Below are 72,089 nucleotides of genomic sequence, written 5' to 3' on the forward strand. Positions count from 1 at the left end.
ATGGATTTGTAGCCGGGGAGATACTGGAGCAGCAGCAGTTAGCTTCCAGAGCCATACACACAGCATCCAGTTCACGAGGTGAGTTTCCTTCCAGTAGGAACAGGTCTACGGCCATAATGCCGGCCCGTTTAGTTAGTAGCAGTTCCAGACTTCAGTCCGAAACAGCAGTTCAGTATGCTTGAGGTCTATGTGATTCGAGCATGTTTGTGTGTTATACGTTCCGAACTTCGGTCCGATGCAGTATGCAGTATATGTGTTTATATTAGTTGATATGTGTTATGCTATGCCATGATCAGTCAGTTCCAGACTTCGGTCCGATGCAGTCAGTTCTGGACTTCGGTCCGATGCAGTCAGTTCCGGACTTCGATCCGATGCAGTCAGTTCCGGACTTCGGTTCGATGCAGCCAGTTCCGGACTTCGGTCCGATGCAGTTAGTTCCGGACTTCGGTCCGATGTAGTCAGTTCCGGACTTCGGTCTGATGCAGTGGGCAAGGCCCAGTATGTGCTTTATATGTATTGTATGGTATGTGGTAGTTTGGGGGGAGCTCACTAAGCTTCGTGCTTACAGTTTTAGTTTTGGTTTCAGGTACTTCCGCAAGCAAAGGGAAGAGCTCGGGATGATGGCATCACACACACCACAGCTTCAGTTTTTGTCCTGGGAGTTGATTCAGTTTTCTTGATATGTTTTGGATACAGTTGTGATACAGTTTTCCTCACAGTATTTTACTATGGTTTGAGATACATAGTGTGTGGTTTTATTATGTGATACTCAGATATATGGTTTTTGGTTATATTAAAAATGAAATTTTTGGGTAGTATTTTTGGGTCGTTTCAAATATGGTTTATACTTTGCTTTTCTAGGAAAATATATTTTTTCTATAATATAATATGTAATATTGTGGCTGTGTTCGGCTGCACTTATGTGTGCGGCCGCACACCCTATGTACGGCCGCACACGCGTGTGCAGCTGTACACTTGTGTGCTGCTGGTGGCCCATGTCTCATATAAATAGAGGAGTGCATGTGGAAGAGGAGGCTAGAAGTGAAGAGAGAGAAAGTTAGAGAGAAGAAGTGTGTGTGAGAGAGAGAATCTATTGTATGGAGCATCATTCATATTGAATACATCATTAGATTCATAATCTTCTTCTTCTCATTCTCTTCTATTTGATTTGACATCATCCAATTGATTGGGATTCCACACCATCAATTGGATCTGATTGATACACAAGCAATTTGGGGACTTACACCGAGTTATAACGAAGAAGTTATGACCTGTCGAAGTTTCACAATAGAGCCGATACGACACTGCGTGAGGTAAATAGTGAGTTTACGATAGAGCGATATTTAGCCTTAGTAATCTAAACGAAAGTCATAGAATACGTTAAATCGAGAGCGTACATAAAAAACATCTAAATCTGACTTTGTATGAGGAAGTTATGATTTTTCGAAGTTTCGACTTAGCGGTATGCAACCCAAAGTTTGGATATGAGATCGAGTGATTTCTAGCCGAAACAATCTAAATGAGAATTGAAGATCTCGTTGATAGTAGTCCAACGGTTAAAAGACAGACGAAAACGAACGTCAGATGAAGAAGTTATGTATTTCTAACGGAGTTTTCCTGTCCTGGCCTACTATAAATAATATAATAAAAGTTAAAGTGAAAATTAGCCGACGAAGTCTAAACGAGAGTTGTAGACATAATCTCACCTATGCGTGCATATAAAGAACGTTGAAAACGGAGCTCGTATGCGAAATCTATTAATTTATGAAGTTCGGGGCAAGAAGTTCCACCTGTGTCAAAGCTCACGACGTGAACACAATGTTCAGGTCGTGAGCAGGTGATGTACACTTTCCAGTGGAAGTGGCCTGATGACGAACGCCATGACATATCGAGCTCACGATGTGAGCATCAAATTTCAGCCTCCTATAAATAGAAAGTGAGGTTAGCCGAGTTTTGTTGCTCAATTTATTTCCTTTAACCCATATTGCCTCGTTTTACGTGCAAGTTATACCCCCGAAGCCCCAGTATCATCGCGACACCCGAAGCACGTCCCGAAGCACCGAAGATCCTGAGAAGAAAAAAGTCTCCGAGCCAAAGCTCTGCCCGCGAGAAACCCGGTGTGTGAAGATATCCCAGATTCATCGAAGAGTTACTACTTGAAGAGTCGTAGTGCTGTCCGATAATCGCCTTATCAAGTGAGTGCATAGCCCCTTTCATATACACGATTGTTAATAAAAGTATTGTTGTATGTATTAAGTATATGTTTTAAGTGAGGGTATCTTCCTTTTTCTTGTAACACATAAATATGAAGGATCTCATATAGAATACGTGCTATGTGTATATGTGTGTGTGTGTATATATATATATATATATATATATATATATGTGTGTGTGTGTGTGTGTGTGGGTGTGTGTGTGTGTATGATCTGTTTATCTGGAATGATTATTGAATGTATATCTTACCAAGTTTATAAGTTGAATATGAATGAATATGCATGTTGCTATCTACAAAAACGTTGGGTAGAACTAGGTAGATAGTTGACGTGCGATAAACTGATGAGAGACCTCGATGTTATTGTGATCCAGTCATCTAGCGGAGTTTAGATGACGACCACAGACTTTTCTAGACAATTTAGTGGAACACTGGCAGACTCGTAACCTATAGGTGTTAATGAACCTGGTTGTTCATTTGCTGTACTGCATCCCCCACATGGTTGCCTTGTTTGACATATATTGCTGAGGAAAACCTAAAGCATGTGATGTCTCCTCGATGAAAATCCTTAGATTAGGTCCTTTGTGATAGTTGTTTTAGGGACGTAAAGTGAGGATAACAGGAATGGGTAACCGGGTTATTGTTGGTTGATGAAATTAATATAAATATTTATTGTGGGTTGAACACCCTATATACTCACCAGGCTCCCAATCCTGACCCACTCAGTTTTCTTTGTATTAAAGGTAGTGGCGCGAGAGCATAAGTAGGATGACTTATCAATATATTTTGGATTATAGGCCAGTAGTTGTAAATAACTGTGATAAGGCTTATAATGTGTCGTTTATGCTTTTTGTTTGTATCGGAAGATGACATCTCGAGTTTTGTTATATCATGAAAATACATTCCTTTAAGAAATTCTTTGGTAAATCTTATTTTATCATATTTCGTTTTAAGAACAAATTCCGCAACTCTTTTAATCAAATGATTACTCTGAAATTATTTTAAAAGCATAAATTAAACTAGTCTTTTCTTACCGTGAATTTGGGTATGTCACAATTGGTATCAGAGAACTAGTTAAGCGAACTAGGAATTTGTAGGATTTCTAGACTGAAACTTAGAATGCTAAGTGAAGATTGTGAGATGAGTGTTTGTTATATTTTAGACACGAGCACAGGTTTATTTTAGGAAAGATGCCTAAAATGCTTTTATGTGTAAAATGTTATATGTTTGCCTTATATGATATTATTTGTTTAGATCTACAGTTTGTTGCCAACCCGATCTGGAGACCTAATGTGTTTAGGATTCTAAGCATTTGATTACAATATTAAAACTAGCATGTAAACGTTTCAGAGTGATAAGGATGATTTAAGTATCTAGCGTGCATGAGGATCTATATTCATCTTATTCGGTGTGTAGATCAAAATGGTAAGAACCAGAAGTGGAGTTGGAAACTTGAACGAAAACGGGAATCAACCACCTGTGATTGAACAAGTAGTTGTTGTAGCAGCAGCACCTGAGCCGATGACTATGGCTGGGGTACAATTGATGATTCAAACGATGTTGGATCGTTAGATGGAAGAAACTAGACGTCTGCTTCGGCAGAATCGTGAAGAGCTTTCAATACCGATTGAAGATCCCGAAGTGAATGGAGGGCAGACAGAAGAAGGTAACTTCAGTGGGATTGTTGGTCAAGCCAACCCACCATTGGTTAGACAAAACAACCAAGAGGGAGGAATTGATAGACTTGGATGCAAGTACAAAGAATTTTTGACTTGCAAACCCTCGACCTTCACTGGAAAGGAGGATCCGATCGGAAGTCATGGACTGGATCTCAGAAATGGAGCTAGCCTTCATGACGTGTGGTTGCAGAGGCAAGTTGCAGACCACATTTGTAGTGTGTCAGTTCAAGGGTGGAGCTGTTCGTTGGTGGAACACTCTGGGGAAGACCCTAAGCCCTAATGAGCCACTGCAACTGACTTGGGCAGAGTTCTTGGTGCAATTCAAGCGTAAGTTCTGCTCGGCCCAAAATCTGCTAGAGTTGGAGAACAAGTTTCTGACATTGACAAAAGGCACCATGTCAGTTGATGAATACACAAATGCCTTCACCAACAAAATGGATTTTTCCTTGCGCATAATCCCAGATGAGCTGACAAAGGTTGACCGGTATGCAAAGGGACTCCCGTGGGAGTACACGGTGCCAGTACGTCAGGCACCTAATCTAGAGGCAGCTATTTGGGCTGCCAAGTCTATTGAGGATATGATCAAGGGAAGAACCGTTAGCAAGGTTGAAGTTAGCGATCAGAGAAAGTTCGAAGGAACTTCAGGTTCCAACAAGAAAAGCAAATTTTCGAAGTCTAATTCGAAGAAGTTTGGAGGCGAAGGGAAATGGTGTGAAAAGTGCAAGAAAAAGCACTCTGGGAAGTGTAGTGAGGAGGTGACCTACTACAAATGTGGAAAAATTGGGCATTATTCCAATGAGTGTTCATCCAACATGAGGATGTGCTTTGGATGTAACGAAGAAGGGCACATTTTGAAAGACCGTCCTAAAAAGAAGGAGGCAACAAAACCCAATATTCCGCCAAAGCCGAAGGCGAGATCCTTTCAGATGACACTTGACGCTGCAAAAGATGAAACTGATGTTGCTTCAAGTACCTTTCTCGTAAACAAATTGTCTGCCCAAATTTTATTTGATTCTAGAGCCAACTACTCCTTTATTTCGCATGAATTTGGTAGAAAACTATCTTTGCATGTCGATAGACTAGATAATTCTTTATTAGTCGAAGTTACTAGTGGCAAGTTTGTACCTGTTAGCCATGTTATGAAAAACATCTTCATTGACTTGAATGGGAAAAAGTTCCATGAGGAATTATTGCCTATCGAACTAAATGGTTTCGACATCGTGTTGGGAATGGATTGGTTTAGCGCCAATGATGCCGAGATATTATGCAAAAAGAAGAGAGTAAATGTAAACCCTCCAGGGAAAGAGTCATTTATGGTGTATGGGGACAAACGCAGAGTGAATTCTGGAATCATTTCTCTAATGAAAGCCAGAAAGTGTTTGGTCAAAGGATGTACATCATATCTGGCATTCGTAATTGATGCAAAGAAGGAGAAAAAGGAGATGAAGAGCATTCCTGTGGTGTGTGATTATCCGGAAGTATTTCCCGAAGATCTTCCTGGATTATCGCCTGATCGACAAGTAGAATTCTGTATCGACTTGTTTCCATGCACCACGCCAATAACAAAAGCACCGTACCGATTAGCACCAACAGAGATGAAGGAGCTTATGACACAACTTCATGAATTATTGGACAAAGGTTTCATTAGACCTAGTTCATCACCCTGGGGAGCTCCGGTGTTGTTCGTAAAGAAAAAGGACAGGAGTATGAGGATGTGCATTGATTACAGAGAGATGAATAAGGCAACGATAAAGAATAGATACCCATTTCCATGGAGATGACCTATTCGATCAACTAAAAGGTTCAAGTTATTTTTCAAGATCGAACTAAGGTCGGGACATCATCAGCTGAAGGTGAGAGAGATGGATATCGAAAAGACTGCATTCAAAACACGATATTGACACAACGAGTTTTTGGTTATGTCATTTGGACTAACCAATGCTCCAACTACATTCATGGATTTAATGAATAGGGTTTGTAGACTGTTCCTTGATAAATATGTGATAGTGTTCATAGATGACATTCTGATTTACTCGAAAAGCCAAGAGGAGCATGGCCAACACTTGCAAGAAGTGTTAGAAGTCTTAAAGAAGGAGAAGCTGTATGCGAAGTTCTCCAAATGTGATTTTGGATTCGAGAAGTCCAATTCTTGGGTCACGTGGTCAACCAAGAAGGGACAATGGTTGATGCAACAATGATTGAAGTTGTGATGAAGTGGGAACAACCGAAAAGTCCCACGAAGATCCAAAGCTTTCTGGGGTTAGCCGGATATTACAGAAGGTTTATACAAGGCTTTTCTTCGATCGCTACTCCATTGACAGCTTTGACTCAAAAAGGGATTACTTATACTTGGAGTGATAAGCACAAAGAAGCATTCGAGTTGCTAAAGAAGAAGCTATGTGAAGCATCGATTCTTTCTCTACCCGATGGAGTCGAAGAGTTCGTTGTCTATAGAGATGCGTTTGGTGTTGGGTTGGGTTGTGTTTTGACCCAAAGAGAAAAGGTGATCGTGTATGCATCTCGACAGCTAAAGGAGCATGAAAAGAACTACCCCACTCATGATTTGGAGTTGGCAGCGGTAGTATTTGCTTTAAAGGTTTGGAGGCATTACCTCTATGGCACGAAGTGAAAACTATTCACTGATCATAAGAGTCTTCAATATCTTTTTAATCAGAAGAATTGAATATGAGACAACGACGCTGGCTAAAGTTACTTAAGGACTACGACTTTGAGATACTTTACCACCCTAGTAAAGCAAATGTTTTTGCTGATGCTCTCAGTCGGAAAATCAATCTTGAGAAAAAGAGGCCAAGAGCCTTGAGAATAGAAGAGTTCTCGACAATTGTGGAGAGTATAAAGAAAGCTCAAGAAGAAGCTTTAGAGAAGAATGACCAAAAGGAGGAACGTTTGGGTAAAATGTTAGTGTTCAGTATAAACAGTCACGAACTGAAGGTGTTCCAAGATCGGATTTGGGTACCTAAGTCCAGAGGAATAAGAGATCTTCTTATGGAAGAAGCTCACAAAACCATGTACTCGATTCATCTTGGTAGCACTAAAATGTATAGGGACCTAAAACCCTACTACTGGTGGCCAACGATGAAGCTTGATGTAGCAAAGTATGTGGCCGAGTGCGTGACATGTGCAAGAGTTAAGGCACAACATCAGAAACCGTATGGGAGTTTAGAACCTTTGCCCGTACCTATGGGTAAATGGGAAGACATCGCTATGGATTTTGTCACTAAACTGCCTAGAACAAAGAACGATCACGACATGATTTGGGTGGTCGTTGATCGCTTCACTAAGAGTGTGCATTTCATAGCAGCAAATGGAAAATGTTCTATGGATAAGCTTGAGAATTCTTACGTGAAGGAAATAGTGAGGCTTCACGGTGTTCCCTTAACAATTGTATCAGATCATGATAGCCGTTTCACCTCAAGGTTTTGGAAAAGTTTACAAGAGGAATTGGGTACCAAGTTGTGTTTGAGTACAACTTACCATCTACAGACTGATGGTCAGAGTGAACGAACGATACAAACACTTGAAGATATGCTGAGAGCATGTACCATGGAATTCCAAGGCAACTGGGATGAACATTTTCCTTTGGTAGAATTTTCCTACAATAATAGTTTCCACTCGAGCATAAAGATGGCACCTTATCAAGCTATGTACGGACAAAAATGTCGTACGCCATCTTGTTGGCTTGAGGTTGGGGAAAAGCAGTTTACGAGACCTGGGATAGTCCATCGCTCTACCAAAAAGTTGAAAGTGATTAGGGAGAAAATGTTAGCAGCTTAGGATCGTCAAAAGAGCTATGATGACAAGAAAAGACGACCGATAACTTTTGAAGTTGGAGATTCAGTTTTGCTTAAAGTCTTGCCGTGGAAGGGACTTATAAGATTTGGTAAAAGGGGAAAGTTAAGTCTAAGGTTTATTGGACCGTTTAAAGTTCTTTAAAGGATTGGGAACCAAGCTCACAAGCTCGTATTACCCGAACAACTGAATGGAATTCATAACACTTTCCATGTGTGTTATCTAAGGAAGTTCACGGGAGAAGTTCCAGACATGATTCCACTTTCGGAATGAAGAATTGATGAAAATAAACGGTTAATTGAAAAACCATAGGACACCGTTTACCGTAAGACTAAGAAGTTGCGACGCAAGATGGTCGAATTAGTGCTTGTCCGTTGGAAACAAACGAATGGGCCAAATCTCACCTAGGAAACGAAGAGTGATATGATGAGTCGCTATCCGTATTTGTTTGTTGATGTGTGATTCCAGGGAGGGAATCATCCTAAGGGGGAGAGAATTTTAAATCCCATGTTTCTAGGCTAGGCATTAATATTAATGTAATAGTCTAGCTTAACCTTTGTAACTCATTTTTAAATAATAGAAATGTATTATTGAGTATTATGTGTTTTATGCTTAATTGTGCAGCTTAAATGAATTAAGAATAAAAATAAGAGTAATAATAGAATAGTAGATAAGCCCAATATCTATAAAGGAAGCTATAGTGGTCGTTACAAGGATTCTGAATATATAAAGAATGTCGAAATCCAAGTTATAACGAAGAAGTTATGATCTGTTGAAGTTTCGAGACAGAGACGATATGACACTACATGATGTAAATAGTGATTTTATGATAGAGTGATATTTAGCCTTAGTAATCTAAACCAAAGTCGTAGAATACGTTAAACCGAGAGCGTACATAAAAAGAACGTCTAAATCTGACTTTATATGAGGAAGTTATGATTTTTCGAAGTTTCAACTTAGCGGTATGCAACCATAAGTTTGAATATGAGATCGAGTGATTTCTAGCCGAAACAATCTAAACGAGAATCAAAGAATCTCGTCGATAGTAGTCAAACGGTAAAAAGACAGACGAAAACGGACGTCGGATGAAGAAGTTATGTATTTCTAACGGAGTTTTCCTGTCCCGGCCTACCTCATTTTATGTATTTCCACTGGTAAAAAGACAGACGAAAATGGACGTCAAGTGATTTCGAGGTTTTTTACTCAATTTCTTTCCTCTCATCCATATTACCTCATTTTACATGCAAGTTATACCCCCGAAGCCCCGATATCATCCCTTTCTTTCCTCTAAGCCATATTACCTCATTTTACATGCAAGTTATACCCCCGAAGCCCCGGTATCATCCCGACACCCAAAGCAAGACCTGAAGCAACAAAAATCTCGAGAAGAAAAGAGTTTCCAAGCCGAAGCTCTACCCGCGAGAAACCCGGTGTGTGAAGATATCCCAAATTCGTCGAAGAGTTATTACTTGAAAAGCCGTAGTGTTGTCCTATAATCGTCTTCTCAAGTGAGTGCATAGTCCCTTTCATATACACGATTGTTAATAAAAGTATTGTTGTATGTATTAAGTATATGTTTTGAGTGAGGGTATCTTCCCTTTTCTTGTAACACATAAATATGAAGTATCTCATATAGAATATGCGCTATGTGTGTGTGTGTGTCTTATAAGTTGAATCTGAATGAATATGCATGTTGCTATCTACAAAAATGTTGGGTAGAACTGGGTATATAGTTAACGTGTGATAAACTGATGAGAGGCCTCGATGTTATTGTGATCCAGTCATCTAGCGGAGTTTAGATGACGACCACAGACTTTTCAAGATAGTCTAGTGGAACACTGGTAGGCTCGCCACCTGTAGGTGTTAATGAACTTGGGTGTTCATATTCTGTACTCCATCCCCCACATGGTTGCCTTGTTTACCATATATTGCTGAGGAAACCCCGAAGCATGTGATATCACGCCGATGAAAATCCTTAGACTAGGTCCCTTGTGATAGTTTTTTTAGGGACGTAAGGTGAGGATAACGGGAATGGGTAATCGGGTTATTGCTGGTTGATGAAATTAATATAAATATTTATTGTGGGTTGAAAACCCTATATGCTCACCAGGCTTCCAAGCCTGACCCACTCAGTTTTCTTTGTATTATAGGTAGTGGCGCGAGAGCATAAGTTGGATGACTTATCAATAGATTTTGGATTATAGGCCAGTAGTTGTAAATAACTGTTATAAGGCTTATAATGTGCCATTTATGCTTTTGGTCTGTATCGGAACATGACATCCCGAGTTTTGTTATATAATGAAAATACATTTTTGTAAGAAATTCTTTGGTAAATCTTATTTTATCATATTTCATTTTGGGAACAAATTCCGCAACTCTTTTAATCAAAGGATTACTGTAAAATTATTTTACAAGCATAACTTAAACCGGTCTTTTCAGGCCGTGAATTTTGGGATGTCACATATATGCTAGGAGAGGTACCGGTAGAAAGGACTGAAGGGTAGGCAAACACCCTGATATGCTAGACGAGGTACCGGTCGACAGGACAGAAGGGGTAGGCCAGTACCCTGATATGCTAGGCAATTACCGGTTTTAAGAGACCGAAAGGGTAGTCCAGTACCCGGATATGTTAGACAGTATGCTCATTGTATGGTATGTGGTATGATGGCGAACTTACTAAGCTTTGTTCTTACAGTTTCTAGTTTTTGTTTCAGGTCCTTCTTCTTTGAAGGGAAAGCAGTCGGCACGGTAGCAATGCATCACACACAAGATTTTCCGCATATAAGATTCTTGGGATTTGTACTCTAACATTGTTAGTATCTTATGACACGCTTTTGAGACATATGATCTATGGTTTTTATGAAATGAGATAACTTGATGATGTTTTCTATAATTTGTTTTATGAATCGTTAAATCAAAAAAATGAAATTTCTTGTCTAGAATTTTGGGATGTTATATATATATATATATATATATATATATATATATATATATATATATATATATATATATATATATAACAGTTCATAGAAAGGAAAGTACACACCACCATATATATTAAAGTTTCCAAAATGTTTACATAGTTGTATTCATTACATGATCAAAAGATAAATACATAAACATCTTTCAAAAGAAGTAATTAACGTCAGCACGTTAATCCCCAAAAGTTGATTTCCAAACCTGCTTAGCGGTTCCCTGAGAATACAAGTTATTTCAAGGAAAAAGTGTCAACAATTAAGTTGCTGAGTTCATAAGTAGTGTTTTGAGAAAATGTATGCCATTCGAAAGTTCATGTATGTTTTCCAGAAAACGCTGTATTTTCAAATGAAAAGAGTTATGATTCGTTGTGTTGAAAATGAATGTATTAGATCCGGAAAATCCCATATTTTCCCTAATGGTTGAGATATGAATTGTTGTGTTTTCCAAGAAAAACCCTTATTTTCTTATAAAAGTATCAAATGCATATGAATGTCCGTGTTATAAGTTGTAAGTAATTGCACCAGGAAAATCCCTTATTTTCCTATTAGTTGTTTGGTTTGTATCCAGGAAAAACCCTTATTTTCCTAACATAACTGGCAGCCTCTAAGACCGAAAATCGCAAGCAACCGACGTGCTCAAAGTTGTGGCATAGTTTTATATAATAAAGCTATACGAAGATCGCACTTGTTAGATGAAGAATATATTTAATAGCTACTCGTTCATAAAAGCATAATACCATAATAATTGTATATCCGATGAGTTTTATAACCATACTAAACATAATATGCCTGTAGCGACGTTCTTCAGGCGTCGTAGCGTTATGACAAGCTGTCACCCCAAAGGAAGGACTGTAGCTAACAGTCAGGGCGCGGGATCATGACTTCCCGTATCGATCTATACACATTTGACACGTTCTCCGAACGGGAGACTCTGGTTATAGACAGGACTTGAAGCGGTACCTTTTAGCAAAAAGGCAGTATTTGAAGATGTACACGTCTCACGGATTCTCAACTAAGTCTGTATTAAAGTAGTAGTTTTGTATGCAAAGTTTATCCTTTTTCACAATGTTTGACAAAGCATAAATCATAAGTTCTTTGAATGTATAAAACAGTTTAGTAAAGAATGTTACCCTCGATATGATGTATTTGTATGTAAACGTATAAATAAAACATTATTTCTATTTATAAAACATATTGTATCCCAAAAGGGTAAAGCTGTGTTGAGAGGTGTTTTGCATGATAATAACTTCATAAGCTAGTTAAAACAACAGTATGAAAAGTATATCAAAAGATTGATGTTTCACACGATTATAGTCGTGTGTTTACTTGTATTCCCCCCTTAAAAGTGTTTAAAAAGCATTTAAAAAGCATTTAAAGTGTGGTTGTAGGGGTATGAACTCACTTGGAAGTTTGAAGATAGCGAGATGTAAAACCTAGCAGAGTTTCGTCTGGGGAAACAGATTTTTCTCGGGATTCTCGGGAATCTCGGGAGTAAAATCGACCTTCGGGACTTGAGCAAAATGACCAGAGCTTCGGGTTTGAACGGGCACGAAAAACGAGGCAAAACGCAAGAGAAACGAGAAGAAATGAGCAATTTTCCCAGGAACCCTCGCACTCCTTTTATAAGGGTGCTGAACCGCCTCGGTACGCTGGGTGTACGAGGGTACGCAGCGCGTACTGGGGCGTCATCGCTTACCGCATCCTCGGAAGAAACATCGAAGCGACGTGGACGAACCGAGGCCCTTGATTTGAGTACGCGGGGCGTACGAGGGTACGCAGGGCGTACACCGGTCCTATCTGCTGACTCCTCTTCGGATATTACCAAGAGTTTATATTTAAATTTATATTTATTTTAAATAACTTCTAAAATTCATATCTCCTTCATACGAACTCCGTTTTCGACGTTCTTTATATCCATGCGTAGGTGAGACTAAGATCTACAACTTTCGTTTAGATTCCGTTGGCAAATTATGAAATTATTTTTATTATTTATTTATTAAAATGACGTGATTAAGAATTTCTTTAAAAATTCATAACTTCTTCGTTATAACTCGGATTTTAGTGTTCTTTATATGTTTGGAAACCTTAAGACAATATCTATTACATAGCGCACTCCAAACAGAGCCTTTGAATACTTCATTTTTCGATGATATTCTAATTACTTTTTCAAAGAGGTTACAAGACTCGAATTTCAAGGACCTGAAATGACGGGTTGTTACATCATCCCCCCATTAGAGGGAATTTCGTCCCGAAATTAGATTTCATGCTACGGATAGAAGTTTTATATGCACCTCATGTTCTTAATTGAACTCGGTTCCTCGCTTGGCATTCCCGCGAACCTTTCACTATCGGGATACGATTTTGCTTCCTTCGTTTGACTTCACTGGCATGATACTCTTCTTGGTCGAACGTATGTTGAATGTTTTTATGGATTGTGGGAGTAGTACATCTTGTACCAATCGACAGAAAGGGGCATGTGTTGAGCTTCTAAGTTTATTTGTATGGCAGCACGATCACTCGTAGTCTTAGGCAGTCTCCGTCCTGAAGTTCATATTAGAAATTCATACATGGTTCAACGATCAAAATCTCGTGTATACGAGTTGTATATAATTAAGATTGAAAAGGTAGTCGAATAACTGATTCTTCTTTAAGCTCACACCCCATTGAGGAAAAAGAAGTTAAAGTGGAATCGTCAATTCTAAACCTGTAGAACCTTGATTATATATCACCCCTACGTATACATTCATCAGTGACAGATCAACCGTATGGATCTTTGGATTTGAACTTGACGTACTGTACGAGTGGCACTTCAGGGATTTCTTCGGAGAGGGAAAGAATTATGAGGTACTCCATTCATGAGTAATTGGTGTTCTGATATGATGGCTTCGCTGGAAAGGCGATTTCGAAGAAAGAGATGTACGTATGAAACTGTTTTTGTGAGAATCAAATTGAATCAAGTCGTATGATAATGTTGGAATCATAAGGAAACTTAAATACATTAGATTTGAACATAAGACGTTTACCGACAAAACACAACTGTACAACCATCAATAGAGTTACAGTACTTTAGACTACTACAAGACTATTGCTGCGACTAAGGTATACTACAAAGGCATGTATACGCAGCATGAGTATCCCTATACTGATGGGATCCCGCAAAAGACAAGGCTCTGGTTGCACTAGTTTTGGATGGTTTATAACTCTGTTACAACGAAACGTCTAAATTACATTAATGTGGGTTCGTAGTAGGTTCTCCTGCAACTGTGGTCCTAAGAATCCTACCGTCTATGCCAAAATTCTTTGTGATAGGGAAATCCTTCTTGAGGTGCCCTCGTCTCCTCGCCTTGGCGGCATGACTGGCTAGTACCAGCCTTAGTGGCGGGAGTGAGGTGTTTAGCCAGTGTTAAGTGGACACGAGTGCCTTCCTCAATACCCTACCTTGGAAATTGCTTCCTAAGGCGTTCTGCAGCAGTTGCCACTTGTTCCTTTATGAATCTAGATCCTAATGTGCGTGTTTCAACGGACCTTCATTACTCCGCCTATCACTTCGACTGATCGGGATCGTGTGGTTTTGGGTTTAATTACTTATGTTCTTCTAAATGTTAGCATATTCACTCGATGCATTAGGGTAGCTACGTTTTGAAGTTCATGGTTGAATTCACTACTAGTTTCTGGGCTTGGATTTGACTTGTTGCATGCGTGGTATTTCTAAATGATTTGTTGGGGGATACTACGGGAAGGTTGTAAAGATTCCTCATATGAGTACTTCGGGGTTTTGAAACTAGAAATCAATTGGGGTTTGTGTGGGGTTTGTCATTATAAATCGATCGAGTTTCGTTAGTTGATGGTTAATGTGAAAGGGTCTTTTATAACACATGGAACTGGTATGGGTAGGGCCACACCAATCCACGTTGAATGCCAATGTCGGCACTTCTCATTGTAAGACGTTCGTTAGTGGGATAGGGCATTCTACGTATGTGTTTTCAATGCTTTTTAGTCTATCTCTATTATTACTACTATGAAAGTTTTGTTTAATGATTAGGGTGTTTGTTCGAGTAGATTTTTAAACTTGTGACTCACGGAATTCTTCTGCGTTCCTACTATCAATGGAATGTATGCAAATAAGTTATCAAGGAGAAATGTACCCAGAATAGCCGTGGGGTCTGCAATAGCCTCCTTTTGGCCCATTGCGAATACTTGGCCTTCTCTACCAGCATTCATGATGCTTGACTCCAGGCAGTCCCTTCGGAAGTGTCCCGATACTCCGCACTCATAACAAGTGCGGTCTACTCCTACATTTGTGGCTAGAGCAGTTGGTTGGGCTAGTTCTCTGCAGTAGCGGACGGTGTGTCCCTTTCTATTGCACCTAACGCAATACATTTCACGTTAGGATCCGTGATGATGAAAGTTGCATCGGTTGCACTTAGGCTGGTTGCCGTTGTACGACCTTTTGGGTGTGGGGGTATGGTTTGTTGATTGCTTTTTGGTGTTTCTTTGAGTTGATTTGCCTCCCCTCTTGCTCCAGGGTTTTCCTTTCATGTTCTTGTGTTCGCACCTTTCGGTATTCTTGTAGGTAGCTACTGGTAGGTGACTTCGATTGTTCCTTTGATTAGGATTTTTGATATCGTTTCCTTCCCTGCTTGGGTTGACAAAGTTATTGTATGCTATAATGGCTGTCACTGTGGCTATAACTGTAGCTTGAAAAGTGGCGGTGTCCAATTGTAGGAATGGGGTTGCGTTGGTAAGTTGATTATTTCCGGCCCTTGCTGTGCCGCTAAAGTTTGCTTGAGACAGTGTAGTTGTTACTGCCGCAGCGATAGCAGATTGCACTATGTTGGGGTCATATTGAGGAGGTGGTGGTGGGGTTGCGTTTCTACGTGCTGATCTACGAGGAGACATTGTTCTGATTAGGGAATAACATGAAACACTATAAGTTTTAATGATTCAAAAGTCGCGCATTAGTGATTTGCTATATCAGAAGTTTGGCTTACCCCTAAATAGGGTTTTGAGTTCGACTCATGAGGAGAGTAGATAAACTCATGAATTTGAGGGGTATGCAAGGGTTTAAATAAAGGAAATACATCATATATTATAAAACATGGTGCGTTACATTTTGTAGTTAGGAAAATTTTGACCTATCTAAAGGTCTCCGATTACAAGGTTTAAGAAAAGTAAGGACTTTATCCGGGGTCTTATGCTATGACAAATTTTTTGAAGTCATACAGGTATTATTTGTTACGCGAGCTGGCTACATGGGCCTTAGATTCTGCCAACTGACGCTCCATCTCGAGCATACGTAGTTCATTTCTTGCCTGGCGTGCCCGAAGTTCTATCACTTCGGTTTGAGTTGCTGTTAGCTCTATCTGTAACCCTTCTTTTCGATTTACGATTCTCCCGTGAGCTAATCCTAACTGTCGGATGCGAACTGTGTTGACTCCAGTGTTCGCATCATTTTCCTCAGTTCGATGGATGGTCGACCGTCCTTGCTCACCAATGCGAGAAATCCGACGAACCAATATAGGAAGGGCTCTGTCTGCTGAGCCTCCCTCGCTTAGGTTGTAGAAGCTTCGGTCTCCGTTGAATGGAAGGGGTTGATCCTGTTCGCAGCTCCACCTATCCAGGTTAGTTGCCCAAAGGGGCGTCGAGCCATGAAATTCCGGTCGAGGATTAGGATTTTGAATTGGAGCCGTTAAGGGTAGGTTATTGTTCTCTGGATCTGAGTCTGATTCTTCTTGCATTCCTTCTTCAGGATCATTCTCTATCCCTTCTCCATTACTTTGGTTGAGGTAGTAGGGGTCACCGGGGTGATGGAATCCCGCCATTTGAGTCTATACGAGAATAGGGTTAAGAATTGACTATAAACTAAAGAACATGGAATTTATTCTTAGTTTTAAGGGTTGAAGGAACTCGAATACTCCCTTAGTATTCTTTAACGATATGCTTTTGGTAAGTTTTAAATTTGTTGTCCATTGCAGACACTCCTTGGCATACGTTAGTCGGCTCTTGGACAAATATAGTTGATCAGGCTATATTCTTCCCAGTTCCGATTACATGTCCCAAGGCATACCTGCACTGCACAACTTATTTATAATACTTCTATATTGTTTTAATTATGATACTGACCATGTTATTAATATGAAATGAATGCATGCCTACTTTACAAAAACTAAATAAATTTAATTTTAAAAGTATGTCTCTTACTCAGAGTGTTTTTGCCCAGTTGTGTTTATAGTTGTATACCAAAATGGTTTTGATATACTTAATTCACTATAAACAATGCTCTGATACCAATCTATCACACCCCCAAACCAGAACGTCGGAAACGTTCGGGGGCGGAGGACGTCATATTCAGTATCATAACAGTTCATAGAAAGGAAAGTACACACCACCATATATATTAAAGTTTCCAAAATGTTTACATAGTTGTATTCGTTACATGATCAAAAGATAAATACATAAACATCTTTCAAAAGAAGTAATTAACGTCAGCACGTTAATCCCCAAAAGTTGATTTCCAAACCTGCTTAGCGGTTCCCTGAGAATACAAGTTATTTCAAGGAAAAAGTGTCAACAATTAAGTTGCTGAGTTCATAAGTAGTGTTTTGAGAAAATGTACGCCATTCGAAAGTTCATGTATGTTTTCCAGAAAACGCTGTATTTTCAGATGAAAAGAGTTATGATTCGTTGTGTTGAAAATGAATGTATTAGATCCGGAAAATCCCATATTTTCCCTAATGGTTGAGATATGAATTGTTGTGTTTTCCAAGAAAAACCCTTCTTTTCTTATAAAAGTATCAAATGCATATGAATGTTCGTGTTATAAGTTGTAAGTAATTGCACCAGGAAAATCCCTTATTTTCCTATTAGTTGTTTGGTTTGTATCCAGGAAAAACCCTTATTTTCCTAACATAACTGGCAGCCTCTAAGACCGAAAATCGCAAGCAACCGACGTGCTCAAAGTTGTGGCATAGTTTTATATAATAAAGCTATACGAAGATCGCACTTGTTAGATGAAGAATATATTTAATAGCTACTCGTTCATAAAAGCATAATACCATAATAATTGTATATCCGATGAGTTTTATAACCATACTAAACATAATATGCCTGTAGCGACGTTCTTCAGGCGTCGTAGCGTTATGACAAACTGTCACCCCAAAGGAAGGACTATAGCTAACAGTCAGGGCGCGGGATCATGACTTCCCGTATCGATCTATACACATTTGACACGTTCTCCGAACGGGAGACTCTGGTTATAGACAGGACTTGAAGCGGTACCTTTTAGCAAAAAGGCAGTATTTGAAGATGTACACGTCTCACGGATTCTCAACTAAGTCTGTATTAAAGTAGTAGTTTTGTATGCAAAGTTTATCCTTTTTCACAATGTTTGACAAAGCATAAATCATAAGTTCTTTGAATGTATAAAACGGTTTAGTAAAGAATGTTACCCTCGATATGATGTATTTGTATGTAAACGTATAAATAAAACATTATTTCTATTTATCAAACATATTGTATCCCAAAAGGGTAAAGCTGTGTTGAGAGGTATTTTGCATGATAATAACTTCATAAGCTAGTTAAAACAACAGTATGAAAAGTATATCAAAAGATTGATGTTTCACACGATTATAGTCGTGTGTTTACTTGTATTCCCCCCTTAAAAGTGTTTAAAAAGCATTTAAAAAGCATTTAAAGTGTGGTTGTAGGGGTATGAACTCACTTGGAAGTTTGAAGATAGCGAGATGGAAAACCGGGCAGAGTTTCGTCTCGGGAAACCGATTTTTCTCGAGATTCTCGGGAATCTCGGGAGTAAAATCGACCTTCGGGACTTGAGCAAAATGACCAGAGCTTCGGGTTTGAACGGGCACGGAAAACGAGGCAAAACGCAAGAGAAACGAGAAGAAATGAGCAATTTTCCCCGAAACCCTCGCACTCCTTTTATAAGGGTGCTGAACCGCCTCGGTACGCTGGGCGTACGAGGGTACGCAGCGCGTACTGGGGCGTCATCGCTTACCGCATCCTCGGAAGAAACATCGAAGCGACGTGGACGTACCGAGGCACTTGATTTGAGTACGCGGGGCATACGAGGGTACGCAGGGCGTACTCCGGTCCTATCTGCTGACTCCTCTTCGGATATTACCAAGAGTTTATATTTAAATTTATATTTATTTTAAATAACTTCTAAAATTCATATCTCCTTCATACGAACTCTGTTTTCGATGTTCTTTATATCCACGCGTAGGTGAGGCTAAGATCTACAACTTTCGTTTAGATTCCGTTGGCAAATTATGAAATTATTTTTATTATTTATTTATTAAAATGACGTGATTAAGGAATTTCTCTAAAAATTCATAACTTCTTCGTTATAACTCGGATTTTAGTGTTCTTTATATGCTTGGAAACCTTAAGACGATATCTATTACATAGCACACTCCAAACAGAGCCTTTGAATACTTCATTTTTCGATGATATTCTAATTACTTTTTCAAAGAGGTTACAAGACTCGAATTTCAAGGACCTGAAATGACGGGTTGTTACATTAGGACCTTTAGTGCCTTTGGGAAAGAGACATAGACCTCTTTTAACTATGGATAATGTTCAGATGATCGGGGAGTTCAGTTTGTGTTTTAGAGTCCAAAGGTATATCAATAAAATGGCAGTTCGGTCCGTTTATGCATTTTGGATTTTAATTCTGAAAGTGTTATGGAAAGGGGAGTTAAGAGAAGTGTAGAGCTTCTCATTACCTTTCTGTAGATGTAAAGAGCGTCAGAATCGAATTTAGAACGAAGGAGTTATGGCTTACAAAAGGTTGATGGTTTTATTAGCCCTAGCCAATTACGCTGGGCGTAATGGCTCGATGCAGGATCGCAGAGGCGCCCACGTACGCTGGGCATACGTGGGAGTATGCGGGCCATACGCTAAGAAGGGACAACCCCTAAAAATTAGGGGTTGTGCCCTATTTAAACAAGTTATATTGCCTTGGTGGTATCTTTTGTTCAGCTTCCACTCCCCTAAACCCTAAAAACAAAATCATGTAGTGATCTTGATTATGATGACCAATACAGAATAAGAAATGATTTAGTGAATCATACAATAATCATGAACATGAAGAAAACAAGGATGTGAATAATCTTGTTTTAAGCTCTCATTAGTCTAGAAAGTATTACAAAGCGGATCGTGCAAAAATACTCACACTAGAATAATCTCTCACAAGTTCTTACATAAAATGAGTGTCACTCACTTCCTATTTATAACGAAAAGACAACTAATTACACACATACAAAAGGGTTAGCTACAAGAAGCATCCAAGCCTGACTTTGCAGCCTTACATTCTCCACCTCAATGTTAGGATTGGATGTCCCGGCTTCAATATCCAACGAGCTCGTGCGATCAAGACTAACTCCCCTCGATGTAATACTTGTATTCAAATTCGCAAATGTATACCTCAGAAGCTTCAGATACCCACTCTAAATTCTCTCCCTTTTATAATCAACAAGTGATTATAAAACCCACAAAGGTTGAGAAGCTCTCGAGTAATAAACTTGATGAATCTCCCCCTCGATGTGTGCCAAAAATGAAACCGCGAAAAACTTGCACGAAGAACAATCATGAAAAAGTCATGAAAATTTTCTATTTTTTGTGAAAAATTTCGACTTTTGGGTGAGTGTTGCAAGAATTCCAAAATCTGGGCAAAAACTAACAATATCAGAATTCTGTAGGACATGTTGTCCCAAAAACAGTCTTAGATACGAAATTTTACCCCAATTGCGAAACTTGGCATAAAGTGTCAATTCATATAAACTGTACGGACCTGATACGTAAATTCTCCCATTTTTCCAGAATTTTTAGCCTAATTGTGAAAACGGGTAAATTCTGTCATTTCTTCTAAACTTCAGGGATTCGAAATTTAAATTACGCATTCTTCACAAATTTATCCCCATTTCGAATGTGGGTAGAAAATGTCAATTCTTTGATATTTGAGGGATTCGAATCAACAAGTTATGTTTCTTCTCCACCCGCACTTCGAATATCAAATGCCACTAGTCCTTCGATCATCACATGTTGATACCCACAACGAGCATTCAAAATCAATCCTTCCAAGTAATTACTCCCATTTGGAAATCAAACCTTCATAGTCCAAATCATTCATTTCGAACCTTTAGAGTTCGATTCCAAATCCTTCTTGTCCTAGTCGACTATCGACATCAATACCCAAGTATCAACCATCTAGCAAAATTGACATCGACATCAACCTAGTATTGACCACGAATCACATTCCGTCAAGAGTTATTGAAGGTCGATTAGGCACCCAAGCCTTCGATTATGCAACCCCATCGTCACAGTCTATCCTTCCAAATAGAATTCAAATACACAACCTTCGCTTTCAGCCACTCAAAAGACGGTAGCTTTCAACTTGTTACGAGACGTTCGGAAACCAAACTCTAAATCCATTCGATTTCCAGACTTCTCAATCAAAGCATTCGAATCGATTTTGACTATTCTCAAAACAATTTTGACGTTTGGCATTAAACTGTTCTTCATTTGAATCGGTTTCTTCTTCCCAACAAAATCCAAATCCTTTCGATATCACACCTTCCCTATCAATTCTAAACCATATGCACACCTTCGAAACTAGTTCCCATCTTTCCATCACAATCAATATTCGATTGCGATTCGGATTTGATTGCGAGAATCATTCGACTCCCAAACTACATCATTGACTGGAACCGAATCATCAACACTAGTTGACAATGTGGGTTTTACCATAAGTTCGATCCCAGATATAAAACACTAATCAGTTGAATCAAAATCAAATACTCCAAAATCAACATCTTGATATCGATGCGAACGATTCCAAGTACATACAAATTGAAATCAGGTTCGATTTCGGTTTTCTTTTGAAATTAACATTAACCATTCGAAATGTAAGCCTCAAAACCAATGATTCAAACATTTTGATTTCAATCATTCCTCAACATCCAAATTTCTTCTCTCGATTTGAACGAATCTTGAAAAATAATAATAGTTGAAATTGAGTTTGACCATGAATCTATACGAATCGATGAAAAAAAATGAACAACAATAAGTCAAAATTTGACTTTTATACATCTCTCATCTGATTTGTAACATTTGATTTGGGCTTAAAATGAATGTTGTTCGAATTTGGGCTCAAGGAATAGATTTTGAATTGGGCAATCTCATAAAAAGTAACAGATCTCTTGGGCTTCGAAATATGAACCGTGAACCTTCGAAATAATTGCCATAAACACAAAAAAAATGATTTTGAAATTATGAGAATATGATTTTAATTTTTGGATTGATCTACAAAGATAATTGGATCAACAATGAGATTTGAAACAAAATAGATTCAATGAGACAAACCGATCAAAAATGAAAAATGAAACGCATGAATCGAAATTAAAACTAAATTTCGATAAAAACATGGATCGATCTTCTTCAGATCATCAAAAATCAAGAACGTTTTAGAATCCATTTGAAAAGGTGAGAAATCTTCTTGACAATTATTTTTCTATTTGCAACACAAGAAATAACCAATGATGATCTAGGTTCTTTTTTGGGAACAAGAAAACCCTCAAATTGAATATTATACCACACACGATGCGTGTTGTACAACTCGTTCTTCATGCACTTCAACGATCTAACACCATCTTCATAGGAACCATCAACATTTTTGGGTTATGAATTCAAATTCATTGCAACACTTTGTGATTATTTCCTTGGAACCCAAATTTGCTTCATAGATTTTGGCTTCACAACAACATTTGAACTTTTTTGTGAATAAACCCATTTGTTCATGTTTTTGATCTTCTTCATCTTCTTTTTATTTCTCATCTTTTTGCATCTTGAAGATTTGAATTCAAGAACAACTTCATTCTTGACAACTTCAACTTTGCAAGTTTGAATCAAATCTTTTGGAGTTTGATATTTGTGAATTTCTTGGATTGAAGGCTTTGAATAAGGAATCATTCGTTTAAAAAAATCACAAGAACACAAAATATCATCGGTTTGAACTCCAATCGAGCAAAAAACGTTATCATCTTCATTAGAATCAACTTGAATCTTCTTATCATGAACTTCAAGAACATCAAGAACATCACATTAAATTCTATAGTCTTGAACTTTAACAAACTTAAAAGCATGAAGATCACTTGGGTTTTCAACAAGAGAAATATATTTCTTATCAAACAAATATCTTTCTTCTCCTTCCTTTTGATTAGCGCTCCAAGATAACATATTCATGGAAAGTTTAACCAAGCATTCAATCTTCTATGATCATCCTTCAAAAATCCATAAGAAACCAAAGTTTCCCATGTAATCAACCCGCCTTTCAACAATAATCCATGGAATTGATTTTCATTGACTTTGTATTTGACATCTTCAATGATCACAATCCAAGAATAATAACACAAGTACGCCATCTTTGATCAATTGATAAGAACTTGGGTTTTTCTAGAGAGAGAAAGTGAATTTGAATGGGTTTCTAGAGAGAGAGAGAGAGAGTAAAAATCACTTGAATTCTAGTGAAGAAAATCAAATTACGAATCAAATCAAGGAAAATTTTGATTTCTAGAATCCAAAAGCACTCTAAACACGAAGGTCAAATAGCAATGAAGAATCACCAAATCAAAAATGTCATCATGGATCAATTCTTGAGAGATTCTAGAACACCCGCTCTGATACCGATTATAGAGATCGTGATTATGATGACGAATGCGGAATAAAAAATGATTTAGTGAATTATACAAGAATCATGAACATGAAGAACACAAAGATGTAAATAATCTCATTTTAAGCTCTCATTAGTCTAGAAAGTATTACAGAGTGGGTCATGCAAAAATTCTCTCACTAGAATAATCGCTCACATGTTCTTACATAAAATGAGTGTCACTCACTTCCAATTTATCAAGGAAAGACAACTCATTACACACATACAAAAGGGTAATCTAAAAGAAGCATCCAAGCATGACTTTGCACCTTAACAAACCCTAAGTGCATTTTTGTGATTTTTTAGCTTGGAAGTGAGTTTTGGGGAAGTTTTTGGTGATTTGAAGGAAGAATAAAACTTGGAGGTTGCTTTGGAATGGCTTGAGCTTGTAGATCCAGATTCATCATCATCTTTGCAAGTCATTTGAGGTATAAAGTTCTCTACTTGATGGTTCATTATGCTAGATCTAGATTTAGGGCCATGTTTATGCATTTTTGGGTCTTTTAAGCTAATGTTGAGCTTTTGATCTACTCCAAAAACCATGGATGTTAGATCTTAGCTCCATGGATTTCTCTTGTTCATAAAGATGCAAGCTTTATGAAAGATATTGGTCCATGAAAGTGTTAAGAGCCTTGTTAAGGTTCATTTGAGACTTGGGTCCCATTAAGTCATGCATGGAGGTCTCAACTGATTAAGTTCTTAATGGAGTGGATTGGTAGTCTGGGGAGTACATTGGGCGTACCTAGCTTGTACGATGCGTGCACTGGCCCATGAAGGACTTTGAAGGTTAGGCCTTGTTGGGCCATTAGACTTGTGATTTTAGGCCATTAGACTTGTGATTTTAGGCCATGCGTGCACTCAGCAACTGGACTCTTGGGCTTGGCATTCCCGGATTTAGGCCATGCTTTGGACTTTGAAGGTTGGGCCTTCTTGGGCCATTAGACTTGTGATTTTAGGATTTTAAGGGTAAAATGGTCTTTTACCCTGGATATAAGTCAAATAGCTTAGATTCTTGATTATGGGTCGAGATCCAATTATTAATTGGATATTATTTGATGATGTTAGTGCGAGGATTTTTCCAGGCCATCAGAACGAGATTTATTTGAGAGATTCAAAAGCTAGAGGTGAGTTTACTCATTGTGTTTAGCAGGTCGAAGGTACTAATGCTGGCCCATGGTTTGTTATATTTATGGGGCTAGATGTCTGCGTGACTCTTGCTTATCTTATGTGTGTGTATATGTTTACCGGGCGGGGCCCGATGACCATTTCTATGCTCTTTATCTTTGTGATTATTTCTTGTGTTATATATCTATATGTTTATATGTATAACGAGCGTGGCCTAATGACTGACAAAACTGTATACCAAGCGGGGCTCGATGTCGGGCGGGGCCCATTATTATATGCTTTATATGTATGGTATGTGGTATCTTGGGGAACTTACTAAGCTTTATGCTTACGGTTTTTAGTTTTTCTTTCAGGTACCTTGATTTCAAAAAGGAAGAGTTCAGGGTGACTGCAATTCATATGCCATATTATTCCATATTTTATATAACTTTGATGTATTTGGATGTTTGCTTACATACTTTAAGTTCACTTTGGTTTTATGATATTATTTTGGATAATGGTTTTATTAGTATAAAAATCGAAATTTTTGGTCTTAATTTTTGGGACGTTACAAGTTAGTATTAGAGCCTTAGTTTAAGGGATTCAAACATACTCTCAGGTGTGTCTGAACTCAAACTGAGGGTTTGGTAGAATTTTTCAAAAAGAAATGTTTTATAAAAAGGATTTTCCAATAAAAGAAAAGGGTGTGGTGCATGCAATCGGCCGAGCTCAAGTAATTTTTCCTAAAATATCTATACATGTGTTATGATATGCTTTGATTTATGAATCTGTGAATAACATGCTAGTTAGGGCTAAGGATCTTCTCAGGATTTGCATGATAGAATGCTAGGAGAGACACCTTTATATGCCTACCATATGATCTTGTAGACTTGCATGTTAGAACTGATTAATCAGTGATAGGATGGCATGTTTAGGTTATGCTTGTTCCGAGTACTCAATGCTCGAATGTTGTTTGCTTTGTGCTTTTTAGGAGTTCCTAGTAGCTTCAGCTAACTAGTAAGCGAATATACTAAGTTACATATTGTTGAGACTAAATAATTTTAGAAGGTTAGGTTTTAAATCTATTGTGTAGCTCTTGTCTGCGTCCAACTGTTGTAGTGTGAGACCTTTCATTCAAAAAATTATCTAGTGTCGGTGATATGTAATTGCATGTGTGAACTAGCTAGAGGATGTTGGGGGGAGTTCCTTATGCACCTGATGGCCGAAGTAGTGTGGTGGTTTCCCCAAGTACATCGGTCATTTTTAGGGTTTTGGCCCGTGTGGGCCATGTTGCTTATCACTTAGGTCTTCTTGGGTTGTTTAATTATATCCTTAGCATGCTCTGTATCTCTCAGTTGCAGAAATGTTTGGTGGATGGATTGGCCTATTATGTGGTGCCTTGTAGTCTAAGAGGAATTGGATGCTATATTAGATTTGAAATCTTTCTTGGTAGGAAGTAAGATTGAGATGTCCTCTATTTGGTTGTGATTTGGAAGTGTTACTACACGAATGTAGCTTGTTTTGTGAATTATGGGATTCGTGAGGATGGGAGTTAAGTATTAAGTGACTATGTTAAGTCATATGTTGCATAAGTTAGATAATCTCAGAGTTACGGATTTGACCCCACTACGCAGCTCTCGTATGAGTCTAACAGTTGTAAGGATGAGTCTTTTACTCAAAGGATTATCTAAGTTTTGCGGTATGTGAATGTATTCATTAAATAGTTAACTAAAATTATCGAGATTTCTTCAGTAGTTGATGGCAGGGTGAGGTCGACAACCTAGGAGAGTCTAGGATGTGTTGTAGTGGGTTGGACTGTGTTGTTTAGCGATGGGTATTCATTTTAAAACGCGTGTATAAGAATGGATAGGATGGATGCGGACTTGAGTGGTTACTTAGAGGACTCAAGATGATTCTTGAGGAAAGTATGGATAGGTGTGGAAGTAGTATTGGACCCATACTACTGGAAGCACATTATCCATACTTGAATCGAAAAAAAATTGGGGGATTCTATGGAGCTGGTTAAGGAAGGTGGCACAGTTTGGCACCATGATTTGTTGCGGTATATTTCCGTCTTTATCAGTTTATCGGGTATGATCGTCCAGGTTGAGGATAGGTCAGATGATTGTTCGGGCCTCAGTAGCCATGTCTGTTGGGATTCAATGGTGCAAAAACGTAGAAGGTAGTTGATTCCGAGGTTTGCAGGGACTTACTTAAAGTAGTGACAGTGGAGTCGCGAAACTCAAGAAAGAAGCAATTATGAGGAATAACTCGAGGATTGCAGCTGGAGATTAAGTGATGGGCAAATGGATTGGGATGAAGTCCCGACATAAGTCTAGAAGATTGTGATTTTATTTGTCAATGGGTATAGAAACGTAAGAATGCACAAAAAGGGTTTTTTGGTGCGATTGCTTTGAGGTGAGATCAGGGGTCTACTTTCTTGAAATTAGTTAGGTCAGGTGCTAGTTGAATGTTTCAAGAACCAAGGGAAGTGAATCATTAAGAGCAACTCCATTGTCTGTGATGCATCCTGACTATGAGAATGATGCTTATTATAATTACGGGTAATGCTCGTGACGAATTGTGTGATGGGAATTAGGCGAGGTGTAAAATAGTTCATTTTTTCTAGATGGAGAATTGGTGTCATGAGTGGACATAATTATTGTTTTGCATCTGTATGGGATTCTGATGTTAGAAGTGGTTATGATTGTGAGGTTTTTGAGGTTTCCATCTGAGATCCTAGATAACTTGTGTTCTCCTAGCCATTATGTGGAAGACCAGTTTGAGATATGGTATGTCTGCAACATCATTTTATGGTAGTTCGAACCCTAAGCGGGGGAGAATCGACTATTTTGGTTGAAGGATCATTGTTATGTTTGATTTTATGATTTCAGAAGAATGGGTCTTAGGTATTTGTGGGTCGGCTATATGAAACTTTGTTTCGGGAATTTGGTCAGGATGAAGGTGCAGAGCAAGTTATCATTATATGTATGTGTTCAAGAATGCAAGATTCGTCTTCGTGGCAAGAAAATTTTTAGGTAAGAAAGCTTGTTGAGCCAGTGGTTCCTTTCAGAATGTCGTTGAATTGATCAAGAAGCGTTGGGGCGCTCAGGATGAGCAAGTTCTGAGGGAATTCCTCAACTCACTGTATAGATTTCTATCCTTATTCTAAGGTGGGCAGTATAGATCAGCTAGTCAGATTCAGAGTTTGGTGTGTTGAGTCTCTCAGGGCTCTTGTGCAAGTACTGTATTGGGTTAATTGGCAATGCATTCTCGATTGTTGATCTTTTTGTTCATCATAAAAAATGGAGGTCCTTAAAAAGTTTCGAGTTTTTTCAGTTGAAGATCAATGGATGCGTCAATCTGTCATCGAGTTCCGTATATTTTATATTTTCTTTGGTTTCTAGGTATGTTTACCCTCAGTTGTGGTGTGGAATTTTGTTTCATAGCAGGCTCAAGTTTGGCACTTATCCTTGATTATTGGATGTTCCGATGTTAAGGAAGCGTTGTTCAACTTTCCTATTTTGACAACATTTCTTGATCGCCTTGGATGTTTCTCGAGCTACTGCAAACTGGTGAAATATGTTCGGTTTCAATGAAGGTGTGGGATCCTGTATCGATCGTTCATGAGAATATTTTTGTTAACGGTTGAGGTTGATCATTTCTTTAAATTTGTTAGTACCTCACCCTTTGGGTAAGGATGTGAGGACGAGAGGATGCAGTAGATCCAGGGTTGGGTATGTGACTTCCCTTGGGGCGTACATTTTAGTAGTGCCTCGATTATGGACAGGAGGGGTACAAACGGATTGAGTAAGATGAAATGAGACCTCTTGGTTGATATTGTTGGTATGGTGATCATTTAGGTTATAACTTCTGAATCAGGTCAAGAGTATGACTTTCTATCTCCTCCTCTGGTTGTGTGTGACCATGTTTTCTTCTAGTTTTGCATTTAAATTACTTTGTGTTGTGTAAGGAACTATGTATGATAGAAGGGTATGGCCCATGTTGTGTTTGAATAGCACTGAGAGGGATGCTTTTTGGGTTCTTGCAAGTGGGCGGACTGTTGGTTGGGTATCTTTAGGTCCATATGGGGCTGGTCACAAGTCTTTAGCTATCGATGTGGTGTCGGCAAGATCGGTTTAGTACTGTGAGCTTATCGTGTAATGGATAGCAAGTGTCTCGATGTATCATGAACCAGTGGTTGTATAATTTATATGGGTAAGACCCGATGGTCTCGTATCGTTAGATTTCTTGGCTTATTTGGGTGATTAGTGTATTGTGGGAGTCGGTAGATTCAATGATCAGATGGTTCGGATCATGTGTGTAGTTAAGGTTGTTAGAAACGATGGTTGTGCACCAGTAGCCGCTTGCAGAGTGTTTTCATTGTGAACTTGGGTTGCTTGGCGGTTGTCTATCAGGAGTTCAGTTACCAATGTTGGGCATCGGTTATGGAATCTCGATCCATAGCTAACTTGGGATTTGGTTACAGTGTGATAATTTTTGGATTGACCGTCCTTATGCTTGTGAGATCAACAAGTTGGTGATGACTTGTCAGGGAGGCGAGCGTGTATTTGAGGATTGTTAGGCACAACTTTAGAATAGGGATTTGGAGTAGTTCGCTATCGGTATTTTTTGAGCTTTCCTTCTACATGGTAGAATGGTATTCATAGTCAGGGACTAGGGGGTGGGTGCGATGAATGAATAATCAGTAATCCTAGGGAATAATCTGTTGGGGTTTATATTGATGGGTTTATGTTTTTGGGAAGTTCCTGCTTTGAGTGCTTATCGTAATGTTATGAGGTCTTCCAGTTGGCAAGAGTAAGATAGTTGTTTCAGTTCTCGGGTAGGGCAGTTGGGATTCCTTCTTTTGGGCTGAGGGTAGAATATTAACGTTCATCCTTTCGGAGGTATAAGCAATTTCTACAACGACGGGGTTTGGATGACAGGTTTAGGAGATGGTCGTCGGTATGGGATGATTCATCGGTCTTAATCAGAATTCTGGAAGTTTGGGCAAGATCGTCTAGCGGCGGAGGAAGTAGTAAGGAAAGATTTTAAGGACGAAATCTAATTTAAGTATGGGTAAGTTCTAACACCATATTTTATATCGTATCATAATTTGGGGCCGTGACCTAAAGACCGGTTATCATAAGGCTTTGGGCCTTTAGGAAAGACACTTAGTCCCCTTTTGAGTGTAGATAATGTAGATAAGATGATTGGGGAGTTCAAGTTGTGTTTTGGACTCCAATGGTATATTGGTAAAATGGAAATTTGAGCCTTTTATGTATTTTGGATTTTAGTTCTGAAAATTTTAAGGCAAGGAGGAGTTGAGGGAAGTGTAGAGATTTTCATTACCTTTTTGTGGATATAAAGAGCGCTGACATCGGATTTAGAACAAATGAGTTATGGCTTACAAAAGGTTGGTGGTTTTTAAGCCTAGTCGATTACTATGGGCGTACTCAAGGAGTACATTGGGCGTAATGGTTCATTGCAGGAACGCGGAGGCGACCACATACGATGGGCATACGTGGGAGTATGTGAGGCGTACGCTAAGTAGAGACAAACCCTAATTTTTAGGGTTTGTGCCATATTTAAACAACTTATGTTGCCTTGGTGGTATCTTTTGGTCAGCCTCGACTCCCCTAAACCATATTAGCGAAACCTTAAGTGTTTTTTGTGATTTTTGAGCTCAAAAGTGAGTTTTGGGGGAGTTTTTAGTGATTTGAAGGAAGAAGAACAATTAGAGGTTGCTTTGGAATGGCTTAAGCTTGTAGATCCAAATTCATCATCATCTTTGCAAGTCATTTGAGGTATAAAGTTCTCTACTTGATGGTTCATTATGCTAGATCTAGCTTTGGGGCCATGTTTATCCATTTTGGGTCTTTTAAGCTAATGTTGAGATTTTGATCTACTTCAAAAGCCATAGATGTTAGATCTTAGCTCCACGGAGGCCCCTTATTCATAATGATACAAGCTTTATGAAAGATATTGGTCCATGCAAGTGTTAAGAGCCTTATTAAGCTTCTTTTGAGTGTTGGGTCCCATTAAGTCATGCATGGGTGTAAAGTTGCCAAGTTTACATATTAAGTCACCTTTTAGGATTAGATCTGAGGGTTTGGCTGGAGGTCTCAACTGATTAGCTGCTTAATGGAGTGGATTGGTAGTTAGGGGAGTACGTTCGACGTACCCAGTTGGTACGTTGCGCGTACTGGCCTCGAAACTTCTACGCTAAGCGTTCGAGCTATGTACGGATGGACACTTGGGATTGACGTTCACAAATTTGGGCCAAGCTTTGGACTTTTCAGGTTGGGCCTTGTTGGGCCATCAGACTTTTCATTTTGTGCTTTTGCTAGTATATTGGGTTTTCTTGGATTTAGGCCCATGATGGTTTTTAGGTCCAATTTAGAAGATTGGGCCATACTGGGCTTCGGGTTGCCATTTAGGAATTTGAGCCTTTTGATTAGTTGGGTTGGGCCTTGATTTTGGGCCAAGGAAGAAAAAAAAAGGTAAAATGGCCTTTTACCCTGTATATGGGTCAAGTAGCTTAGATTCTTGATTATGGGTCAAGATCTAATTTTTAATTGGTTATTATTTGATGATGTTAGTGCAGGGATTTTTCCGGACTAGCATACCGAGATTTATTTGAGAGATTCAGTAGCTAGAGGTGAGTTTCCTCATTGTGTTTAGCGGGTTGAAGGCACTAATGCCGACCCATGGTTTGTTATGCTTATTTAGAGTGTTAGATATCTGTGTGAATCTTGTTTATGTTATGTGTGTATATGTTTACCGGGCAGGGACTAATGACCATTTTGAATGCTATTTACCTTTGTGATTATTGCATATGTTATGTGTTTATATGTTTATAAGTTTATATGTATACCGGGCGGGGCCGAATGACTGGCATATCTGTATACCGATCAAGGCTTGATGCCGGGCAGGGCCCATTATATGTTTTATATGTATGGTATGTGGTATTTTTGGGAACTCACTAAGCTTTGTGCTTACAGTTTCATTTTATGTTTCAGGTACCTCGATTTCAAAAGGGAATAGCTCAAGATGATTGCATTGCACACACCATATTGTTCCACATTTTACATAAATCTAATAGATTTGGATGTTTATTGACATACTCTAAGCTCACTATGGTTTTATGATATTGTTTTGGATAATGGTTTTATTAATATAAAAATCGAAATTTTTGGTCTTAATTTTGCGACATTACATGAGAGGAATCGGGTATCTTTCGTACTCGTAGTTCAACTGCTTCTTCTTGTTCCTTATTCGACAGTTAGTTCCATAGCTTCCGACCACACGTCTCCTTCCACCTCTCATGTGTTCAACTATTTCCCCATGTTTTTACTCTCTTGCTATTGATTGTGTCTGTAAGTTTCTTTTTAAGGAGTATTAAGCTCTCCACCTCCTATTCATTTTTTATATTTTCCTTCATCTTCTTTTCCTTTTCTTGCTAATTTTATTTGAATTATTGTAACAACCCAAAAACCAGATAAAAATTTTCATTTATGAAAAAAGAAATACAATCATAATTTGTTCCCAAAAATCCATTACATCATATCGTGTTAAATATCAGAGTATCAAAATAGGTAAATGCAGAAAGTGCTGGAGAGTGAATGCTGAGCCATCAAGTTGGGCCCTTCCCCTTTGTACCATAAGTACCTGAAAACACCTAAATAAATTATAAGAAAGAACATAGTGAGTTTCCAAAATATCACACAACATATAACTATAGAATACCATGCAACATACATAAAGTTGCCATGGCCTACCCCCATGATTTTACCTGGAATGCCATGGGCTACCCCCATGGTCTTTACCTAGAATGCCATGGGCTACCCCCATGGTCTGATATCCAAGTGCCATGAGTTACCCCATGCTCTTCACATAGGTGCCACGGGCTACCCCTGGGCCTACATACAGTCAATGCATAACTACTAACAATCCACATATCATATATTGGGCCGAAATTGTTTCCTTCAACCCATGGATATGGTGAGAAGACTCACCTCAGTCTGCTGATAAAAATACTACTCGGCTACCGGTTTGGAAATCTCACACTAAGCATACACAAATTAACCTAATTAGAATTAAGTCACAAATCAAGGTATGGGCCAAAACCCTAAAATGTCTTTCCTTTAATAATGGGCCTAACTTCCAAGGTACAAAACAATTAATGGGCCACACGGCCCAAAAAGGCCAACCATGTCACCTGTTGGGATTAAAACCCTAATTGAGATTTGATGAACAAGATGCGGAAAATAAGAACAAACACAAACATGAAGATTATGTCGAATGATCACTCGATTTATTCAAATATGAGGAATAAATTACACTTTCAGCATAGACTAAAGAATCTAACACTACATAAGAAACCTCACAACGTGGCGGCTACATTTTGCCTCACACTCTTAACCCTAATAATGAATAATACATGACTATTTATAGGGAAAAGACAAGTCTTGGGCTTTTAACCTAGAATTCATCAAAGGGGCCCATTGCCATCATCCATGGAGTGCTTTGAAACCCTACAATCTCCCCCTCAAAGTATGGAATGGATGACAACGCTTTAACTTCCAAAACAAGCATCTAGCAAATAAAAAGATTTGCAACGAGGAATATATGAAGCAATCCACGAATCTTGATTCTTCAATAGTCTTCAAACACGGGCTCCAGGATATATAAATCAAGCACTGAAGTAATGTCTTTAAACTTCATTTTCAAATGTAATCCCAAAGAATCTTCATGAAAACCAAACCCGCCATAAAAACCCATTTCAGAACAAAGAAACTGAATCACTTCTTGTCTTTGAAGAGCTCCCCCTCCAAGTCACAATGATCTTTAAATAAGCTAATGATATAAGCCATCAAAAAATATCATGTAACAACCCAGACTTTAAGATTCGTAACGCCACTTGATCCAGAAAATCCAAGAAGTCGGAGATATAACAAGTCCTTAGCAGAGCTCGATGAAAAACTTCCACTGTAAAAGATACCTTCATAATTCTACCACAAGCTTTATCAAAAATCTTCAACTTTGAAAAGTCACAAATCCAATTTCGAATGACCATACCAAATTCTCCCCCAATTTATAATCAAAAACATGATTATAAAGCCTTCAAATGGTCATGAGAATGATCTTGAATGGATGAAAATTTACTAAGCTCCCCCGCGACAAAATGATATACACAATGAAGTATAAAATCCGAAAAAGTCGTGAAAATTTGACGTTATTGCAAAAAACGACTTTCCGAACCGCCAAGACTTGATGGAATCCATAATTTTCTGTTCACGAAAAAATATGAGCGTTGAAAAATCCAAAATTGTTCACCGGCCCTCAAATTTGCAAACTTTTTGAAAAATGGGTTGAAACTGACATATTGCTGAAAGTTAGGGGATTAAAATAATAAATTTGCATCATATTCCCTTCAGTTGTAACAGTTTCTGAATATGATCCAAAACTTCCATGTCATGAAATATACAGGGACCATAACTGTTAAATCACTAAAATTTCAGGGACCAGAATTGTAACTTGAGTCATCTTCCCCACTAAATTAGTGAAATGAAAGAATACAGCGACAACAATCACGCGATTAAATTCCGAATCCAAGAAATCGACATCCACGAATTACACTTTAGTTCCGAGCATAAAAATGTGAATGCCTGCCCATACAACAACTCATTCCAATTCCGAGCCGACTGGAACTCCGAATTCAGGTTCGTTCCGAGTCAAACAATCGATAGCAACTCTGAATCCAGACTCCGAATCAATTCTAAACACAGGTTCGATTCCGATTGCAAATATGAGTTACGATTCCGAGACCCCATTTCCAGTTACATTCGCAAGTGAAACATTCGTACCAAAAAGTTCACAGTTCCAATTTTGACTTTTCGCATAGACTTCCAAAAGAAATTACAATTAGGAGTTCCTAGTTCAAAAATGATATCAATTCCGATTCTTCAACATTTCTTCCAATTTTGACTTCTAGCTTTGACCATCAACAACAATAAACGCCAAGCAACAAAATCAATTTTCAACTCAATTTCCGGCCTAAACAGATCAACTTCCAGATCAAATATCACATTCAATCATTACAAATTCTGCTCTTCGTCTTTTCATCATCGGTTCCAAAAAAAAAATTATCAACAGGAATACCCAATAACATCGAAGAACAACTCTAGATCCAAAATCCCAGTCGATGATAACAAGAGATGATTTACGTTCGGAGAAATCATTATCAGTCGATAAATAGAATCAATGTTAAGAACGAAACACAATAACAAGAACAAAGCAACTAGCGATCCATACAGAAATCGATTTTGGAATATGATAGATTAGATCAACAATATAATCAAATAAGAAAATCAAAATCGATTTTGAGAATGTTTTTGTTCATTAATTTCGACTCAAGAACAGAAGAAAAAAGGATTTGAAGAACGAAAATCACTGAATCATGTTCAGTCGATTGCAATAAGCGAATTCATAGAACACGATAAAATGGGCCATACCATCCTTGATGAACAGTACACTAAAATAGTAACAGGTCCAAGTGTACATAAACAAAATTGGATCGGTGTAATAAAACGAAATAAGAGTGATTATATGGCCATAAACGGGATCTATTTATCTGAAAACGAATTAATCAGATCCAAAGAACAGAGAAGACAGAAAATACCATGTGAACAGTAGAGGAATATCATGAATAGTAGCTTGAACAGAATTTTGATTCGAAAACGCTAAAACACCAATAATCTTCAATAACTTGTGCAGAAAATCATCAAATCAAGAACCAATACTTCAAAAATCAATAGATCTTCAAAGACCCGCTCTGATACCACTTGTTGGGATTAAAACCCTAATTGAGATTTGATGAACAAGATGCGGAAAATAAGAACAAACACAAATATGAAGATTATGTCGAATGATCACTCGATTTATTCAAATATGAGGAATAAATTACACTTTCAGCATAGACTAAAGAATCTAACACTACATAAGAAACCTCACAACGTGGCGGCTACATTTTGCCTCACACTCTTAACCCTAATAATGAATAATACATGACTATTTATAGGGAAAAGACAAGTTTTGGGCTTTTAACCTAGAATTCATCAAAGGGGCCCATTGCCATCATCCATGGAGTGCTTTGAAACCCTACATCACCCATGGTCCAATAACAAGCTCAAAGGCCCAATACTCTACTAAATCTATACCCAAGTTTAAATAGGGCCCAAATAGCTCAAAAGTCCATCGGAAGCCCAACGATCCACTGTAAGCGTACGCCCAACGTACCTCTTCATTACGCTTAGCGTACTTAGTCCTTAGGTAGTACGCACATCGTACAAGATAGTACACCCAACGTACAAGCCGATTTTGCACATAAGCCATTAATCCCTTAATACATGAAGTCTCAACGTCACATTCCATATATGAGTCGATTAAGAGGTTCTAAGGCATAAAGTTGGCAGCTTTATGCCCTTGCATGGCACATCGGAACTCAACACCTCATTTTACCCATTAAGACCTAATGTATAACAAAATTAAATTATATATATAAACTATTTTTTTAAAACAATGATGTTTTATGGGCATCAATGTATATGGAATTTGTCTAACACTGGAACCTACAAACATGTTTAACGACACCGCTAAGACTAGTGGTATGAAAATAGCAAAACACATTTTATAAAGGAATAATATTTCAAGTGTATTAACCTTTTAGAAGATGCTTCCCTAAAGAAGGCTTCATTTGCAATATGTATCTAAAGAGCACTCATTATCTAGCTTACAAAACTCAACAAGATCAATTACCATAATTTGCAGACATAATTACATCATAAATGGAAAGAACAATTCATTTTGTTGACAACCATGATAAACAAACACGCTTTTTCATTATTCTTCAGATGCCAAGTTCAACTAGAAGCACACATTTAAGGAATCTAAAAAGCATATCGTAGCATATTAACAAGTACCAATTCTTAATATAACATCATTACAAGAAAATGTTTTTTATTTCAATTTTCACAATGTAAACAGATGCATAAAGCAAATAGAGAGGCCTATCATGAATACAAGTGAACAAAATATATCCTTAAGTACCAAAGCGAAAATAACCGATTACATTATTAGCATTCTAATAAACATTTAGCATATTTTGATTTCTCATAATCTGATATCTAATTTTAACATTCAGTTTCTGATAAATGATAACCTATTAATCTGATTCAAGGTCAAGATTCAGGGAAACTATAAAACTAACTTTAATTTGATAACAATCTAACAACTACCAGGAAAAATGATCGACTGGAACAAAAATAAAACAAGAAATGTGGAATAATCGACTGATAATATACCACTGCCGCCTTATGGGATCTGAAATTTGAATGATCGACACTCGATAGAAAACTTGAATCATCGTTGAATGTTGATCGATTAATCATGGGTAATATTCCCTGTGGACGTCTTGGAGCATAGCATTTGGGCTTCAAATTTTGACTACATAGAATATAGGTAAAAAATGGGCCCTTAAAAAAATGGTCCCTATGCATAAGCCTCTCTTCCCCCTCATCATCGGCCATGAGACTACCTTTAAGACCTTATACTCATGCATGGTGCCACAACAACCATCAAGCTAGCATTTTTATGCTTTTAACATGTCCAAGGAGCTTAGGTCTAACATTTCAAGTCTCTAGAGTCGCTCAAAATCACAAGAGAGGACCCATGGACCCAAAATGGACTCGATACCAAACCCTAACTCAAACTAGCAAAACACTAGCAAGGTCTAGACTTTTTACCTGCAAAAGCTCCCCAAGACAAAGTAGATACAGGATCTACAAGCTCAACCATGTCCAAGACTTGACCACCACCTTCTCCTTCTTGCAAACCCACTAAAATGCCCACCAAAACCACTTTTAAGATCAAGAAACACACTCTCATGCAAATTAGGGTTTAAGAGACGAAATGAGGTAATGGAGGTTGTTTAGGGTTTGGTTTAAATGGCATAAAGTGTTTAAATAGGGTTCACAAACCAAGGATAAGGGTTTTTTCTTAAGCCATGTACGCCCCGCGTACGTTCTAGTACGCCATGCATACGTGGTGCATGCCCGCGTCCAAACCTCCCTAGTACGCTAAGTGTATGCATACGTACGCCCAACGTATGAAGGGACTTCCTTTGCATAGATAATTTAATTTCATGGGGTTAAAGGATAAATACCTGTATTCCGAATGTTACAAATCTCCCCCACTTGAATTAGACTTTGTCTCGAAGTCTGCTTCCTCAAAATTTTTTGGATAGTGCTCCCTCATTTCTTACTCTGGCTCCCTAGTCCACTCAGAGCCCCTTCGATGCTGCCATTACACCTTCGCTAGCTTTACCACCTTGTTACCAAGAGCTTCAGTTTTCTTGTCCAAAATTGCAATGGGCTTCTCAACGTTGTTTAAGCTCTCGTCCACCTGAATGTCATCTAACGATATAATTGTAGCCTCATCAGTTACACACTTCCACAACTGAGACACATGGAAGGTGTTATGGATCTGACTGAGTTCATCAGGGAGATCCAACCGATATGCAACCTTGCCGATCCGGGCAAAGATCCTGAATGGACCAATGAATTCGGGTCCCAACTTTCACCTCTTTCGAAATTGGATGACACCTTTCCAAGGTGACACCTTCAGCAAAACAAAATTACCCACCTGAAACTCGAGATCCGAACGACGTTGGTCATCATAAGTCTTTTGATGACTCCGTGCGGCTCGCAGCCTGTCGCGTACCCGCTGAATCAACTCGGTGGTCTTAAGCACTACCTCAGTGGTAAGTATCCCAACTCCCTTTGAAATCCAACACACAAGCTCTAAGAATATCCTCGAGCGTCTGGATCGTCCACTCACTTGGAACGTCGGTATGGGGGTGGTATGTTGTACTGAAGTGAAGAAGAGTGCCCAAGTCCTCATGGAACTTCCTCCAAAATCTGGAAGTGAAACGGAAATTGCGGTCCGAGACCATAGATATCGAAACTCCGTGCATGAATACCACCTCGCAAACATAGATATCTGCTAACTTCACTACGGATATGCTGCACCTTGTTGTGAGGTCTCTGATGTTCGGCCTTGACCTTCCTACAAGTCAAACGCCACTCAACAAACTACGCAACCTCCCTATTCATACAGGGCCACCAATAGCTCAACCTTAAGTCTCGGTACATCTTCGTGGCCCCCGGATGAATGGAAAACATGGACTTATGTGGCTCTTCCAAAATCTTATGCCTCACCCCACTAGATGCCAGAACCCATAGCCTACCACATTGGGTCAATAATCCCCGACCGTCTTTAACAAATAACAGAATTTGCCCTATAATCCGCTCGGTTTTCCAATTTTCATTTTCAATCCTTCTACCCGAGCCTCCTTGATCAAATCCAATAGGGGTGAAATAATGGTCATCTTCAAGAAAATATCCAAGAGCGGTGCACATACCGCCTTGCGGCTCAAGGCATCGGCCACCACTTTGGCCTTCCTGGGGTGATACAACATCTCGCAGTTGTAGTCTTTCACCACATCTAACCACCTCCACTGTTGCATGTTCAAATTCGGCTGATCCATCAAAAACTTCAAGCTTTTGTGATCGGTGTAAATGGTGCATCGGACCCCATATAAATAGTGCCTCCAAATCTTGATGGAAAACACCACTACCGCGAATTCCAAATCATGTGTGGGATAATTCGCCTCATGAGGCTTCAGCGGCCTCGAGACGTAAGCGATCACATGTCCTCTCTGCATAAGGATAGTTCCAAGACCCAAAATAGAAGCGTCACAATAAACCACAAAATCATCCGATCCCTCGGGTAACGCAAGAATCAAGGTCTCGCATAATTTATGCCTCAAGGTCTCCAATGCCAACTGCTAATCTGAACCCCATCGAAAGGTCACATTCTTCTTGGTCAGGTGGGTCAAAGGTACTACAATCTTTGAAAAATCCTAAATAAATCTTCGATAATACCCTGCAAGACCCAAGAAACTCCTAATCTCAGATGCGTTCCTCGGAACCTCCCCACGCATCACAACCTCGATCTTGGCCGGGTCTACCAATATACCACTCTGATTGATGATGTGCCCCCAAAACTGCACCTTACGCAACTAAAACTTGCATTATGAGAATTTGGCATAAAGCCTTTCCCTCCTCAAAGTCTCCAACACCTCACACAAATGCTACTCATGCTGCTCCTTGGGATTGGAGTAGACCAGAATATCATCAATGAAAACAAGCATAGACCGATTAAGCATTGTCCTGCAAACCCGGTTCTTGAGATCCATGAACGTTTCTGGCGCATTGGTAAGCCTGAAAGGCATCACCATGAACTCGTAATGACCATAACGAGTTCCGAAGGCCGTCTTCGGAACATCCTCATCCCTGATTCTCATCTGGTGGTACCCTGACCAGAGATCAATCTTGGAGAACCAAGATGCACCCTGAAGCTGATCAAATAAGTCATCAACCCTTGAAAGCAGGTAATGGTTTTTCACTTTCAGCTTGTTTAATTCCCGATAATCGATACACATCATGTGTGACCCACCCTTCTTGTTGACGAATATGATCGATACTCCACACGGGGAACTGCTCGGGCGAATAAAACCATGTTCTAGCACCTCCTACAGTTGCGTAGACAACTCCTGCATCTCAGGCGGTGCCAGACAATACAACGCCTTGGTGTTATGAGCCGAACCATGAATCAAACCAACTCGGAACTCAGCCTGCCTCTCGGGAGGAACTCTTGGCAACTACTTAGGAAAGACATCAGGAAAATCTCATATGATGGGTACCCTGCTCAACTCTGTTACGGTAGCAACCCGAGGATCCAAAATGTAAGCCAAAAACCTCGAACAACCCTGCTGGAGAAGCCTCCTATCCCTCGCAGCTGAACAGAGAGTTGGCCCATGCGAGACTCTCTCACCATTAATGATTAGTTCAATCCCACGTGGGGTTCGAAACCTCACCAACATCTGCTCACAATCAATCACAACTCCATTGGGTCCCAACTAATCCATCCTGATGATTACTTTCAATCCCCTCAAAAGAATCGGTACCACATCGATCGGAAACCTCTTGCTGAACATGTTCAGAACACATCTTCGGAACACCCTCGCAACACTCAAAGTACGGTCATATGCAATCTACACCTCAAGAGGGGAATCCAAAGTCCTCGGAGCCTCTCAAAACTTCTTGCTAAGCGTAAGAGATACAAAGGAGTGGGTAGTCCTCGAATCAGAAAGAACATGAGCCGACAATCCATTGACCAAAATGGTACATATACAAAATTATAACACAATAAGCATAACAAGAAAGTAATAAAAGATAAATATAAATCACATACCAGTAACGACATCCGACTCTCGACGAGCATCATTAGTGGTCACCTGGAACACTCTACTCTTCACCGCAGGAGCATCCGCCTTGCCCTGGCGGCCATCAGTAATCCTTAATGTGGCTGGCACAGGCTCCATCACTGCCCCACCTGAAAATCTCAGACAATCGGGCTTTTTATGGTCGACCTGGTTGCAGTGGAAACATATCAAGCCCTTCTTGGGGCACTCCTTACTCATGTGGTTCGGCTGGCCACTGTCACACCCCTAAATCGGGACGATAGAAACGTCCGGGGGCGGGTGACTTCATCTTCTAATATCATGACAATTGAATATGAATGAAACATAGCAACCATCATCATCATACATTAACGATATCAACATATATAATTTACATCATTGTGTTTGTTTACGAAATACATCCAAAATAACATAATGTATGACAAATCAAAAATACATCAAATATCCAAATTCCTTAGCTGCCAACCTGCTTAGTGAGTTCCTGAGAATACAAGTCGTTTTGAAAAGCATCAACATAGAATGTTGGTCAGTTCATAAGTATGTTTGTAATAAAACTTTGTAATAGTTTGTAAACCTCCAGAAAATCCAATATTTTCTTATAAGAATAGTTTGTAAGTCTCGTTTCAAATCATGTATAATTGCATGTGTATTCTGTGACATTCCCAATTTTATGGCCAGAAAATGCCGATTTAGTTTATGCTTTTTAAAATAAAATTAGAGTAATCTTCTAAAAGATTTTGCAGAATTTGTCCCCAGAAAAATATGATAAATATATTATCATGGCATTTCGGAAGAAATGTATTTTATTTATTTTAAAACTTGGGATCTCATCGTTAATACATAAGCATAAGCATAAACTGAACTTGCATTCGTTTACACTAGTGATTTACATCTCCTTTAATCTCTAAGTGTAAAGCATCTTCGTATCGATACCTGTGATACAAATAAACTGAGTGGGTCACGATTGGGTACCTGGTGAGCATATATGGTTTTCACCCCACAATAATACAATTATTCTATTCAATCATGAAACAATCAACCCAATTACTCATCCCCATATCTCCTTTATTTCTTAAGGATTTACCCTAAGAATCGACTATCCTTCATTCATTCATTCCTCAGGATTGACCTAGGGAATTTATCCAACGTCAATTGCTACCAAGGTTCATACAACAGGCACTACGTCGCATAGTCGCCAGGGTTTATACAATAGGCACTACGTCTCATAGTCGCCAGGGTTTATACAATAGGCACTACCTCTCATAGTTGCCAGGGTTTATACAATAGGCACTACGTCTCATAGTCGCCAGGGTTTATACAGTAGGCCTCTCATCATTTAATCACACACCAACTATTTCATCTACCCATGTTATACCCAACATATTTGTAGATAAATATATATATATATATATATATATATATATATATATATATATATATATATATATACAGTTTAAATCATTTTAAAACTTTTATAAATCATTCATTCAACAATCATTTCAAATAAACAAACAATACATATACACATAGCATGTATTATATATAAAATACTTCATATCTATGTGTAAGATGAAAGTGACGATACACTCATTTGATAAGACGATAATCGGGCAGCACTACGTTTCTTAAAATGATCGTTTCCGATAAAACCGGGATGTTTTATTGAAAATCGGGCCCTGCAAGGGTGGAGCTTCAAAACCGAAAAGATAAATTTTTTTGGGTCTTCGGGCACTTTGGGACGTGTTTCGGGTGTTGAAAATGATACCGGGGCTTCGGGGGAAGTCGAAATAGCTAAAATACTGATTTTAGGGTAAAAAGTGGCAATTTCCTAAAAATTACCCGGAAAATCTCGCAGCCACTATTTATATGGAGAAGGAGCTCGGATCCGAGGGATGAGAAGTGAACACGCGGCAGCAAATGCGAGGGGGCAGGTGGCGCATCCGAGACCGAGACACAGGGCGACACGCGTTGGACTCCGGTTGGCCGAGCCTTCGGTGTGAGGAGAGGGTGATACGGGAGCGAGGCGTGTCTAATTCTCATTGGGCCGCATCTTTGGTCGAATCAGCAGCGAGCGTGTGGCGGACACGAGGCGGCCTTGCATGCGAGGTGACGTGGCCGAATCCCAGCCATGCGAAATTCCTCAGTTTTAGCATTTTTCTCGATTTTTTGTGTCACAAACTTCTAAAATCCACAACTTTCGCATACGAGCTCCGTTTTCGACGGTCTTTATATGCACACGTAAGTAAAATTATGCTCTACAACTTTCGTTTATATTTTGTCGGCTAATTTGGAATTTATTTTTAATATTATTATTTTTAACAGACTGGAACAGGAAAATCCGTTAAAAATTGATAACTTCTTCATCCGACGTCCGTTTTCGTCTGTCTTTTAATCATTACGCTACTATTAACGAGATATTCAATTCTCGTTTAGTTTGTGTTGGCTAAAAATCACTCGATCTAAAATGCGAGTTTTTTAGCTGTCTGCTGCTATTCCGAAACTTAGAAAAATCATAACTTCCTCATACGAAGTCAGATTTGGGCGTTCTTTTTATGCACGCTCGTGGTTTAACGAACACTATGACTTTCGTTTAGATCAATAAGGCTAAATATCGCTCTATCGTAAATTCACCATTTACGTTTACTAGTGCCGTGCCGGTTTCGTCACGGAAATTCGACGGTCCGTAACTTCTTCGTTATAACTCGGATTTCGGCGTTCTTTATATGTATGGAACCCTTGTAACATATACTACCACTTGGTTATGATTAATCCTCCCAAAAAATCTTGTATTTTCTTTTATACAAAAAATTATGGTCTTAAACCCTAAGACGCGAGTGGTGAAATTAGATGCAAAATAGTCGACGCATATTTCGTACTTCGTAACATGAGTAGAGTATATATATTTCATAAATTTTAATATAATATTTTTATTCTCTATGTGAGTCATTACAACCATACTAATATGACGAGACCGCCTGTGTTGACGTTCTTCAGGCATCGGTTTCTAAAGATAATTGTCATCCTAGACCAACCTGTCTAGCTGTAGCGAGCAACTCAGGTGTGGGGCTATCAACCCCGTATAGATCTATACACAATATCTCGCTCTCCCTTTAGGATACTTTGGTTATAACTACAGGTCTTACTACGTACACTAGGTAGGTACGCGTGAAAGAATGACTCACAAGAGCCTTAACGGAATTTACGCGAATACTGAATTTCATTATTTGACGTTATAACTAATGTTACAAGTCTATTTTTTCGACTACAAATTATCAGTGACAAAATAGCCATTTTTACCATAAGTGTAAAAAATAGTTCATTTTTACCAAAATTGTCATAAAAGGCCCAAGTTTACTATAATTGTCATATAAGACCCATTTTCGCCAAAATTGTCAATAAAGGCCCAATTAAAATAAAATTGCCGCATAAGGCCCAATTTTACCCAAATTGCCATAATAGGCCCATTTTTACTAAAATGTTTATAAATGGTCCATGTTTACTAAAAAGTTCATTTTCGGACCATTTGTACTAAGATGTTCAAAAATGACCCATGTTTACTAAAAAGTCCATTTTCGGCCCGTTTTTACTAAGATGTTAATTAATGGCCCATGTTTGTCTTTATGGTCGAAAATAGCCCATTTTGAGTGGGGTTTACATATTTTCACATTTTCCAATTTTTGTTGCCAAAAATGTGTTTTAGTATAGTCTTGGACATATTTTTGGTGATCTTTAACACAAACCAAAAAAAATCCATTTACATCAAGTAACTTATTTCCATTTTTGACAAACACCTAGATAATGAAAACATATAATGAATACTAAACTCCATCAACTTGAGACTTGTACAAAAATCTCGAGTTTATGGACCTTTAACATGAAATCACAACTTTTCACACACATGTCATATAGCACATGCACATGCAAGAAAATATACAAAGATTTACACCAGACTTTGACTTGTATCCTCCCCCAAAAGAAGAAAAGATCGTAAAATACGGGTATAAAACTCACCTTGGGGCTTTTTCGGTTTTGAAGAGGAAAAGGAAGGAGGTTTTCGGCCCTAGCTTGCTTCATTGAAGAGATTTGTGAATTTTTGGTGTTCTAAGAGCATAATCACGAAAATGGAGTTACATGAGGATGGATTTTTAGTGCAATATTGAAATAAAACCATATAGTTTAACAACAACATACCAAGATATGAAGGCTTGGAAGGAACTTCTTGAAAAACACACACACACACACAATTCATGATTTTTAGAGAAGAAAGGAAGAGAGTTCTTTGAAGTTTTAAGAGAGCGATAAGATGATTGTGTGAGTTTGAAATGAAGAGTGAAGAGGGGATAAGGGGGGGGGGGGGGGTGTTCTGCCGATGAGGGTGGGAGGGGAAGGGGCAGTAGAGGTTGACTTTAGGTAGGGTGATGTAAAAAACTTAGATGTTTGGTGGTCAATAAGCATGGTTACATGCAAGGATAATTTGACGTGGCACCACCTTTATCCAAGGTAGTCCTTTTTTTCTTTTTTTACTAAGTGGGCTAACCGATCAGCCCAAAGGAGAAGGATACGAAAGGATTTTTGGGCTTGAAAGGCAACCGAGAACCCCTAGGCCCAATAGTGTCTTCAAGTTTTTGGGATTGGATCGGGCCCAAGAATGGTTTTGGTTTAGGTGTGAGAGCCTATTTAATATTTTTTATCCGTTAGGGCCCATATATGGGTTTTCGACCCAATGAGGTTAATTGAAAAAGTTTTCAGCCTAATAGGGGCCCAATAGCGATTTTCGGACTTATAAAGCCCATTAGAGGGTTTTCGGCCCAAAATAATATTTAATGGAGGTATTTGGCCCTCTATGGTCTAAGAAAGATGTTCACGTCCCAATAAGAGTCTTACGGCCCATAAGGATCATGTTAAGGGTTTATTGGCCCATTATGGCCCAATAGGAGAGTCTTGGCCCAAATAGGGACATGGGTCGAGATGCTTGGGCTAAGGTCCACAGTTGAGTGGTCATAGCTTATCGAGTTAGATTTTGGGCTTACACGAGGAAGTTTTGACTTGAATTACAATTTTGGATGTATAAACTTGTATAGCATTGAAATTTGGCTTATACCAAAAGTAGGGTTACAAGATTACACAAAGAAATTATCTTGTACAAGAATAGAAATCCTAGCCCTAATTTGCTAGTTGTGACATCATCCCCCCATTAGAAGGAATTTCATCCCGAAATTCTCTTGAGAGTAGTCCTTAAGAACTAGAGAAGATATGGGGGTATTTCTGCATCATTTGACCCTCGGGTTCCCACGTGAATTCAGGTCCTTGTTTGGCACTCCATCGAACCTTCACAATTGGAATGTGGCATTATTTCGTACGTTTCACTTGTCTGTCCATGATTTCTACCGGTTCTTCAAAGAACCGGAGATTCTCGTTCACCTCAATCTCATCGAGTGGAACAATGAGGATTTCGTCCGACAGGAATTTCTTCAGGTTTGACACGTGGAAGATGGGGTGTACGTTGCTAAGCTCTAATGGTAGCTGCAGTTTGTAGGCCACCGGACGGATCCTGGCAAGGATCTTGAATGGTCCGATATATCGTGGATTTAACTTTCTCCGCCTTCCAAACCGTATCATCCCTTTCCAAGGAGAGACTTTTATTAACATGCGATCTCCTACTTGAAACTCCAGCGGCTTTCGTCTTTTATCAGCATAACTTTTCTGTCTGTCCCGAGATGCTTAGAGCCGTGCCCTGATTTGGATGATTTTCTCAGTTGTTTCCTGGATGATCTCAGGTCTTGTGAGGGTGCTGTTTGGTACCTGTCCCCTTGCCAGCTGGGTGTCTCCTACCTCAGCCCAACAGAGAGGTGATCTTCATTTCCGACCGTATGAGGCCTCGAAAGTAGCGACTTTAATGCTTGTGCGGTAGCTATTATTGTATGAGAATTCGATTAATGGCAAGTGGGTATCCCATGCCTTGCCAAAATCTATCACACTAGCTCGAAGCATATCTTCTAGTTTTTGAATGGTTCGCTCACTTTGGCCGTCAATCTGGGGGTGGTAGGAAGTACTCATATTCAGCTGAGTTCCCAATGCTTTCTGGAGTGACTGCCAAAATCATGAGTTGAATCTACTATCTCGGTCAGAGATAATAGATATCGGTACTCCATGTAGTCTCACCACCTCCTTTATGTAGATCCATGTAAGTCTCTCCATTTTATATGTTTCTTTTTTATTGGTAGGAAATGGGATGATTTAGTCAACCGATTGACAATCACCCAAATGGCATTCAGTCCGTCAGCAGACTTAGGCAATTTTGTTATAAAATCCATTGTTATTCGTTCCCATTTCCACTCGGGTATTACTGGATGTTGTAATAATGCCGAGGCCTTCTAATATTCTACCTTAACCTTTGTGCAAGTCAGGAACTTCCCACGTAGGTAGCAATTTCAACTTTCATATTAGGCCACCAATAATGTTGTTTGATATCCAGGTACATTTTGTCTGAACCCGGGTAGACGGAGTATCGTGCTTGTGTGCTTCATTCATGACTATGTCTTTGAACCCTCCAAATTTAGGGATCCAGATACGGTTCATGAGATAGTATGCTCCATCCTCTTTGATTTGGAGATTCTTGTCCATCCCTCATAATGCTTTTTTTTGCGATGTTCTCCGGCTTCAAGGCTTCTAGTTGAGCCTCCTTGATTTGTGAAGACAAGTGGAAATGGATGGTCAACATTAGTGTTTTTACTCAGAAGCCCGAGTATTCTTTTCTGCTGAAGGCATTGGCCACCACGTTTGCCTTTCCTGGATGGTACTTGATCTCGCATTTGTAGTTGTTTAGCAGCTCGACTCATTGTCACTGCCTCATGTTTAGTTCTTTTTGATTTAGGATATGCTGGAGGCTTTTGTGGTCTGTGAACATGGTGCACTTTGTACCATAGATTGGAAGCATCCTAATATACTACGAAATCTTATGTTCCCTCTGGCAGAGACAACACCGGAGCACTATAGAGGGTTTGCTTCAGGGTTTGAAAAGCATCTTCTTGTTTTGCATCCCAGTTGAAGGGTACACCTTTCTAGGTTAGGGTAGTGAGGGGCTTGGCAATCTTGGATAAATTCTGAATGAACCTTCTGTAATGACCAACAAGGCCCAAGAATTGCCTAATCTCTGTTGGTGCTCTCAGGTTTGCCCATCCATCAATGGATTTGATCTTGGAAGGGTCTACATGTATCCCTTCTTCATTGACTACATGTCCCAAGAAATCCACCCTGCGAATCCAGAACTCACATTTAGAGAATTTCGCATATAGCTTCTACGCCCTTAGGGTCTCCAGAACCTGCCATAGGTGTTGGCTATGTTCTTCCTTACTCTGAGAATAGACGATTATATCATCGATGAAGAAAATTGCAAAGTTGTCGAGGAATGGTCGGCAAACTCGGTTCATCCGGTATATAAATGTTGCGGGTGCATTCTTTAGTCTGAAGGGCATTACAACAAACTCGAAATGTCCGTAGCGGGTTCAGAAGGTTGTCTTGCGTACGTCTTTTTCTCGGACCCGTAGTTGGTGATATCAGACCTTAGATCTATCTTGGAAAAGTAACTGGATCCTTGAAGCTGCTGAAATAGATCATCGATCCGAGGGAGAGGGTATCAGTTCTTCATAGTGAGCTTGTTTAACTCCCGATAATCGATGCACATTCTGAAAGACCCATCCTTCTTCTTGATAAACATGAATGGATCTCCCCAAGGTGAGAAGCTCGGTCTTATGAATCCTTTACCTAGGAGTTCACTCAATTGGCTAGATAACTCCCACATTTCTGCTGGGGGCAATCTATACAACGACTTTGCAATCGGCGTGGCTCTTGGTAGCAGGTCAATTTGAAATCCAACTTGCCACTCAGGGGGTATTCCTGGGAGGTCTTCTGAAAATACATCTGGAAAGTCACACACCTCCAGAATATCCTTGATGTTGTTTTCCTCTTTCTATTTGTCCATTATGTGGGCTAGAAAGGCATGATTTTTCTTGTGCAGGCACTTTTGTGCCTTGATGCATGATATGAGACGAAGGATTGCGCCAGGTTTATTGTGGGTAGTAATTGGTGTTTTGTTGGTGGGTAAATGAAGGCGAACGGCCTTCTCGTGGCACATAATATTGGCATGGTGGGGCTTAACCAATCCATACCGATAATCACCTCAAAACTTGTAATATTAACCGACATCAAGTTGATTGGAAATGAGTAGTTATTTAGTGTTAACGTGCACCCTATTAAAATGTATTTGGTTGTTTCACTTTTCCCATTAACTATCTCCACCGTGAAGGCTTTGCTTAGCTTTTGGGGGTTTTGATTTAGTAGGTGTTTGAATTTATGACTCACGAACCTCCTCTCAGCCCCACTATCGAATAAAATGCATGCGTAGTGTTGTTGAGGGGAAACATACCAGTGACTATAGCCGGATCTTTGTACCGCCTCCCCCTGTCCCAGTGCTAGGACCCTTCCTGACCCCACTGCACCTTGACTGTTGGATTTGGGATAGTTTCACTTAAAATGACCAGTCTCTTCACATCTATAGCATGCCCTACTGGCCCAGACATTGTTCGGTTCGGGGTTGTTTTGCTGTGGCTGAGACCTGTAGTATCGGGCCGTGTGCCCTTTATGATTGTAGTTGATGCACAACAAGTATCGGCAGGCACCATTGTGGTGGAAGTTGCATTTATCACACTTGGGCAGAGTACCTGCGTAAGGCCTTGCAAGTGTTGGTATGGTTGAGGCTAATGCAGCTGGAGATGGTGTGATCTGAGTGGTAGCAGCGTGGACTGCTACAGTTTGCTACTTTTTGGATGATTCCAGATTCTGTTGCCCCTTTCTTTTATTTTCCCAGTTGTTTTTGTTGTTGTCCTCTTTATTTGTTTTGGTGCCTGAAGTTTTCGCACCCTTTCCATCCCCGTGGTCGTACAACTTTTGTGCTAGACGCTTGTCACTATCAAAGGTCGAGGGGTTGGCAACAATTACAGTCCCCTGGATTGGAGGTGTTAACCCCCAAATGAAACGTTTGACCTTTTTGCCCTCTGATGCTATCATCCCAGGGCACAGAAGTGTCAGCTCATTGAACTGGAAATGTACGTTTCAATGTCGGAATTCTGCACGGTCAAGTTCCACAATTCATGTTCAAGCTTTTGTACCTCGCCCCGAGGACAGTATGCATCCGACATTATTGTTTTAAGATTGTCCCACAACATGGCATTTGAAACCGGGAGACTAAGGGCCTTGATGTGGTCGTTCCACCACGATAGAGCCCTGTCAGCAAAGGTACATGCAATGAATTTCACCTTGCTCTCGTCGGGGGCATCTGCAGATTTCGAAGACCGATTTAATTTTCTCAAACCATCGAGTGAGGGCTATCACCCCTCCACTTCCGTTAAACGGCTTCGGTTTTGCATTTGTGAAATCTTTATAGGTGCAATTTTTTGGGTGTCCTTGAGGGTCACCATGATTAGAACTTTCGGATCCATTCTCATTGCCGCCTCCATTAGCGCCTCGATTGATATGTGCTAGAGTTGTTGTTACCATAGCTGAGACTGCCATGTGGAAAGTGGCAGAGTTCATTTCTGGTGGAGGCAGCGGTGGTGGTGCTGTTGTAGTGCTTTTTCGGATACTTTTTCTTGGTATTTCCTGCTATGAGATAGGAATGGCGATAATTTTATGAATTCCTTTTGTTTCTAACTGTTACGGTGTTTTGAGTGTACTTATAAGTGAACTGTATTATAGCAAATATAAATGAAAAGAGATAACATAGCAGATTACAACATCACAAATAAAACATAGAGCTGTTTCATTAATGATAAATTTCTTAGTACAATACATGAAAATTAGCCTTTGACAGGCCTACAATACATAGAGAAAATCAACGTTTGACACATAACGACTCTACGAGTAGTGTAATCACTTAATTGTAGGGTCATTCCTACATAAAAAAACTAAATGAAAAGAGAGTCCTATCAATAGTACTGGTGAGTAGGACGGGTCCTACTTGGAGCGGGAGGTGTCGAGTGGTGCTGATGACGAGGTAGAAAAGCCATGGAGTCTGGCTAGCTGGAACTCGGTGACCCGCATCCTCGCCTCGAGTACGGCCTGCCGCTCCAGGTAGTCTTGCACCAGGTCCTGGGTCTGCTTCTCTACGCGATCCACCGCAACCCTCATCGCATCCATCTGATTGGCGGTCGTCTGGGCCTGCTCACCAATATCCTGGGTATGCCTGACCATCACCGGAAGGGATCGTTCGGCCGACCCTCCATGTCTGGGATCCAAAAATCCCTGCTCCATGCCAAATGGCGGACGCAACCCCTGTTGCCTTCTCCACCTACAGATGTCAAGGGCCCACGGGGGCATAGGGCCATTGTGGCTCATCCTATGTGTAGGAACCCAAGCCATGTAGGGTGGGTCAATGACTTTGGACTCTGCGTCCGAGTCATCTCCATCACTCTCAGCATCCTCCTCAATGTCCTCATCAATATCCTCTGTGACAACCTGATACTTCCTTGTCAACAAAAGTCAATTTCGTTAAATAAAATTTTGAATTTTATTTGTTCCGTTAAGTTCTTGTGGGTTAGAAAATAATCTAAAATATATAATTAGAGGTTATATTAATTTTCAGAACCAAAAACACTCAAAAAATCAAGTTTTCCCTCGAAAAATCAGCAAACTCGTCCAGCCATGCGTTTACGGCCGTAAACCTTTGGGCCGTAAACACGTTTACAACCGAGAACCTATTTATGGTCGTAAACCGAACCGATATAATGGTTTTACCCAGAGAGATTTTTCATTTTTCAACTTTCTCACCCGAAAACTCTCTAAAGTTGCTCCTAAGAACATTCATATCCTCAAGAACAAACCTTCAAATCTTCAGATCTTCACCAAGAACACCAAGAACAACCTTCATATCTTCAAAGGCTGCAAACTCAGTTTACAGCCGCAAACCCTCTTTTTCCACTTCAAAAACGTCTCGGTAACATTCCTATCCCAAAAACAAGTGTTTTCTAACACTTTATTAATGGTTTCACTAATTAAAATACAATTATGTGTTTAATTATCATTAGGATACCGTTAATCCTGCGTACACCAACGCGAGGGTCATCTTTCCAGTTTTGTTGTCGAGCACGTGCACATAATCAACTGTGAGTTCATACCCCTACACTTTTACGGTTTTTAACATTTTCAGGGGGGAATACAAGCAAAACACAAAGAAATTTTGGGTTCTTATATAAAGGATTTCAACAGAACTAAAACTTATGCAATTGATACAACCAAAAGATCACTACATTTTATAAAATATTTAGATATTTTATCCCTTTTGTAACATGATAAGCATAAGGGAAGTTTTCAACATACAACCAAAATTGCAAAGTTTTTAGTACAATACGTGAATTGAATACACAACATACATGCAAATTATAATAGGCAGAGTTTGGGATATAACCACACAGTTTTATCAATACCAGAGCTTATACATTAACAAACATATAAACTATGATAGATATAATTTATGGCATACAATACTATTTTGTGACTACAAGAGTACAATACTAAATTAATAATTATTTAAGTATAATTATTTTTACTCTCCAAGTATACATACAGTTTCAAGAACAAGAGAACACCACTACACTACACGTAAACTAGTTGATACAGGGTTGTGATGCACTACTTCAATTTTACCCTTCGGGGTGGGTGCGGAACTAAATCCTACCACAGTATAACCAGAGTCTCCTAGAGGGAGAGCGTGAGATTTGTGAATATATCTATTCGGGGATGACAATGCCACGCCTAAACTATCAGCTATAGTTAGGCATGAATGTCTGGGGTGACAAATGCCATAACATCCGACGCCCGAAGAATGTCGTAGAGGTCACTAGGTCACATCAAGCATGGTTATACCAAACTCAGAAAAATATAAACTAACCATTTATTTACGGGATTCCAATTCTTCAAATAGTTTGATTTTCATTAATAGAACTATTATACACTACAACTAGAGGATTCCAGGGATTACAACTCCTGGTTTTATTTTAAGTAATGAAACTACTATACATACTGGTGTTAGCCAGGGTTTTCATATAAGAACATGCAATACATACTGGTGTTAGCCAAGGTTTTCATACAATGCATTACTTTACATTACTGGTGGTAGTAAAGGATTTCATACAAGAGTTTTCATAGAAAACAATACAATACAGTACAACTGGTAGTGACCAGGCATACATACTAATGCTTTCATACACAAACACATAATACAATAACGAACATACATTTGGTCTTAGGGTTTAAGACTACTTTTCATTATTAAAGAAAATATTGGATTTTCTTGGAAACATAAAAACATTTTCATAGACTCATCAACAGGTTTTCATTACAAAAACATGCTTATGAACTCACCAGCTTAAATGCTGATGCTCTTTCAAAACCACTTGTATTTTCAGGGAACCGGTAGACAGGTACACCTGTAAGTTTTGAGAAGACGGAGCTTTTAGAGTCACGTATTTTATACTTTTGTTATACATTTTGTCTTCATACAACTATGTATTGAACATATGTAAATATTCTACTTATTCAGTGTAATGGTTGTGTTTACTTTGATTACTATGATGCAATTGTTGTGATACGGTACATGACGTCCTCCACCCCCGAACGTTTCCCCCGTCTCGGTTTGGGGGTGTGACATCCTCTTCCTCGAACTCCAACTCTTCCGGGTCCTCTTATGGTTCTTCCTCAAGCCATCCCCTATTCCCCTGATTATGGAAGTAGGGATCTCCAGGAAGATGAAAACCAGCCATAACGTCCGTACAAGAATATAAACACAAAAGGAGATAGAAGAAAACACAGTGAAGGTTTCACACATTGCCCAAAATACTCCTATAGTATTTTAAATTGTTTGTGTTTGATTCATTAATCCTTTGGGTATTAGGTTGGTAAGTTTTAGATTCGCTGTCCACCCCGATCACCCGCAAACACTTGTTGGTCGTATTTTGAATCAATACGATTACATAACTGCATGGGTTTAACCCCGATGTCCAAATCTTCTAAATACTTTTAATTGTTTCTTATTTTTGTTTCAGAGTGTTTTAGTCCCATTGTATTTATAGTTGCATATCTTCTATGGTTCGATATGCTAGATCACCATATACAATGCTTTGATACCAATCTATCACAACCCGAACCGGGACGGCGGAAATGTCTGGGGGAGGGTAACTTCATCTTGTAACATCATGACAATTGAATATGAATGAAACATCCAAAATAACATAGTGTATGATAAATAGTTTACATCATTGTGCTTGTTTACGAAATACATCCAAAATAACATAGTGTATGATAAATCAAAAATACATCAAATATACAAATTCCTTAGCTGCCAACTTGCTAAGTGAGTTCCTGAGAATACAAGTCCTTTTGAAAAGCGTCAACATAGAATGTTGGTGAGTTCATAAGTATGTTTGTAAGAAAACTTTGTAATAGTTTGTAAACCTCCAGAAAATCCAATATTTTCTTGTAAGAATAGTTTGTAAGTCTCGTTTCAAATCATGTATAATTGCATGTGTATTCATTATTGTTTGAAAATATATAGAGAGTGATTCTCAGAAAATCCTATATTTTCTTTTATACGAAAAATTATGGTCTTAAACCCTAAGACCCTAGTGGTGAAATTAGATGCAAAATAGTCGACACATAGTTTCGTACCACATAACATGAGTAGAGTATATGTATTGTGTAAAATTTAATATAATATTGTTATTCTCTATGTGAGTCGTTACAACCATACTAATATGACGAGTGCGTCTGTCTTGACGTTCTTCAGGCGTCGGTTTCTAAAGATAATTGTCACCCTAGACAGGCTTGTCAAGCTGTAGTGAAAAGCTCAGGTGTGGGGGTGTCAACCCCGTATAGATCTATACATAATATCCCGCTCTCCCTCAAGGAGACTCTGGTTATAACTACAGGTGTTACTATGTACACTAGGTAGGTACGAGTGAAGAGTGCCTCATAAGAGCCTTAACGAAATTTACGTGAATATTGATTTTCATTATTTAACGTTATAAATAATGTTAAGAGTGTATATTTTCGACTACAAATTATCAATGCCAAAAATAGCCATTTTTACCATAAGTGTAAAAAATAGCCCATTTTTACTAAAGTTGTCATAAAAGGCCCAATTTTACTAATATTTTCATATAAGACCCATTTTCGCCAAAATTGTCAATAAAGGCCCAATTAAAATAAAATTGTCGCATAAGGCCTAATTTTACCCAAATTGCCATAAGAGGCCCATTTTTACTTAACTTTTTATAAATGGTCCATGTTTACTAAAAAGTCCATTTTCGGACCATTTGTACTAAGATGTTCAAAAATGGCCCATGTTTACTAAAAAGTCCATTTTCTTCCAATTTTTACTAAGATGTTGAAAAATGGCCCATGTTTGTCTTTATGGTCGAAAATAGCCCATTTTGAGTGGGTTTTACATATTTTCTCATTTTCCAAGTTTTGTAGCCAAAAATGTGTTTTAGTATAGTCTTGGACATATTTTTGGTGATATTTAACACAAAACAAAAAAAAAAATCCATTTACATCAAGTAACTTATTTCCATTTTTGACAAACACCTAGATAATGAAAACATATAATGAATGCTAAACTCCATCAACTTGAGACTTGTACAAAAATCTCGAGTTTATGGACCTTTAACAAGAAATCACAACATTTCACACACATGTCATATACCACATGCACATGCAAGAAAATAAACAAAGATTTACACCAGACTTTGACTTGTATCCTCCCCCAAAAGAAGAAAAGATCGTAAAATACAGGTATAAAACTCACCTTGGGGCTTTTTCGGTTTTGAAGAGGAAAAGGAAGGTGGTTTTCGGCCCTAGCTTGCTTCGTTGAAGAGATTTGTGAAGTTTTTGTGTTCTAAGAGCATAATCATGAAAATGGAGTTACATGAGGATGGATTTTTAGTGTAATATTGAAATAAAACCATAGAGTTTAACAACAACTTACCAATTTATGAAGGCTTGGAAGGAACTTCTTGAAAAACACACACACAACTCACGATTTTTAGAAAAGAAAGGAAGAGAGTTCTTTGAATTTTTGAGAGAGAGGGAGATAAGATGATTGTGTAAGTTTGAAATGAAGAGTGAAGGGGGGATAACCGGGGGGGGGGGGGGGGGTTGTTCGGCCGATGAGGGGGGAGGGGAAGGGGTAGTAGAGGTTTACTTTAGCTAGGGTGATGTGATAACCTTAGATGTTTGGTGGTCAATCAACATGGTTACATGAAACGTAAATTTGAGGTGGCACCACCTTTATCCAAGGCAGTCCTTTTTTTTTCTTTTTTGTTTTACTAAGTGGGCTAACCGATCGGCCTAAAGGAGAAGGAGAAGAAATGGTTTTGGGGCTTGAAGGGCAACCGAGAACCCCAAAACTTAATTGCATTTTCGAGTTTTTAGGCTTGGCTCGGGCCCAAGAATGGTTATTGTTTAGGTGAGAGAGCCCAATAAAGATTTTTGATCCATTAGGGCTCATATATGGGTTTTCAGCCCAATGAGGTAAATTGGAAATGTTTTCGACCCAATAGCGATTTTCGGACTTATAAAGCCAATTAGAGGGTTTTCGGCCCAAAATAATAACTAATGGAGGTATTTGGGCCACTATGCTCTAAGAAAGATGTTCACGGCCCAATAAGGCCCAATGAGAGTCTTACGACCCATAAGGATCATATTGAGGGTTTATTGGCCCATTAAGACCCAATAGGAGTGTCTTGGTTCATATAGGGATGTGGGCATAGAAGCTTGGGCTAAGGTACAAAGTTGAGTGATCATAGCTTATTGGGTTAGATTTTGGGCTTACACAAGGAAGTTTCGACTTGAATTACAATTTTGGATGTATAAACTTGTATAGCGTTGAAATTTGGCTTATACCAAAAGTAGGGTTACAAGATTACACAAAGAAATTATCATGTACAAAAATAGAAATTCTAGCCCTAATTTGCTAGTTGTGACAGCCACAACCATAACATACCGAGCCCGCTACCCGACAGGATTCACTATGCGGCTTGTCGCATTTGGCACAACGGCCTCGACCCTACTGGCCTCTGCTAGGAGGATCGAAGGTCTTAGGCTTCTTATCCTAACCTATTGTCGTCTACACCTTCTCCGACATCCACTTTGACTAGAGCTCCAAGTTAATTTCCTACTCACGAGCGTTCTCAATCATGTCATTCAGGTTCTTGAACCCGAAAAAGCTCACATACTCCCAGATATCAACCCTCAACATACCATGATATCTCATATTCCTCATCTCCTCATCTGTAGCGTACTGCGGGACCAATCATGCCCCCTCTCTGAATTTGGCGGTAATCTCTGCCACAGACTATGTAGTCTGGTGAAGGTCTTGGAACTCCCTCACCAACTGCTGCACCTCAATGGCCGATGCAAACTCTCGATCAAACCTCTGCACAAACTCCTCCCATGTCATTACTTTCACACCCACTGACCCAACCTCACGGGTAACATCCTCCCACCAATCCTGTGCCCGATCCCTCAGCATACAGGACACGAATCCTACCTTTGCCACATCGGGGCTAAAGCTCGTGCGCTGAGCCTTCTCCATGTCAGCAATCTAGCGGCGACTAGCGATGGAGTCCTTAACCCCAAAGAACTCAGGCGCTCTGTACGCCTTGAACTCCCGGATTAAGGGAGTTCGAGTCCCAACTTGACCAACAACAATCTTGCCTCGAAAAGACCTGATCCATTCCTCCATAATCTCCATGATCCCCTCCTTGGTGGTACAGGAAATCACTATGTATCATCAAGGATGTAGCTGGTAACCTCAGTTGCGATAAGCTCGTGCAACCTCTCATTAATCGATTCTGCACCAGAGCTGAATGCGATCCTGAACTTGATCTTGAGCCTGAACCTCCCCGTGTAGACATCACCATCCTCAACTGAAAATAATACATAGAAAACAATTGATAAGGAAGTTCGAAGGGATTCCTCCCCACTAGACTCCTTAGAGCATCCAGGTCTGTCCTTGTTTCGAGTATAGGTCCTATGCTTTCAGTAGTATGGCCCCAATACTACCTTCCATACCTATCTGTACCTTCCCCAAGGCCATACTCGATATCTCTAATTCACCCAACCATAGATAAACATGACCTGCAAAACATAGCACAAACGCATATCTTAGAATCTTCAAGGATTTCTTAATCCTCACAGAACCAGAAACGAAAATCAACACTGCAGGTTGCCTTATGCATGTGAGTTATACATAAATAGAATCACACAGATTATCAAATAAAGCTTCTACCCTAAGACCACAACCAAACAAGGAACAGGAAATGAGGCAGAATCCATCATTTTGGAGCTATGCAATTCTAAACATATACAACTTTGAAAGCATACACTTAACAATTAACAAAGTCAACATCGATTCCAAGAAATATATATTAATAGCATGGTTAAATTTTGGGAAACACTTACTTAGGCTAGGCCGATTTCGCACATTGTACTCTCCATTTTTACTTAAGAAAACCATTTTTAGAAAAAACTTGACTTTAGTTTCTTTTGAAAAGTTTTATCATTTCCTCAATTTGAGTTCTGACACACCCGAAAGTGTGCCCGAATCCCTCAAACTAAAGCTCTAATACAAACTTGTAACAACCCAAAAACCAGATAAAAATTTTCATTTTTGAAAATAGAAATATAATCATAATTTGTTCCCAAAGATCCATTACATCATATCGTATCAAATATCAGAGTATCAAAATAGATAAATGCGGAAAGTGTTGGAGAGTAAATATCTTGTCATCAAGCCGAACCCTTCCCCTTAGTACCACAAGTACTTGAAAACACCCAAATAAACTGTAAGAAAGAGCTTAGTGAGTTCCTAAAATATCACACAACATATAACTATAGAATACCATGCAACATACATAAAGTTGCCATGGGATACCACCATGGTCTTTAACTAGAATGTCATGGGCTTCCCCCATGGTCTGATATCCAAGTGTCATGGGCTACCCCATGGTCTTTACCTGGAATGCCATGGGTTACCCCCATGGTCTGATATCCAAGTGCCATGGGCTACCCATGGTATTCACATAGGTGCCACGGGCTACCCCGGGGTCTTCATACAGTCAATGCATAACAACTAACAATCCACATATTAGATATTGGGCCGGCATTGGTGCCTTCGACCCATGGATATGGTGAGAAGACTCACTTCAGTCTGCTGATGAAAATACTACTCGGCTACCGATCCGGAAATCTCACACTGATCACACACAAATTAACCTAATTATAATTAAGTCACAACTCAAGGTATGAGCCAAAACCCTAAGTCCAAACTCCTCCAATAAGGCCTAAAAGTCTTTCCATCAATTATGGGACTAACATCTAAGGTCCAAAATAATTAATGGGCCACAAGGCCAAAAAAGCCCAACCATGTCACCTATGGTCCAATAACAAGATCAAAGGCCCAATACTCTACTAGATCCATACCCAAGGTTAAATAGGCTCAAATAGCTCAAACGCCCATCAGAAGCCCAAAAATCCACTGGAACCGTACGCCAGCGTACCTCTTCAATACACCTACTGTACTAAGTCCTTAGGTAGTACGCGTAGCGTACAAGATAGTAGGCACAACGTACAAGCCGATTTTATGCATACTCGATTAAGTGCTTATTACGTGAATTATCAACGTCCCATTCCATATCTGAGTCAATTAAGAGGTCCTACGGCATAAAGTTGGTTACTTTATGCCCTTGCATGCCACATAGGAACTTACACCTCATTTTACCTATTAAGACTCCCTTTAACATCTTATACTAATTCATGGTGCCACAACAACCATCAAGCTAGCATTTTTATGCTTTTAACATGTCCAAGGAGCTTATATCTAACATTTCAAGTCTCTGGAGTTGCTCAAACTCACAAGAGAGGACCCATGGACCAAAATGGACTCAAGACCAAACCCTAACTAAAACTAACAAAAGAATTAGCAAGGTCTATACTTTTTACCTCCAAAAGCTCCCCAAGATGAAGTAGATGCAGGATATAGAAGCTCAACCACATCCAAGACTTGACCACCACCTTCTCCTTCTTGCAAATCCACTAACATGCCTACCAAAATCACTTTTAAACTCAAGAATCACACTCTCATGCAAATTAGGGTTTAAGGGATGAAATGAGGCAATGGAGGCTATTTAGGAATTGGTCCAAATGTTATAAGAGTGTTTAAATATGGTTCATGGACCAAGTATTAGGGTTTTGTCTTAATCCAGGTACGCCCCACGTACATGGTGCAGCATGCCCGCGTCCAGACCTCCTTAGTACACTAAGCATATGCACACATACACCCAGCGTACGAAGGGACTTCCTTTGCATTTATAATTTCATTTGAAGGGGTTAAAGGATAAATACATGCATTCCAAATGTTATAATTATTGATACATGTCTCAAGTAATATGAAGAACTTATGACGTCAAATCCATGTTACACCCTCGACACTCTACTTTGAATCCTTTCTTTCACTTGATTTTATTTTGATTAATGTGATTTTCATAGTGTGGCTATAAGTTTATATTTTGATATGGTTTTTTTGGTAAGTTTTGAAGTAATTTGAAGAAGTCGGCTTATATATGACCGTTAATTGGATTCTTTATGCTTGAATTCCATATTTCTTGTCTCTTATTTCTATATTTGACTCCACTTTCCTTACTGCTATGCCAACTGATAGGATAGAATGGGTTTTCTCTTTCATATGTCTCCTTCATTCTTGGTTTCGATCAGCTTCCTCGAGGTAACATTATTGACCTTGATGATTATATGTTGGTTCTAATGGTTGTTTTGAGTTGGTGGTTTTGTTTTTGGTATAGATCGAGTGCTGATTTTGGTGCTTTCGTAATAAAGATGAAGGAAACAAATCTCTTCCAAAAATAATTTTTCAGGTTTGTTGTCATTAATAGGAATTTGAAACATCTTCTTAATTGTAATTTCAGTCTTGTTTTAGTTTCAATTTAGTTTATTATAAATTTACATTACAGCTAATGTAATGTAATTTATTTCTTAAACACGACTTTAAATGCAGGTGGTTGGTAGTGATGTATATTTTACTCAGTAATGTTTTGTATATTTTTTGGTAGTATTGGTGTGGAGTTTTGTGTAACTATTACCAGTTCTATTGTAGACATACCATTTAGTATGTAAGAAAGAGTTATGTATTCATCATTCTCATAGTTTTATATTCTACTTGGAATTTCAAAGATTTCATCTTCAGTATATTCATGCAATGGGGTACTGAGAGCATACACCACTTTCAGAGTTTTGTTATTACATTTCAGGTATGGAAATGTACTTATTACCGTTTTAGTTTTGTTAAGTAATACATCTACGTTTCTATTAAATAGTTGATGAGTTCAAAGTTCACTAAATTTAAAAGATTAATATGCAAGCTATATTATAGTCTATTATTAGTCATAAATCAGTCTTAAAGATGCATTTGACAACCCGAAATTTCCATTCTGTTCAAACAAATTCAGTCAATAGAAGTCAAAACAATACTGCTAATTTTCAAACTTTTTGGATTAAGTTTGAGTATTTTAGGATTAACACGTTAGGAGATATCAGGAGAGAGGATGCCGTAGGGTTTATTGTGCAATAATAAAGTCCCGACACATCAGAAAATTGGATTTTACGGCCTAAACAATGGTGTTTACGGCTGCAAACCCCAAGGAAGGGGGTATAAAGTGACACTTAGACTTTTAAATCACTTTTCCACCATTCCAAGAGTAAACCCCCAAACTCACTCAAGTATCATCCCAGTTTTCGTCGAGATCTTCAATCTAGTAAGTGTTTATAGCCCTTTCAAGTTAGTATATCACCTAATCTAGTGTTTTAACACACATCCATCCGTGAAAATGTTCCAAAAGGTTGATTCTTCAAGTTCACCATCAACACCAAGAACACACACTAGTGTTCTTGGACTTTTGGCTCATTTCAAGCTTCTATATTGTAAGTCCTCCTATCCTAGAGTGTTATATGCTTTATTACACTTCTAAAAACCAAGAAAACACCCAAGAAACCAAGGATCAAGGGTGTTTATGGTCCAAGAACATCTTGGGCTGTAAACCCAAAATTTGGTGCCAAAGTGTTCCTTATCCTTTCATAAGCCTTGGAAACTAGACTAGACTTTTACCTTGAAGTATTTAGGACTTGAAAGCATCAAATACCATGGTCCATAGGAGTTTACAGCAACAAACACATGGAGAAATGGTCCATGGGACGAAAACTCCATTTAGGAGTGAATTGTTTCCCTAATCACTTCCTAAGGCTTAGACTTGGAGTTAGGATGCTTCAAAATAACTTCTAGTACTTCAAATCAACAAATGGTCAAATGATTATGAGCTTACGTCCGTAAACTCAAGGGTTTATGACCGTAAACTCAATGAGTTATGGTCATTAAGGAGTAAACTCATGAAAGGGGTTCTATTGAACCCTAAACTGAATGGCCTTGTCCTACAACATTTAGAGGCACTCCTTAGCACTTATAACACTTATATAAAGTGTTTATCATGTCCTAGGATGTCTTAACTTTATTAATTAGTTGTTTAAAGACTAATTGGATACATATATGTACTCCTATATGTTAACTAGGATCCTTGTGTGCGTACAAGTCTTCACTTGACACTTGGCATCCTACATCAGTCAATACATCCAAACCATCAACTACAGGTGAGTTCATTCCCCTTAATCAATGTTTTAAATGTTTTTAAATGCTTTTATGGGGGGGGGGGAATACAATTTAAGTCATGCTAGTTATTATATCAATCACATGTGATTAATAACCAACATACCAATGGATTTACTACACTTTTAGCTGTTTTATCAAACAGATTACTTCAGATAGCTTTCTAAAACATTTTTACTTGTTTAAAACTCTTTATTAAACTATATTATGTTATGTATGTTTCCTTTCAAACTTTGTTATACTTTGTTATCAAAAGAATTACTTTCGAAATGCTTTATAAAATGACATCAAGTCATTATTATTTATTTATTGTTTAAAACCCTTAAATGTTTTACAAAACTTCTTTTATACTTTTAAATCGTTAGAAGCATGCCTGTATATGTATAGTTATATCAGTAATACTTGAAGGACTTAGGAAGGCTAGCTCGCCTTATTTCCTTTTCCTCGTTGGGATGTGGCCTTAGGGTATCGGTTATCCGTCCGAAGGTCGTTCAACTATTAGTTATATATCATGTATACATATATAGACATAAAAGTACCCTCAGTCAGTTCAGTACCTTTGGCTAGAAAAGGTATACCTTCGTTATACTTGTACCTTACTAGTAACTATTATAGGTATAGTTACGAGATACTACTTACCATTCCAAGTACAAGGAATACACCAGAGTCAGTTCATTCATGAGTCTATACTAATTGCTATATGAAGGGATACACTTACTTGGATACACTTACATGGATACACTTACATGGATACTTTTACATAGATACCTTGTTAAAAGCATGCATGTATATGTATAGTTATATAAGTAATGTTTAAAGGACTTAGGAAGGCTAACCCGCTTTATTCCTTTTCCTCGTTAGGATGTGGTCTGGTGGGTATCGGGTATCCGTCCGAAGGTCGTTTAGATACTTAGTTATATATCATGTATACGTATATGGACATAATAGTTCTAATGATTTAGTTTAGTACCTTTGGGTAGCAAAGGTATACGTTCATATATCCCTAGTAAGCTATTATAGGTATAGTTTGGTCTTATATATGCTTTTGTAATAAATATGGATTTCGACCTAGTGATTCGTTGCTGAAGTCACCTTTAGTTCCAAACATAGAATAAGGACTACCAATCATATTATTACTTACTTACAGCGGGTCTCGTGAGAAGACTACTTACTTACAACGGGTCTCGTGAGAAGACTACTTACTTACAATGGGTCTCGTGAGAAGACTACTTACTTACAGCGGCTCTCGTGAGAAGACTACTTACTTGCTTACCTTCTTTCACTTAAGTCTTGGTAGAAGACTACTTTCAAAACAGACTAGTTTTTGTAGAAGACTACCTTTTAATACTAGTATGAAATATGGGATTTTCTAGGGAATTCAAACATTTACACTTTTACTTATAAGACTTTTCATTAATACTTATATAAATAACGTTATTAAATACTTATGAATTCACCAGCTTTAAAAGCTTATACTCGCTTTCAAAATAACTTGTATTCTCAGGTCACAAATAGACAGGTGCCGATGCAATGTTTAGAGAAGATGGAGCAGTCAAGACTCGTCTTTTATTTTGAGTATTCATTATGTTGTTATTAACATGAAAGAACACACTTCTAATTAAAATTATACTATTAATGCAATGGATGATGTTGTTGCTTGTTTACTACATTACATTGTTGTGATACATTACTTGACGTCCTCCGCCCCAGAACGTTTCCGCCGTTCCGGTTTTGGGGTGTGGCAGATTGGTATTAGAGCATTTTTTATAGTGAACTAAGTATATCAACCCATTAAAGATATACTAACTATAAATACAATGGAATTAAAAATACTCTGACCAAGAGTTTCTACTTTTAAATAATAAAATATTTAAGTAAGTATACGTGCCTGCATTCATACTAAAATCAGTGTCACAATGACAAGAACAAAAGTATTACGATTTTTGGATATCAGAAGTAAGCTTGGGGATGTATGGTCAGTCTTGGGAGTGGCATAACTTGATCAACTATGTTGGTCCTAGGAGTGATTAGCATGTGCCCGAGAATGGTTGTGATGTGGAAACAAATCTAAAAACATACCAACACAGCCATCAAGAAATACCATAGGGGTATTTAGTGTTACTATAATTACTTATCTGAGAACTAAATAGATTTTTATTAGTATGTCAATAGTCGTTTAGTGGATACACTAAGGTTATATGTACTAGGATGTCATAGACTTAGAACTTGTGAATCTTTGCTTTATGTCCTATCCTTGTTGGGTTGGGGGCTTAGGGTTAGGGTCACTTATTCGAAGGTCTATCGTATCCTAAATACATATAACTGGTATGCAGTAAACAAGTATTGAAGCAACTGATAAAGATCATCTTATAATTATCTAAGTTAGTCTATCTATTTAGTTAGTTCTCATTATCCCTTTTTCTTGCGTAGCTATCATGGTTGGATTCCATACCCACGACAACCCATACTACCCTAACCACGACAAGGCTGGATGGCTTAGAGAGGAGCCAAAGAATGATCACCCAATCCCTTCGAATGATCGCTCAACTGAAGACTTTTCTAGTAGTTCTCGACGCCAATAGAATCTCATCGACCTCTCCTTCGGATATAACCTAGTTTATGCAAAACTTTGGTCTAATATCCTATCGTTATAAATCTTAGGTCAATTAGGTATTGATTAGGTCGTAGTGCTGTCAAAACTTTCCCATCAGTGGTTGATATTAGGCCTACTCCTAGGCCACTTTTCCAGAACATGTTACATCTATAATTCCAGTATTTTTGATAGATACCTAATCTTATGGAAATTATTATCCAAATGCTTTCACCTTTCAGTACTAAACCCACATTCAAACGTACTATTCAATTGTGTTGTTGGACTATGGAGAGTTAGTCCATGAGTCACTCTCCTTAAACATTTATTCTTACCATGTTGTCATCTTTTAATTGTATAGTCAAAAGATGCCACCTCGCAGGAATCCAAGGCGTAACCCTAATAACAAAACGCCTATACCACCACCTCCTCCATCACCTCAACCGCCTCCTCCTTTCGACGCTGCCATGTTCCAAGCAGCCTTCACGGCTGCAGTAGCTGCTGCCGTGTCAGCCATCAATACTCCTGTCCCTAGTGGATCGGGAACGAGTGCACCTCCTTCTCACCATGGCGAGAGCCATGGGCATCCCAGGGAATGCACCTACAAGGATTTTACGAACACCAAACCCCTAGATTTTAATGGAAATGGAGGGGATTGATGGGTTTTGAGCATTCTAACACTCCTAAGTGTACATGCAACCCTAAATACCTTGGATCTATGTTTTCTCTATTATACATGCAAATAAGAACTTCCAAGGTATTATCCTAATCTAGCATACAAAACAATAACTATAGCAAGATAGAATACATACCTCTTTGATGTAGAAAGTCTTCATGAAGCTTGAGTGCCTAGTGCCCCAAGTGTGACACCTCAAATGGAATCACAATCATCAAAACACTTAGAATAGCTTGAGAGAATTCTACACTTATCAAAATCGGCTAGCCCTTTCTTCACACACTAGTGGCCAATTTTGTCAAGAATAAGATCTTTATATAGTGTTACAATTAGGGTAAACCCTAATTGTCATGACTTTCCATTTCCTTGGATCCATGGGTACAAATACACCATGGAGCATCCATGGAGCAACATATGGGTTTTAGCCCAACTAGATAATCAGTGGAGCATTAGCCCACTATACAAGTATGGATGATTTACACAATCAACCCATATATTTAATTAGCCTTCTTTTGATCACTTAATTAATCCTAGATTAATTCTTGATCAATACTAATTAAATAATCTTATTATTCTTATTATTAATATACTAGAACTTATAATATATTAATAACCATAAGTGTCTTATTTCTCTCATTCTAGTGCATGATGGTATGCAACCCAAATGGACCATGCCGGGTCGGGTCAAGTCTTACCAATTATAGTTATGGACTTAGACATTAATCCAACAGTCTCCCACTTGGATAAGTCTAAAACTATTATTGCGTATGACTTCAGGAACCAACTGGCAATCGTAGCTCTCAAAAGCTTCTGTCGAACTCTGACCTTGTAGATAAACTCTGACCTTTGTCAGTGACTTGTCCATTAGATAAGGGATCATATATTCCTCCATTCTAGATATCATATGGACTGAGACATGGATTATGATCATTCTCTCTGTCCAATTGTTGTTTCCCGATTTCCGATTTATGACGACTGACTAATTGAACGAATCAAATCAGTCCTGGCTTGGCCAAGAACTCACATGTGTCATCATTAAATCATCGAGGGGCTCACAAATTTCGCTTTTATCCTGAAGGTAAAAGGAATGGATAAACTTCGACTCACATGGCTTGTTCTACTACTTGTTGAATCATACACAAAGGCACGTTTTATAACACCGAGTTACCGAATGTGTTTTCGTGCAATCAATGTACAACCAACTCATAGTAACAACTCATATCTCTAGGTTTGAAGAATATAAGATATTGTAGTCTCATGATCACACGTCATAAAATCCATGAAGTGATTCCAATGAGCGCGGGTTGAATCCAATACTCAGAACTTATGAGCACTCATGAGTGTTGTAGCCCTTTGTCCAACACCTTAGATATCTACAAGCTAACCCATGACATTCTTAATTCATATCTACTTCCAACATATGACAGACTGTGAATGTTTTGAATAACTTAGTCATTCCGGAAGAATAACCTAGTTTATTCTGGAAGTCAAAACATGTAAAATGACACACAAGAATAATTGAACCCAACATGGTCTCAGAACTTATGAATATAAATAAAACACCTTTTATTTATCACCATATGATTACACATTATTCATTGTATACTGTTTCAGCTATCAACTTTAATCTTGAATTTAAAACAATAGTTGTCCCATGCTCCAAGCATGTACACTATGTTTTTCTCAAACACTAGTCATGCCATACACCAAGTATGCATACTATGTTTGTCTATGATCTTTACTTTGTGAACTAGATCAATTGAACATAACTTCAATGATTCTTTTTTCACACTCCCAAATCCTTACTGCAAATGCAAGAATTCCAAATTCATGCCATTTACTGGAATCTGTCAGATTCTAAACTTATATGCATTGATCCTCTTGTAATGATTATGCACAAAGTCATAAAGACTTGGCAACAATCATTATAGAGTATTCCAAAGGAGATCAACTCCTTGGAAACATCCTTCTTGCATTAAGTTTCCTTAATCTTACACAGATTGAAAATTCTAACTTTGAAACATTTCCAGATTCCATTTTGACTATCACTTCTGAACAAGAGTTGCCTCCTTACAGATTATGTCAATATGGTCCTTCCAGAATTATCACTATACTTCCAACTGTCCTTGAGCAACCAATCTTTGGTAAACCTTAGATTGTCCTCGACAATTGTTTAATCCTTTTAGTCATATCCAGTTCTAAACCTTTTCCCTTCTTAATGCCCTAGGCATTTGAAAAAAAAAATTAGAACGGATGAATATAGCACATGTAATCGATCCTATATCCGAAGCATATGGGACACGATTCATGATGTCTCACATAAAGACTAAACCAGTCTTTTGCTATAACACTTCCATTTCAATTTGCCAAGTTCTCATAATTCAGATTATGAAAAGGGATGCCGTAATCATAATCGAATTTTAGAACGCAAATAATGGACCCATATATAGAATTTCCTTATGTTGAGCCATTCCAACATGAAATTCATATATATATGCTTGACTAAATGATTAAAACCTCACGATCTAAGCTTATAGATCTGAGATGAAGCATAATTTCCTCTCCCTTAATTATAGCAAAACAACCTTTTCCCAATTGAAACCTTTTTGTTTTCTATAATTAACATTGCTAGCTTGCAATACTTATCATAATTATCATGCTCCCACTAACATGATGATTATTAGCATAACACTTATGCTCCCACTAGCTTTGACATGTTCTCAGAAATCACCTGGACTTCTAGAAATCAATACTTCATTGACTTTCTTACCAAAGTTCAGATTTCTAATACTAGATTGTTTTGATAAGACTTTATCAAAATCATACACCTTCCTTTAGATAGCACACTTGTGAGTCTAAACAGTTATGAAGAGGTATGCCGTAATCATAATGGTTAGACCTTTTTGCCACTTCTCACAGGTCCATATTAGTGTGCCGGTTAACCACACGCGCTCCACTAACGACTTTGAGAATGCAAATATCACAATTGCTATCTAGCTAAAATCTACTTAGTGAAAGTGTTTCCTCACCATCATTTTCATGAATCGGAGAGAAACCTTATGACACTTAGATTTACTGGTGTATGTGTTCTTATCCATGTGAGTTTGTCAAAACCATAATCACAAGACACAGATAATGACAAATCCAAAACCATATGGATTGAACTCAATCTTAATTTCTTGCCACCTGGCAGCTCAAGGGCCTGCCATTGCTTCCAAGTAGTTGTGCAACCAATTGAGAACTCTAAGAACTCATATGCAAACTTTAACTGGAATGGGCACAGAATATGTCAACACGATAGGTTATGAACCTCAAGTTGTGTGCTAGTGAAGAACTTTAGGTTTCATTCTTGATTAGTTCTTGAGACTTTCAAGACTTTTAAGACTCCCACTGTCCTCTTGACCTATAAGACTCTCTTGTCAAATATCCAAGAGACAGTGTGGATTCTAATCAAGACAGACACTTCACACAATTGGCCTTAGTTGGTCTTTGTTTTATCCAAAACATCACAACTTACCAATTTCAAATGTACAAGAGTAGAAAACTTTTACTCTTACATTTGACAAGTGTTTTAAACCTTCTTTTGAGACATGTCACTCAAGTTACAATCTTGGAGTATGACTCTAAGACTTGTATTAAGATGATCACGAAAGCTGATACTAAAGTACTCTCCCATCTTTTCAGATTTGAGAAACTTTTATCCTTCTGCCTAAATTGATTCTTCTTATTCGCTCTGCCATACATTGGAATCTTTTTTTTTCAATGTCTCAGAATTACACTTAAGCTTGTAAGTATAATCATATTTACTGTCCTTTAGTAAATCATGACGAATAGTCTTATCAATCTTTTGTGGTGGACTTGACCAGTGCACAAGACTATGTACTTGATCCCTTAGTCCATTACTTGACTCACACATCCATGTGAACAAGTAATTAGTCTTAATTTTCCAAAACTTGAAAGTTCTCATTCATCATGCTATACAACTAGCATGATTCCAAGTTCCGGTCCAATTGAAACTTGGGTGATGAGAATCTTTCCTTATTTGGTAGATCTAGACATTACCACAAATGAAAGAATCAATTTCATATTTCCACTCTTGCTCTTAATGGAATCATATAAGCAACAATTTTTCCTCAAATGCCATTGTAAGGATATTTTAAAATAAGTAAAATCAAAAATTTTCCTTTTATTTTAAAACTTTGCGGAAAAACTTATCCTTACAATCCATATGAAAACTTGTTGTTATCTATTCCTAAGCAATATCTCATAACTCCTAAGAAATAGCTCAAGAATCCGATCTTCAAGCTACGCGATAGATATCCATCTACACGATCAGATTCAGCATATTCTTTCTTTAAGTTCCTTCACTTTTCTTTGATTCTTAAAACATCACCATGTGACCCAGTCACATCATGTATCAAAAATCTCAGAATAGAAACTTAACAGAGTTAGATAATGGAATTTACCTGAAGTAGAGTCAAACTTATTGACTTTAACATCCTTAGGTAAATTTGGCAGCTTCGCAACCAATGCCCCTTCCTTTGGCAATATAAACATATGGACCCTTTGATAATGGTACACGAGACTATCACAGTCTTAGCTTTTCTCTTTACCATTTGGTCAACCGAGTTGACTATGGCCGATCCCTTTCCATTGGGAAGAGAATGCTTTACTAGATATCCAATGTCATCATTGTCAATGTCCATAAAGTTTTAAGGAAGTTGATCTTAACCAATAGATAAGATCATTAAGGGTCTTGTCATAGTCTGTTTCATAGGTGTTCCAAAAGAACTCACTATATGACTTAGAAAGTGATTGAACCACCAACTTTCTCAAGACTTTGACACCCAACTCTCCCGGCTTGTCAATATGTGACTACATCTCCAAGATGTGTTCACACCTAGACCTTGCCTTGCCAATAGGGCTTGAGTGACCTTAACTTTTTTTTCAAGAACTTGTGGGTTGGGGAGAATAATTGGAGAAGGAGAAATAAGTATGATATCCATGGGACATCAACTTCATTAGGAAACCTTGTTTCAAGAGATTTGGGAAGATCAAAGGTAGACATCTTTTGGGAGATATTCAAGATAGTTGATTTAAAGTCCTTAATATGACACCCAATATGAAATATTAAGGCCAGGACCCAACAAACTATTGTATAACTTAGAAGAGGTATGCCGTAATCCAAGCTATAAAATATTTTAAGGTAGGTGAATGACGATTCACCAATTTCCACCAAGATAAACGAAATGTATTATTAGGTTTTAATTGGTTTTGAAACTCCTAGATCTTTGAGATTCATTGAACTTTTCAAAGGCATGTTTCAATCTCGAGTGTGCCCTTCAGGTTTTGTGACTGGGATGCCGAGGATCACAAAACAAGGTGTGAAGTAACCATGCAAATCACTTGGTACCCTTAATAAATTACCCCTCAATCGATGTGCCGGTTAACCACACACGCTCCATCGATACTATGACAAATATCAAGTCACCCTTTACCTACCTTGTTAAGTCCAAGTTAGTGTGCCGGTTAACCACACACGCTCCACTAACGACTTAAACAAAGTGCAAAGTGTAATTTCATGGATTAGCACCTTATTCACATTTTTCCTAAGTAACTAAGATTGGGTATTATTAAGAGTTTAGTTACTTAGTATTATCATTAATACTTTTAATGAAGGGAGAATTCTAGTCCTGTCAAACCCGTTCGGCTAACGACCCTCCACCAGTCAAGCAAGCGGTGGGTGAGAGTGGACACCCATTAAGTTGCCATTTTATAGGCAACAACCTTATACCCACCTTATAGACCGGCTTCGTGAATGAGGCGTACTAGCGGTAAGACTGACTTTACTCTTATACATATATATATTATTAACTTATAATATTATAAAGTATAAGGGTTGAATTTTAACTTTTAAAATTCTAAGGGCTAACTTGGAATTAAAGTATTCATACTTGAAAACTTTTCAAATTCCAAAACTTGAGGGCAAGTTTTGAAACTATTCAAAACTAATTAATTCGATAACTTATGTGTTTAAAGTAGTTTTAATCCAAAAACTCTTCAAGTTCCATAACTTGAGGACAAGTTATGGAAGACTTTAAACTAATAAAAGAAGTAACTTTTTCTTTATTTTATAACTTATGGA

This window comes from Lactuca sativa, chromosome 5, assembly GCF_002870075.4.
Source record: "Lactuca sativa cultivar Salinas chromosome 5, Lsat_Salinas_v11, whole genome shotgun sequence".
Lineage (NCBI taxonomy): Eukaryota > Viridiplantae > Streptophyta > Magnoliopsida > Asterales > Asteraceae > Lactuca > Lactuca sativa.